Source organism: Homarus americanus, unplaced genomic scaffold (assembly GCF_018991925.1).
Source record: "Homarus americanus isolate GMGI-L3 unplaced genomic scaffold, GMGI_Hamer_2.0 scaffold367, whole genome shotgun sequence".
In the NCBI taxonomy this organism is placed as follows: Eukaryota; Metazoa; Arthropoda; class Malacostraca; order Decapoda; family Nephropidae; genus Homarus; species Homarus americanus.
The window spans coordinates 4,275,434-4,338,565 of NW_024743709.1; the positions used below are offsets into that span (position 1 = coordinate 4,275,434).

The 63,132-nt window shown below is 37.7% G+C and overlaps 2 protein-coding genes across 7 annotated transcripts in view; one reads left to right on the forward strand and one right to left on the reverse strand.

Annotated features, from left to right (window-relative positions):
• Window positions 1-17,188, reverse strand: part of LOC121877246 (calcium permeable stress-gated cation channel 1-like) — a 32,965-nt gene extending 15,777 nt beyond the window's left edge. For 2 of the 3 annotated variants that reach the window (XM_042382893.1, XM_042382895.1), the window contains exons 1-11: window positions 17,121-17,188; window positions 13,509-13,745; window positions 11,532-11,614; window positions 7,529-7,561; window positions 6,260-6,397; window positions 5,303-5,494; window positions 4,469-4,654; window positions 4,214-4,294; window positions 3,739-3,865; window positions 1,925-2,184; window positions 1-86 (exon numbers count right to left, since the gene is read on the reverse strand). The exon at window positions 1-86 is cut by the window's left edge and continues 65 nt beyond it. In XM_042382893.1, the coding sequence (XP_042238827.1) occupies window positions 1-86; window positions 1,925-2,184; window positions 3,739-3,865; window positions 4,214-4,294; window positions 4,469-4,654; window positions 5,303-5,494; window positions 6,260-6,397; window positions 7,529-7,561; window positions 11,532-11,614; window positions 13,509-13,745 (1,423 nt within the window). In that variant the 5' untranslated portion in view covers window positions 17,121-17,188. The remainder of the gene's footprint in view (window positions 87-1,924; window positions 2,185-3,738; window positions 3,866-4,213; window positions 4,295-4,468; window positions 4,655-5,302; window positions 5,495-6,259; window positions 6,398-7,528; window positions 7,562-11,531; window positions 11,615-13,508; window positions 13,746-17,120) is intronic. The other variant, XM_042382894.1, reaches the window with a different exon arrangement.
• A 10,230-nt stretch (window positions 17,189-27,418) lies between these two features.
• On the forward strand, window positions 27,419-56,579 carry LOC121877241 (fructose-1,6-bisphosphatase 1-like). Of its 4 annotated transcripts, XM_042382885.1 has the most exons (9): window positions 27,419-27,566; window positions 29,623-29,838; window positions 43,507-43,651; window positions 44,489-44,595; window positions 45,430-45,574; window positions 48,598-48,726; window positions 51,055-51,168; window positions 53,037-53,124; window positions 56,276-56,579. In XM_042382885.1, exons 2-9 carry the CDS (start codon window positions 29,663-29,665, stop codon window positions 56,374-56,376), a joined length of 1,005 nt encoding a protein of 334 aa, XP_042238819.1. In that variant the 5' UTR covers window positions 27,419-27,566; window positions 29,623-29,662; the 3' UTR covers window positions 56,377-56,579. The 4 variants fall into 4 exon arrangements, with proteins under 4 accessions (XP_042238819.1, XP_042238821.1, XP_042238818.1 ...); XM_042382887.1 differs by lacking the exon at window positions 29,623-29,838 and having other exon boundaries at window positions 27,433-27,566; XM_042382884.1 differs by lacking the exons at window positions 27,419-27,566; window positions 29,623-29,838 and adding an exon at window positions 36,948-37,302.
• The last annotated feature ends 6,553 nt before the right edge of the window (window positions 56,580-63,132 follow it).

The window sequence follows — 63,132 nt, forward strand, 5'->3', positions numbered from 1 at the left end:
TGAGGAAAAACAACACCACGAAAAGAATAAGATTGAGAAGAACTGCCTTCAGCCACCAATGACGATTCGTTACCGAGAGGTTTCCCCTGAAAAAATCATCATATGTTACAAATGCTTGCTGTAGTCTTACATTACTTCTAACTTAGGATGTAAGTGTAGTCTTTACAGTGTAAAGAGAATAACAGTTGATCATGCTTTGATAAGTCTCTATGTAATATATGAAATTTACATATTCAGTACATATCACAATAAGTCTTATTCTTAATAATTTTCAACTCCATAAAATTAAAGGCTTCCCAAATCATTTTACACTTGAAACATACCAGCTTAAGTAAAAGTGGCATAACTTTTCAATTTGAATTTTAGGTACAATAGCTCTGAATTGGAAATTATTAATAACAGCAATATGTGCAGACAACAAAAGCAACACCATGCCACTAAAGCCAGTTATACAGCATGCACAGGTCCAGGACCAGTCCCTGGTAGATCATACTCGTATGATCAATGATAGGTTTGGGTTCAGATTCTCTAAGGCTTGTACAATGAATATTACAAGAAATATATATTGAATGAACTCGAATCTGGATCCATAAGCACCACTGAGTGAGAGTGGACATGACACGATATTACATAACTGCATCATTCACAACTAAGTGCCACCAGTGTCATGGATCTTGCAGTGTTGGAATGCAACTGTGTTTTCCCTAAGTTTATGGTTCACACATACTGTATATCAATTACTTATATCTTGAGGCACCTATCAAGATACATGGTACAATGATGTAGCAGGAGCCTACTGTATATACTGAAGACACAGCCATTATCACAACACACGAGGGAGACACTGGAATGAATTCTTTATCTCCTAACTCAAACAAAACTTCCTTATCATGACTGTCTTTATATACCATATCTTGCAGTCCATTCTCCTTCCTCAACCTAAGTCGTCTTCTATGCACCAACAATGGCCATCTCCCATGCAGATACTCATTGTCATATTTTACTTGTCAATCCCATGCTTTCAGTCTATTCACATTCCAGCACAGTATTCTACTTCAAAAACCCATCCTTCACTTCTTGATTATTTTAATGGAAATCATTCATCCTTACAACGTATACTCTCCCTCATTTTAAAGGGGAATACCGCATATAATCTTCCCTATACACTCTGTTACACAATTTCCAGAGGTAATCCCTAAAAATGCTGAAAAAGACATGGCTGGATGGACTGATATTACTCTGATTGCCAAGTCAAACTTCTATAACTGGGCTCAATGCAAAACTTATGGGTTAGTTCTACCATCATGTGGGACAAGCACCAAGTGCTAGCACTAGGAATATTAGAATTTTCTAAAGCAATGTCGATTAGAAGAAGACTGTTAGAAGAAGACTGGAATGATGCTGCAGCATGGATATTGTTTAAAAAAAATCTGTTTACTTTCATCATAACTCAGTGCAGTATTGTACTTCCAACTACAATCAAGGCCAATACAAGCCTATCATTTGGTGCAATTTTGTATTCATGAAATTTAAAGCTCTTAATGCTTTCAACTGCCAAACCCCTTGGCTCAAGTTACCTATTTTGTAGTCCGAGCTTAATTCAAAACCAAATTTTACCAAACTATATTGCAGTATAATACCCCTTTAACCCTTAAATGGCAGCCATCATCAGTGGAAGTTAGCTACAAGGTTGGCAGTCAACATCAAAGGATGTTTCATGTTCCTTGCATTCCAATATTTGCACAAATAAGGGCATCCTTAGCTACCATTTACAGGTTAAGCAATCCTTTACTAACCTACATATTCATACTTTTAATTTTCAACATTTCTGTCAATTCAAAGGCAATAAAACATTCCTACCTACTGTACCAGTATTATTTTCAATATTCATTGTACACACAAGAATCACTAGAGTTAGACTCACCAATAGATATCTTCAGGAGCTGGTGCAACCCTGATGATCCAGTTGTGTGGTTTTAGCTCCACTGATACAGAGGAAGTGGGAGGAATCTTTAAACAATCACATTTAGTTTTGTGATCAAGCATAACTTTCTTCGCATTTTCAATAGAATCAAATGTAACATATGCTACACCTGTAGGTCGCTGCATAGCTTTGACTTTCTCATTCTCAACATGGTTGGACAAGCGAGCTTCTTCTTCTGCATAGTATTCAATGGCATCCACCTAAACAACAAAACCTATTTTCAGCATTCAATATTTCATTGTTACATCATGTTCTTCATTATGTACCTAAAAATATTCAAAAAATGAGGATGTCAATTTGGGAAAGTAATTCCTTTCTAAAAGACATAAATATAAGCTTCTATATATCAAATAAGGTTTAATTTTCCTCATTACATAACTGTATACTGTACAATATTACACCTTTCACACATTACATAAAAAATGTGAGACGAGGTAGATAAAGTCAATAAAACATTTGAATACTGTACTGTACTTCAGAAAATATCACTAAGTAACATGAAATGAATGAAAAAGAAAAGGATAATCTTGTCAATGACTTTTGCTTATAAATACCCTGCACAAATAATAATTAAAGGGTACAATCTTTTGCATTTATTTTTTTCTCTGTAATTTTATAAAAAAAAAAAAATTTCTACTGCAATTAATGCAGGGTGACCAAAAATTAGCAACATACACACAAATTTTCTCTTTATGTTCAGTACTGCACATCCTTATATTTCTTATTTATTTATACAGAATATTTAGTTGTGAAAGTGGGTCCCATACACATGACTGCCCATTAGTGACAGTGTGGATACAGCACACTGTATACTAAACCTTCGGTACACAAGAAGGCAGCATGGCCAGTACTACACTCGACCACATTCACTTCCCCAAGTTGTAAATTTAGGTACTGTACACATTTACAGCTAGGAGAACTGGGATTTCCCAGGGATCAAACCATTAACCCCTGGAACAGGAGATGAATGCCGTATTCACTTAACCACCACACTTCTATCTATAAAAGGTACAACAAATAAATCCTTGCACACAGCAAGAATCTCATTTCACGTTTTCCAAGAACAGGTTCTTTGGTGGACTAACCTTGTTAAGATTCATTTTCTACGCTTACATAAATAGCCATGATTACTATGTAGCACGGTATACCAGTTGCCATCAGGTAAATTTGAAGCAAGTTTTACACTAAACAACTTTAACAATGGGAATTGGGCATTATTTTACATGCAGGACTTCCAAGTATCCTATTAGCTGGCAAGGCAGGGTTGTTACTCCTTAAGGTAATCAAAGATTACCCACTTACTTTGTAACAGAATGAATTATGTACAGTATTGTGGTTTTGGGATAGAAGCCATCAAGACTTAGACTGCTATTCCCACTTTTTTTTCAAACTCTGGGTCTACCTAGAGACCATCAGGTCCCAGACGGACACTCCCAGAGCTTGACCAACACGGTCATAAATTAAAAATATGTAATTGATATATTTCATCAATTTAATATCTAGCTGTAAATTTTCATGTGTTAACAAAATTATACACATGTATTTTTTTTTTACAAAACTCAAAGTATAATATACAGAAGTAAGCAACCCTAAGCTTTGTTTATTCACACCACATCCTCTACCTTTTTCTTTATTTCCAAACTTACTTATCTTCAGTTATGTTTTATTTCTCTTATGTCTATTAATACCATAAACAAAGGAATCTCTTATTTCAAAATAAGCACAACATATTCTTAATACAGTATACAACTTACAGTTGGACAACCAAATATGTCACAGCAGCCACAGATAACTCCACATCTATATGGTCTCATATCAAGGCGTCTATTTGTTTCTTTCAGGTATGCCTCACAGAACAGCTTTGCATTCAGGGCCACTTCCCTAAAAGTAAATAAATATTTTTTAAACAAGGTGTTCTCTGTCCAGGAACTTCCAAAACACTGCCCTATCCTGGACAGAAAACAGCAAATTACACCCTCACAACTTTCCCTGTCTGGTGAGTCATGCCTATCTTCTTTAATTACATTCTGACATTATCCACATTATATGATAACATTAATTCTCTCTCTAAAAATAAAAGAAATCTTTACAAAAAAGCATTACAAAAATGTGAAAAAAAAAAAAAAAACATTTAATTTAGTTTGAAAATATACCAGTAGTAGAGTACAGGGCAGATAAAAATGTAAAAATTTCAACATTTTCAAAGATGTAAAAATATATTCATATTACCTCTCCTTATCATAGGCGATGAGGGATCTAATATCATATGCAAACTGGACATCGTGGACCTCAATTTCAGGATAGGCCTCTCTGAAAATAAGTAAATGGATATTTGACACCACAGCACTGGAATGAGAAGAAAATTGCCAACTGAAGTACAAAACAATATTAAAAATTAAGCTATAAATTATCATATCTAAAGTATCAAACAAATGGGTTATTAAACCTAGAAACATTAAACAAGCAGAGTTACTGTCGACTTACTGGAAATGTTTTAAAATTGTGTCCTTGTGACAAGATCTCCGTGGTACCCTTGTAATCATGAGTGTGCGAGAGACACTGGTTGTGACTTCACGAAGTTCAAGTTTCTTAGAAAATCTTCGCGTGAACAAGATTCCAAGAGGCAAGAAAAGGAAGGCCAGGGTAACATGTACCCACATCAATCGAGATCTGAGGGTACATAATAAAATGTCATGTACCAAAACAGAGTTATGAATATGTGCTGTAAATCCCACTAGCCCACTAGTTTTAGTACTTAAAAGTATCACAAAAGGATACCAGGCCTAACATCTTCATCCAAAAATGAAGAAAAATTACTTCAGTAAACAAATACAAGTCATAAGCTGAAATACTAATGATGGCTACATCAAAAATTTATGTAAAGAAAAGGTAAAGAAATTTAAAGCTCCACTTCCATAATAAAGTGTTGCATGTTATTATGTAACCTGAGAGTACGTACAGTATTAAACATTTCTATGGTTCCTATGAAGCTTGTATACTTTAAAAGAATTCTGACATGATCAATGGAATTTTTGGAATCCTAGGTTTTCTTGTGAAAATAGCATGGAGAAAAAATATAGTGCAAATTCTGGAATTAGATAAGAAAATTTAAGGGTATTGTATTGTATTTGAAGAAACACAGCAATTATAAGATTCTGCATAACTGATGTAAAGAAATGAGTGGGTGGTTCAGAAAGTAATGATCAGGAATGGTCAAGAATATGGGTAAAGAAATACACGATATCATAGCTTTCTGATGCATTTCAGTAACAGGTTTCACAATACTGTATACAAAAATATAATAAATTTCTTACTCACCGAGGACTAAGGTTGGCCAAGGTGGTGTGGCCGAATTCCTTCTCATCACCCGCAAGTGTTCCTTGAAAGTTGATCGGTAGAACAATGACAATACTGATGACACACACTATCATCATGTATACAATTATGTGACGCTGAAAGGACAGGTAACTGATGGCATCTCTTCCACTCTTCGTCAAAATCTGTTCATCTCTGCAGATTAAACATTTATGACCACTCAACATATTCCTGTCTTGCAATTCATATTATAAAACACTCTTGCATAAATAAATACAAAATATTGTATAATCATGCAAGGAATAATATCACTCTGGAATGATGTTGGCACCTTATCAACTTTGGCACCTCTGCACGAATGTGTACATTCATATTTATACACTTATAATTACAGTAATATGTGGATTTTCTTCTTATTTATATATACATACTGGTAAGTTTATGTATTATATACACAATTTACACAATTCCACCACACTTTGGTAAAGGTTTAATCTGTGGCAATGCTCAAAGCATGGCTCAAGGTAGAGACCAGTGTCACAGAGGCAAGAACAGTAGTAGCCTCTGGCCATCATCATCCAGCAAGTTGTCAATGATCACTTTATGCCATTGCTTTCTTAAATTTTCAGAGGGTTTTCTTTCAGATTTGACCAGGTGTGAAATATAAATCCCCAGGGGTATATATACTGCACAGTACCTACAACACCATGGTTGATATGATTTGCTAGTACAGTTCATATTTTTAAGTACACTACCTAACCTCTGATGAATTAATCACAGTGCTGTTAGGGGAGACAATAATAACCAAATCTATGATAAAGTAACAGTCAATAACAGATATTAGAGCAAAAAATGTACACAGTACATACAATCTGCTCACTGTTACCTACATGTCTATCACAATCCAATCCTAGGAAATAGGAAGCTAACAATACTCATTCTCTATCATAAATTACTTACTTGATTTTGAACAATGCCAGGATCCACGAGAACAAACCCTTGTCTATGTGCATGTTGAACTCCAGGGAGGACACAGAGTCAGCCTCCCCTGCCACTTTTCCCATGTCAGTCTCTTTCCCATAGAAGATTTGTGTCCACCTGAAAAATATGCCAAGTTGGGCATTGTATGTAATACTTGTTTAATCAAGACATAAGATGATGTACTGAATGTATGTTTTGATTCCTAATTTCCACTGTTTCAAAGAATAATGGTACTGGTAAAGCCTTGCAATTACTGTAATCTCATGATACAGTACATGGCCAAGTTCGCATCCTTATCTTCACAGTTTTAAAATGTAAACAAGAAAAAATGTATCAATTGAGCATTTATTCAATGGACAGGTACATAAGCACAGAAATATATAATACAGTCTGAAAAATAACTGACTTACTCCAAATTTTCCTTCATACATTAAAAATCCTTAACTGTTACATATTCTAGCATCAATGTTAGGAAGAGCATGAGTCAAAGCAAGCAAACCTTGATACCTCTATCCATTCAACACTTTTATTTCATTACTAATTCTGTTTATTTCTCTAGTGTTCATTCAATGGTTAAAAATAAAATACCAGCAGGTTTCAAGAAATTTTTTTTACAGCACAATTGGTGAAAATAGTGCTGTCTCACTTCTCTACCTATTCTTATTTCTCTCTCCATGTACACTCCTCCCAACTTTAGCCTCTCCTTCACTCCCACCTTTGTATCTTTTAGCAAGTCTCTTTCCTCTCAACTAATTTTTTTTTATACATTTCTCCTTACTAATTTGCTACCTTTCTCTCTTCTGCTCAGTAGGTTAGGTTAGGTATACAGTTCATGCATTATTTAATTCAACTTCTACCTCAGTTGTCTATCCACAAACTTTTAGTCTAACAACCCCTTTATCTTCTCCATTACCTCATCTCCAAGTACAGTATACTTAGGATTTTTTACTCTTTTTGGACTACCAGGTATTTTATCTGTTTCCTAGTATCAACAACTCCCTTAACACTCTTTTCTACATCACTATCTCTATTTCCACTCACCCGAAGCACTCTGTATATTACCACAAACCCTGGCCACTTTCCCATTACTAGCTGTATATTGAGTGCTTGAAAAATACATACATACTGCATATCCAGTATACATGTGGGGTGGTAAAGATTAAAACTATAAGGATTGCTATGATACAGTACAGTACTATAACCAAAATTTAAAGAATAACAGAAGAGGAAAACATACTAGGAACCTACACATTGTACTGACTGAAGCCAAGATGCTTTGTCCTGAAATGAGAAAAGCAAACAAATTGTGGATATACAGTAATCATAAAGGGCTGAAAAATTCCATTGAGCTAACAGCATGCAAAAGAAATAAAACAATTTGAAAAGCTAATAATTAAGCACTTTAAGCTACAACCAAATTAAAAAAATACAGCTAAGCATTCCATGAAATAGCATTCTTTACTTGCTTTGAAAATACTGTACTCCGCATTGAATGTCATACAGAACTTTGCAACAGGACATACAGAAATAAGTCTACAGTACAGTACATTAATATTTTAAGTATTGAGTAGTACAGAAATACCACTTTACTTTTAATTAAACTACCATAGAATATACACTCCATCCAGCTACAACACACATAATTCAGTTTCACATTTATCAATATTTGCAGAATTCCTACAATCAAAATTACAACCGATATGTGCCACTGCTATTATGTCTACAAAACAACTACAGTACTGCAATCATAATTTCCTTTCTAAAAAATGTTCTGCCCATGCCTATACTGTATCACATTCATACAACCTATTCTAGCCTTTTCCTTCATAACCCTAAGACGACAGCGATTGTAAATGAATGATCAGTGCCTTTTGTCCCTCATGAAAGTGATAGTAATCATCAGTGTAGGAGAAGTGTTTAACAGCCAGGAGGAAAGAAACCAGGAAAGGTAGATAGAAATGCTTCTCTATGTGTTACATGTGTACAGCATAGGCATGTACAGTATCATCAACACCAGCATGAGGTGTTCCAAGTGCATGAGACTGGAGTAGTGCCAATGATTTTGGTTGCAAAATCATTGTGGAAAAACAATGGCATAACACCACTGTGAATATATATATATATATATATATATATATATATATATATATATATATATATATATATATATATATATATATATATATATATATATATATATATATATATATATATATATATATATATATATGCTGTATGTATATTTTACAGTGGAGTTTGCATTTAAGCAGTCAATTGAACCCGTGGAGGCCCGCGTAAAACAATAAACGCGTAAATGAAATAACAGAACATATGAGATTAATTGAAATAGAGACTGGGCCGACCCCCAAACTCCACTCTTCCCGACACAGTACGTACGTTGTAGTAAAAATAACATCTTAATTTTATGATAGTTTGCACACACAATTAGTATTTAAGAGAAATACAGTCGCAGGTTAATGTCCATTCAAATAATGGACTCAACTCCCCCCCCCCTTCTTCCCACACTAGCTGGCTCCTCCCTCTATGAGGAATATTTTGAATATAAATGTCATATATTTTGCACAAAAGATAAAATTTTTGCTCTTTCTAATCAAAATTCTTACATTTAATCTAAAATTTGTATGTCTAATGCAAATTTTATGATGTTTATATTTAAAATAATCACAATCTTATAAGAATTCCAGCAATGTAAATTATATTCTGGCTGGGTAATTTGTATGAATTTTATGAGCTAAAACAAATATCTTCAGTAAATACAGGAAAAAAATTATACTTCACCCGCGTCAATGGCCAAATTTACAGCGTAATTAAAGCATTTCATTCTGGCAAGGCACAGCGTAAATGATCAAACGCGTAAATGTGCCAAGTCCGTTGACTTGCATGGTCAATTAGGGTGTGCCAAGTCCGTAGACTTGCATCGTTTTCCATCTAAAATAAAATTAACTGATGCCTTCCTAAAGAAACCATCGACACGGGACCAGGTTTGTTCCACTCTACGAATTTTTTGCGATTTTTCCACCAAGTTTGATGAAAAATTATTGTGCCGTTTCGGCTGCCCAGAACAGACACAGACACACACGCACACGCCTAGTCCTATAGTATATTGGATATATATTTTTTTTTTTGCCACGACTGTATGTTGATGCTCCATGCCCATAAACCTGTTCTTTAGGATTACTGAAAGAAATACAAGAAACTAAGAATACAGTTGGGTCTCACATTACGCGGTTAATGTAACCCGGAGGGTACCGCGTAAAGTGAGGAACGCGTAAAGTGAACAACATAACATATGGGATTAATTGAAATGGAGTCCAGGCCGATCCCCAAACTCCACTTTTTGACGACACACAACTATGTTGTAGTAAAAATATTATCTTAACTTTATGATGGCATGCACACACAATTAATAATTAAGAGAAATATCAATAATATTAGGTTTTTTAACACTTACATTAGTAGAAAAGATGGCTGGGCACACGGGGATGGGCGGTTGGTTCCGAGGCAGAGGGCAGATTATTGGCCCTCACCTGTATCACTTGTATCAATTGTATCACTATCCACCACAGAGGCTTGCAGGGCCTCTTTGTCAAACCCCCCAAAGTTCATATAAGTCCATATCCTCACTATAATTATCACTATCACTGACTTGGGCCGGCTGTAGTGGGTGGCGGGTGAAGAACTGGTAATGTTTTGATGGCTGGGCGACCTTGTGCGCACCATTTTCGCGCCTCTTACACAACATGGCGGATGGCGGGAGGTTTGGATCCAAAAATGGCGCGGCTTGCCAGCCGCTCTCCGCGTAATGGGGTTCACGACCGCGGAATGTGAGCATGTTAGGTTCCGGCAGGGCACCGCGTTAACGGTGAACCGCGGAATGCGGGACCGCGTAATGTGAGGGTTGACTGTATCTGTTTGTAAAGTGCAGTTCATGGACAGGGACAATTACTGACAGCACTGTCACGACCCAAATCCACATTTTCATCTTGATACAGTACCTTGTTTCTTTCATTTCTCCTCAGAATACATAAATGGTTTCTGTCTTAAAGAAATTTTTTATGAGCCTGAAATGTCGTAGAAGGTAGTGAGAGTCAGGAAAGTGATACCTTCCAATACATCTTATCATTTATTTTCAGATCAAATTACAGATTATATATCTAATATTTTCTATTATTGAAAATAATATATTATTTATGATGAATTGCACACCATAAGAGGCTGATCATACGAGAACATAATAAAGAATCAATAATAAAAACAAGTCCAAAGCGAGATTGCCTTGCCGCCCCCCCTCCGTCACATCTAGTAAATACTCATTATCTTCCCTCCCATTGTTTGTGTCTGTTATTATGCATACATTTCATCTTATTAACTCTCCTCCTTTAGTTGACAATCTTTCTTCCCTTTCTCTTCGCCGCAATGTTGCTTCACTTTCTCTCTTTTACAGGTACTTTAACGGGTCATGTTCGGTGGAATTGGCATCCTGTGTACCGCCGGCAAGGCCGTGGGCTCGTAACACACGTCTTGCCTTCAACACTCGGCACCGTGCTATCCCCCATTTACTCGGCATTATGATCTTTCCTCATTCATGCATTCAGTTACTTCCTGGATGTCCGGCCCATCCCAACCTAAGCCAATCCAACATAACCCAATCTAATGCTTCACTACCCGGGTCATTTAATCTTCCAGATAAAAGTTTGGGATGCTGATTTTGCTTGCACAGTAACATATTTAGTTCTTTAAGTGAAAAAAGAAAAAAAGAAACAGTACAGTAATACACTTGCATGACAGTTTAACCAACATGCTTAATGCTCCTACTGCTACAGGGTGTGCAAAACCAGGATTTATGGGGATGTGCAAGTCTTTCTATATGATTCAGTGTATACAACCTGCATTGCACACGTGCACGTCATGTACTGTACTGTATGTCACAATATAAAAAAATATTAATTACCATATAACTCATCAAGTATTAACATAGGGAAGATAATAAATTCCAAACTAAAAACACCATACTTAAATATGTAACATAAAATTATCCAATATCACAGCTATGGTAATACAGTAGACTACATTTATTAACTAGTTACAACTGATCAAGTGCTGTACAATACTTCAAGAGCAAAAATGTGGAAATATTGAAAAAATACAGTGAATCAATAGCAGACACATTCAAAAGGTAAATAAAAAAGAAGCTCACTGCAAAAATTGCCATCACTAAATAGGTACTTACCTGCTCTCATACTTCTGAACTAATGCCAATCGTCCATAATTCCAAGCCTTCTTTCTTAGTACAGTGAATAGGATTAGAAGCAACTGGAGAGAGAGAGAAAGAGAGAGAATAAGTAATATCACCCCACACTGATCTGCAAAAATATGTGAATAATAAAGGAATGAAATGTGGAATCCCATTTAATAAATGAGAGGGTTAAGCAAATGACCTGTGAGAACAGTGTGCTACCATTAAACACCCTCTCCGTGACCTTCAAAGACAGGTTACACTATCCAAATGGAAATGTACTACAATAGGCTTTCAATCACACCTGGAGTTATAAGAACCAGTGGTTTGGATCAAAGCCCAGTGAAGATTCAGGTTCACAGTCAAAAGAATCAACTCTAGTTCATTAGTTCCCTGTATCTTACTCTGTATCCTCTTCAGTCATAAAAGGGAGTTCTTTCTCCTATCACATCAGTTTCTGCTGATTTACAAACCAACATGCCCCTCTGCAGTTTGGAGTAGAACAGGATTCATTCTTAGCTCCAATGGTTTTAATTATCTACACTTCTGATTTTGTTGCTTTAATGGAAGCACATAACACCGAGTAAATCAATTTACGCAGACGCTACCCAGTTTTACGTACCAAAGATGAGCACTGAGGATACAGTAGACAAATTAGCATCTCTTTTGTCTGACAAAGATTTGGATGACAAGGAAGAGAGTAGAGATGAATGAAGGTACAGAAACAGAAATAATCATCATCATCATAAGGGACACATATATGAACATTTGGAAAATTCTAATGATCTAAAATAATGATGAGTAGTTTATTATTATAAAAATTATACCTTTGGTTTGTTTAATATTTATCCTGACAGTGATACAGTCGAAAATAGATCCACCAATCACAATCACCGTTACACACAGCCTTACTTTACCAAGTATTGCCAGGTAAAATTGCGTGTACGTGACCCAGGGTGAAGTCACTGGATCTTTGGCCGACTGTACAGGTACATCCTTAGGAAATACTGTTCTGTGTCATTGGTGAAACGCTCTGATATCCCACTATTCTTATTCCCACTATCTTTTTTAGTGTGTGTTGCAGTGAGTATTGAGGTGATGTGGGGGGGATATGGTGGTGGTGGTTCATATGATTGTTACTGTTGTGGTGAGAGGAGTGAATATTGAGGTTATATGAGAGTGATTATAATAACAATAGTACTGTAATTATAATGTGGATAACAATGGACTGAATAATCATACAGGGTATACCTAAAATTGGAAGGATACCATTTCACACAAATGGGAAATTAGGGTGCTTCAAAGTACAGTACATTTTCTGCAAATTTCAGTGTAATACTGTAATTACAGTACAGTATTTTAACAATGAAACCAGAAAAAAAATATATGCTCATATATCAGCATAAATATTAAATGAGAAATACCAATAAGAAATAAAGGAGGGACATAATAGGGTAATATAACATGGAAATTAAACACTACAGTATAATCCAAGTACATCCAGGTAAAATATGATACAGTACAGTACCTCTAATAGGGGGTTTAAGGCCGTATTGACCCCTATAATCGAAAAGGTTAAAAATTACATACCTAGAATACAATTATTACTACCATACCATACAAGTAAACTGCCTGTTGATTACAGTTCAAGATAATGTGATAATTTACCATTAATAGCAAACGAACTCTGATTTACAGAATTTCTCAGCGGCAATATCAAAATATCAAATTGATAGCTGATTGAATATACAGTATACACACGCAAACTCGTATCAAGAGCCTTATGCAGTAATTGTTAAGTCTCAAAAATGGGCCTCATGGCCTTGAACATTTATTTAATAATTTCAAATAATCAGAAGCACAGTACAAAACAGTAGTTTACTTTAGAAGACTTGAAAGTCACAAATACCTATAAAGTAATGATAATGATGCAAACTAAAAATTATACTTCTAATGAATAAAGATACTCACAATCCATCCTAGAAAGTTGATTAACAAATTCTCAGGAATTCCTTCATATCCTCCATAAAACAAGTGAGTCTTGTTTTGGATGACATACTGATTGCAGGCTTTTTTGTCCACTGCTTCCTGGAGGTCATCTAGGTCATCAGATGATGCATACACAGTTGTATCCTGAAGGTCATCTAAGTCATCAGTTCCCATTGGTGCATACACAGTTGGGTATGACATTGGTACGGTAGCATCCATCTGTAAGTACCTTCCTCTCTTAGTGATATGTTCATCAATGTACATTTGACTTTATTGTTTATAGCCCTGAATACGTTGCATGCACTTGCAGACATGTACACAATGAGGACCAACTTAATGAATAACATGCCTTCTTGAAAAAGCATTCCCACCATGGCTCACTTTCCCATAAAATGGCACTTGATACACCTCATGAAATATGGTATGTATTTAAAATAAATACAAGCATAATATTGCTTGTATGCAGGCTTATACGAAAATACTGTACAAGAATTAGTCGCAACATTAACAACTACCATAAATATTTTTTTAGGAGTAAATTTCATGGGTCCGACTAATTACCCAAATGTACCCGGAATGAAATCAAATAATGGTCCTAGATGAATAAATAGGACTGCCAATCACTTCTCGACTAGTATTTGGTGTCACAAAGTCACAAAAAATTGGAAAACTTACTTTAATCTGAGTTAATAGATAGCGTGCATGTACCGACGGAGCGAGGAATTACCCAAATGTACCCAAATGCAGTCGCAATGAAGTCAAATAATGGTCCTAGATGAATAAATTGGACTGCCAATCACTTCTCGACTAGTATTTGGTGTCACAAAGTCACAAAAAATTGGTAAACTTAATTTAATCTGAGTTAATAGATCGAGTGCATGTACCTAACCTAACCTCGACTAGTATTTGGTGTCACGAAGTCACAAAAAATTGGTAAACTTAATTTAATCTAAGTTAATAGATCAAATGCATGTACCAAACCTAATCTAACCTAACCTAACACAACACAACTCAGATTAAATTAAGTTAACCAATTTTTTTTGACTTTATGACACCAAATAATAATCGAGAAGTGATTTACAGCCCGAATTACACTTGTCCGACCATCATTTGACTTCATTGCGGCTACATTTGGCTACATTTGGGTAATTCCTCGCTCCGTCGGTACATGCACACGATCTATTAACTCAGATTAAAGCAAGTTTTCCAATTTTTTGTGACTTTGTGACACCAAATACTAGCCGAGAAGTGATTAGCAGTCTGATTTATTCATCTAGGACCATTATTTGACTTCATTCCGGCTATATTTGGGTACATTTGGGTAATTAGTCGGACCGAATTTCATCGCTGGCCATCTGCTACCACTCAACCCATCCCACCTCTTAAGTTGACTTTAGTCTATAGTACTGATCTGGTCCCTGAAGGTGAAAGGTTCTGTGATCCTTGTGTAGGATGTTGAATGAAGTTCTCTTTCCAGTCGTCTGCCTATAACTTATCATAAGTAAGATCTTTGGTACTTGCTTCCAGTCAGAAAAAAAAATCATATTAGGACAGTGTGGATGTGTAGATCACTAGTTGGAACCACAGGAAGGAATCACCACTGATGGTAAGGAACACATCTCCCACTCGTGTCTGAGCCCTACCAATACAGTAAAAGTATCTGAACCATACACTTAACTTTCATTGAATCTGATAAGTGGAAGGGTTACTGTTGTTTGCACATCTGAAAGTAGAATTTTTCAGAAAATCCACATTCCATGTCATCTAAATCCACCTAATATATAATAAAATTTTTGGTAAATGTCTGGAATAGCTTAAATGCTTAGAATAACTTTGCAACACCAATATGCTGGATGTGTGTTGGGGCATTTCAATTTGTCAATTTGGTGCTGCAGCATAAAGCCATCAAAACAATTAACAAAAACCCTCAAGGATTGTACATTTGTTGGATTATATCACTGTTTCTCCGTTTCATAGATATTTCCTGTTAGTATTCTGACGAGCTACACTTGATAGTGCCACCACCATAGACCCTAAATCAGCCCACATGAGCACCTGGGACACCCCATGACTTTTCTCTAATTAAATTCATCAAAATCTCTACCTACCAACACTCATTTATATCCCAGACTAGTGATCTGTGGAACTCCAAGCCACAAACTGATTTTCCTGTCTTATGACTTCTATCAGTTCAAATCATGCTGCTTCAAATATCTACAGAAGCTTATCTTTCTTTTGAGGTTATAATCAACTGAGCAAAAAAAATCTGTCTTTCAAATGGATAGTTCACTACAGGTTCCACCGTTAATGCAAATTTATACACAGCACCAAATAGGCACAGTCAGCCAAAGATCCAGCGATCCCACCCTGAGTCTTGTACTGGAAATTTTACCTGGCAATACCTGGTAAAGTAAGGCTGTATGTATAGGTGATTGGTGGATCTATTTTCGGCTGTATTACTGTCAGGATTAATATTAAACAATCCAAAGGTAGAATTTTTATAATAATAAACTAATCATTGTTGTTTAAAATCATGAGAAATTTCCCAATGTTCGCATAAAGGTATTTGGTTAAATAATGAAAAAATAATGTTAATGAGTTGGCATCTCAACCACGAGGGCTGCCGCAAGATTCTCAGATCAAATTTTCTTCATTTTTTAAGTATATATATATATATATACATATGGACATTTGGAACTTCTCATGATATGGCGAAATTTGAGGCATTTTCTGGACATGAGATGATACACCTGCATCGGCGCTATGCAGCCCTGGCGGGTTAATCCTATATATTAAACGGTTAGTTATCCAGACTATATTTTCCCCATGGTTTTTGAATGATTTGAACCTTCATATCTGTCTGAAATCACTGGTTTTTGTAGATGTCTCAATACATGGATCACCGAAACTAAAATTTTACCATATATTTATCGATCAAATGATTCACTGCATTGGCTATGACATTCAGCGCAGTGTCTGCGTTTTTATATCTCATTGAGTCTGGCCAGTAAATAACCCTACTTTCCTCCCTCATCATAATTGCCCCTTGTAATATTTGAACCTTGGCTTGCTTTTGTCATGACCCAAGTAACAGTTAAATCTGAAGGAAAGCATTACGTGGTGACTAATACCACTGGGGCTAGGTGTTCCAGCTTGACCAGAACATGTAGAAAAACTGAACGAAATCGACCAATTCCTTTATATGCCCATTAAGGAGCAGCATCTGTCCACAAACTTGTTCAGTTCACAAAATAAATGTCAATTACCCAGGATAGACTGTGGGGTACACAGCATATACCGTCTAAATTTCACATACCGACATTCCAATACCATATAAGTTTTCACTAATTATATATAAAAATGTTACTCTGTACAATATTAAGTCTTAAGTTTTGTTAAAGTGTGTTGACTGTCAATAGCAATTCACCAAAGGTCTTATGAAAATACATCTTTTCAGATACCTATAACACTCGAAGAAAGACCTTGCAGTTCCACCAATTAACAGTAAACATACACTGACAGCATTTTGGCAATAAAAACTTACCATTATGAGGAATACAAGAATAATAAAGGAACCATCTGGAAGGCACCTACCTACACCTGACGTAACACTCCTCTATCAACACACTGAACCTCCAGCCCCACCAGCTGATTCACCTGACATGTTCCAATAATTTTTTTTCTGAATTTCACTTAGTACAATTTTAAACAGTATTGCTTAATATCCAGTCTGTCGAGATTTGTATGTCATTTACATCAACGAATATAAAAAAAAACAAGTGATTTAATGGTCCAACAATAAATTCCATTTTGGACACTAATAAGTAAGTAGGTTCGCTATAGGAAATCGCAAAAGTCGTGTTATTATGTGACTGATGATTTTCTCAGTGTAAGCTAAAACCACTACTATTGAACATTAAATTATCAATTATATCATAATTTTTAAACTCTAGATATAAGAAAAATAGTAGTGGTACAAACTTTAGTATTATCGTCTGTAAAAGAAATGGTGATGGAGGGCAAAGACTGTATGGCAGGGGTGTGTAGGTTGTACGCCCTTCTCTAGGAGCCTGATTTTTTTTTTACGGGTATTAGCTCACCCGGACACAGGTCACCGACCCACATCAGGGCCCGGGGGTGAAAACGTAATAACAATAACAATAATAATAATAATAATAATAATAATAATAATAATAATAATAATAATAATAATAATAATAATAATAATAATTCAGATAAGTAAAATTTATAATAAAAAATACAAAAATAAAAATAAAATAATAATGATAACAATAACAATACTGAAAACACTGCAATAATAATAATAAAAATAATAATAATAATAATAATAATAATAAGGAACCATAAAGAAATTAAAAAAAAGATCATTAGTGAGAAACAATATATGTATATTGTGTTGTCAATAGTATGAGAAACAATTGAGACCCTGCAATTGTGTGTAAATGAGGCAGAAAGTCAGATCAGCAACCTGGGACTTGGTCACAATTTTCGTGATGCCATATGGCAGCAGGGTCTACCATTAGACAACACATTATGCTTCCAATATATTCCCAGGCGGTAGTACCTCCCTGTTTGGTAGCTGCCTACTGTTTCTCTTATAAATTTTCTTCGGGAATGTACTCTCCATATCCTATCCGTAGTAGTTTTTTTCTACGATAACCAACTGGAGATTCAATATTTACTGTTAACGAAGTGTATTTAATATGCTGACCCAGCACAATTGTACGAGCAAGTGAACTTAGACATCATGATGAAAAATGAAAACAATTGTTCGAAAAACATTCTGTACTCCTAATTACTGCACTGTGGCTATTATACAGTAATCCAAACCAAGGATTCTAACACTGTACAGTGTACAGTATTAGAATCTTGCCCAAACCAATGCACTTAGTTGAGGCCTTTTTTCACCGATCTTGCCGTGCCTATCGATCGTTATAATGCTTGCAGTCATCATTTGTATTTTGGGGTAATCTTATATAAAACCGGTCTTTCTCAATGTGAAGTGAAGGTAAAATAACTGTATTAATTATTTATAGAACAGATGAACTCACAAACTTTGTGTACAGTTCATATAACTATTGTAGGCGTGAAACAGAATATAGTTCTTTACTTTTACTTTTTTCCTCTTCACCACTGATCGGCTCGTTAGCCGCTTGGGCGATCGGTCACGTCTCTGTTACGCACTGTTAGCAAGTACTGAGCATGCACCGGCTCCTGAATGTACCTGAACCTGCTCCAGTGTTGGTCAAGTCTGGTCTTGAAAGAGCTCACACTCGGTGCCGTCACAACACTTTCCGGTAGATTGTTTCAAGAGTTCACAACTCTCACACAGTTTTCTGGACTAAAGGCTTCTTCAATCTTGAGCTGTGACCCCTTGTGGGCGAGCGTCCGCCAGCTCCAAGTAAGGACACTCGACTGAGTAGTGCCCCTTGAGATGCTTATACACCTCAATTAGGTCGCCCCTTGCCCGTCTGTAGTATAAGCTAGGCAGGTTCAGGCGCTCCAATCTCTCAGGGTAGTTGAGGTGCCGAAGTGCAGAAACCAGTCTGGTGGCCCTCCTATGAACATTTTCAACCAACTGACAGTCCCTGGCATATCTCGGGGACTAGACGGGTTGACAGTATTCCAGATGGGGAAGCACTTCACTCTTGAAGATCGTTACGAGGGACGGACCGTCTAAATATCTGAACGACCTTCTTATAAGACCCAATAATTTATTTGCCTGATTTACCTTCTACTCGCAATGGCCCGAGAACTTCAGCTCTTTGTCAACATACACACCTAGGTCCTTCTCACATTCAGTCTCAAATAGTGCAGTTTCTTCATCCCGTTGGGACATATGATACGCTTCCTTACCGTTGGAACGTCCCAGGTGTATCCTCTTACACTTCGTGACAATCTCAGCAGCCATTTCTTCGATCATTCTTGGAACTCACAGAGATCCTTCTGCAGCTCTTCACAGTCCGCTTGGTTCTTGATTTCCCGAAATAAATTGGCGTCATCAGCAAACATTTGTATGGAGGAGTGTACAACGTCAGGCATATCATTTATGAAACAAATGACACAAATTTAGCACTCAAAATCGAATTACTAGACGAAAACTAAACAGGCCTCTTTATGGTAGTAACATCTTCAGTTTTTTAATGCATTTTGAAATAAAACCTTAAAACAGGAAGTACAGTGTGAGGGTCAATGGCCGCGAGGCTGTTCTCGGTGATTAGAAACCAGTATAATTTTGACCAGTCGTTCTTTTCTTAGTTTTATTGACATTAAAGTGTGAAGGAGTCGACTTTGTTGTGGGAGTGTGTGGCTGAGGTGCAGGAAAGATGCCCTCTGTAACTTGAGTAAACATCACGAGGTTGTATGACCACCGAGTCCGGAGTCTTAAAGTTTCGTATGATAAATTCTCAGTTCCTGTACAGTATGTGTTTTATTAAAACACCTCTAGCTATCTCAATTCATGAGGGGTTGTCCAGCGTTGAGTTTTAGCGTGACTTCGGTTATGATTTTAGTGATTAAAATAAGAATGTCTAAGTAGCCATCAATCACTCATTCATTTTCTAGGCTCCGGTCAGGGGTACAGTAGTTGACACCTGTCATATTATTCTCAGACTCCGTTGCCTTTAATGGGAAATCCTTTTGTTTTTTCTTAGTGACTATTGAAAGGGGTAGATTACACTATAAATTTATTGTAGGAGGGTTATTAAAGTACATTCCTAAGCTTTAAATGTCTATATTAGCTATAAGGACAGTGACCAGCCTCAACCCGTATAACCTAGGAATTATGATTTACATACTGTAGTTGTGCCCAGATACCTATGTCATGCTACAACTCCACGATGGCCACCTTGTTCTCACCTTCACTACTCATGCTAGAATGATCTCATTTCATTACACATCGGCCTTCTGAATGCCCATGGGAGGCACTCCACTTGGCTTCTTACAAACTAGTCAATTTCGAATTGTATCGTATGGTATCCTCTTCGCCATTCATCGGTCTGTTTAACCACTTGGGCGGTCGTCCATGTCTTACGCACTGTTGGCAAATAAATACAGGGCATGCACTGGGTCTTTTTCATATTTGGTCTCAGTTTACGGTGCTTCCTCTTCCTGTTGGTACGATTTTGTATTTCGTAACGATGAATCTAGGCAGACATTCATTTGACCACTCCTGAAGCTGATAGAAGTCTTTATGTAACTCTTTGAGTCTTTCCTGTCCGCTCGGTTCTTAATTTATCTGAATAGCTTAACTCCGTCTGTAAACATTTGTATAAAACGAACAAACAACAACGGCCCAGGCCCCCATCGTCTCAGACTCTCAGTGGCCCTGCGACACCCAGCTTGTCAAGGGTACACATAACGATTTCATGCCATTAATCACCACATGTTGCTTGTGGTCATAAAGCAAGTCTCCAATCCACACCAGGATATTCTCTCAAATTTAGTACCCTTCCAGTTTAATTTTCAGCAGATGCAGGTGGAGTCTCGGCCTCCCACAAGTGTTACAAGGGATATTTTCCCCCACACCTGAGGTGGTTGGTCAAATTGATAAGTGCCATAAACACTGGAACGTTACATACAGTCATTGGGCCACCTATTCACGTGTGGATATTGGCGTGAGTGCTACTGGATGTGAGTGGGGGTGCCCCTATTGCCACAAAACGGTTATGGTAATATCGTAAACATTGTTGTTTAATAAGGAATTCTAGAATTAAAGACTTAATTTATATATCAATAACTAAAAATAAGCTAGGGTGAGGCGGCAAATTTTACGCCAAACTTTCCTAAACTTCCATAAGAAATTAAAATCTAACAGACATAAATAATTTTGAAATAAATTCAGCTAAGACAGGGGGGGTATGCAAAAAAGTAAGCAAATGCAACATTGGGCAACTTCCTTAAGGCAGAAATTAACTGATGTACAGCTAAGTACATGGACACGGACAGTAAGTTCATTGGATCACTTCAGGGTATCCAGTCTGTGCTGATCACACTCAAACTTCCGCGCCGTTGCTATTTGAACAAAAGGATCTCGCAAGTTTTTAGTAAGATTAAGCTCTTTCATTCTGAAGATTTTTTTTCTTTATAATACATCTTTTTTTTTTTTTTTACAATAAGTTCGGTTTCTTAGTACAATAATGCTGTGTTTTTAAGTGCGGTTCTTTTCTGTGTGGTATTGTTTACAATAAGTATTGATTCTTTTACAAATCCTGTTTTATTAATAAGCGTTATTTCTTGAGCCCATTATTAATTTCCCGTAGTATATCGTTATATCCCTATCGTTAAACTGCCGATTTGGTAGTGTTTACACTGTCAGTTTCTTGCTATACTGTACTTACACATTACACTCTATTATCACTATCCTCTAACTACCGCCCAATCAGTCTAACATCAATAGTAGGCAAATTACTGGAAGCAATCATTTCAAACTCTATTCGAAATCACCTGGAGAAGCACGGATTGATCAATGATTCCCAGCATGGCTTCACAAGCGGACGTTCTTGTCTAACTAATCTATTAACATTCTTTTCATCAGTTTTCGAATCGGTGGACGAGGGGCACAATTATGATGTGAGCATTAACGGCACTAAGTCCCATTGGAGCAACGTCACAAGTGGAGTTCCCCAAGGCTCAGTACTTGGACCATTATTATTTATTATATACATAAACGACATAGATATCGGCATTGACAGCAACATAAGTAAATTTGCTGATGACACTAAAATAGGACGTGTTATCAAATCTGACGAGGACTCGGCAAAACTACAGGAAGATCTAAACAAATTTTTCGAATGGTCTGAAAAATGGCAGATGAAATTCAACGTCGACAAATGTAAAGTACTCAGTATAGGAGATGTAAACAGGGAAACCAGATACCAGATGAACAACGATGCCATAGAGAAATCCGACTGCGAGAGAGATTTAGGAGTAATGATAAGTAGGAACCTTAAGCCAAGTAAACAATGTGTTTTTGCTCGTAACAAGGCTAATAAAGTACTTGGGTTCATACAAAGGAGTGTTAGTTACAAGACTAGCGAGGTCATCCTAAAACTGTATCTTGCTCTTGTGAGACCACACCTGGATTAAGCAGTTCAGTTCTGGTCACCGTATTACAGAATGGATATAGAATCCTTGGAAAGAATTCAGAGGAGAATGACAAGACTAATCCCGGACATTAGGAACCTTGAGTATAGAGACAGGTTAAAGCATCTTAATTTGCACTCCCTTGAGAGACGTAGAGCGAGGGGCGACCTGATAGAGGTGTATAAGTGGAAGGCAGGGCTAAACAAAGGGGACATTACAAAGGTACTCAAACTATCCAACCAGGAGCGAACTCGTAACAATGGTTTTAAATTAGACAAATTTAGATTTAGGCGTGATATAGGTAAACACTGGTTTGGAAACAGAGTAGTGGATGAATGGAACAAGTTACCAAATATCATTATTAACTCGAATACGCTGAATTGCTTCAAACATAGGTTGGATGCTCATATGAGCAATAGGGGTTGGGTGTAAACGGGACTGCCCAGTATGGGCCAATAGGCCCGCTGCAGTTTCCTCCATTCTTATGTTCTTATGTAGGTGGCAAGGAAGGATAGACTGAACAGCTAATAAGCTGGTACGTGGTTGAAGTGATAAAAAAATAGATGGCTTGTGGAGGTATGGGATGTTTGGTTCACACTCAGGATGGGATGGAGAAAGGAAACTCACAATGTGCTCTCTGTATACATGTTGTATTGGATGTACAATGCAGCTTGGTGCTGGGAAGACAGCATGGTTACAAGCGTGATGTAGAGAGAGCTGGTTGGTGAGGATGCTCAGAGGAGGACCAGCTTGTGGGTCGCCATGCTCGCCGGCGGGAGCGAGGACCACCAGGCAGACGGAGGAGGAGGAGGAGGTGTTGCTGGCCGGTTGGTGTAGGTAGAAAGAGACAGGTCACCACGAGGTCAGGTCTTAAATAGCGGGGGGTAGGCGTGGCTTAGTAGTTGACCCCCGCTCCGTGGTGTATGGCGGCGCTGGTTGACCTAGACCACGAGGCACACACTGTGGAATTCGTGGGGTCGGCTACGCAGCGACAAACAGCGTTTGTAGGGGAGAAATCCACTACAGGCTATATCAACAATCACTTGTGTATAAAATGTACGCAGGATTTGCTAACTTTTAAAGAGAATTATCAGAATATCACAGAGACAAAGCCAAGGGTGATAGCTGCTGTTATCACCCTTCCCATGATCATAGTCTTATCTTGTATCATTGTTCTCTTGATTGTTCAAACACCGTATCACAGCTTTTGAGTCACTTCACAGCATGGCGCACATCACTTTCTTACGTAATGATATTAATAATAATAATAATAATGATGAATTTTGGTTTAATTCGCGGTATTTTTTGCCCAATCAGATTCAATTATAATTTTGGGTCTCATATTTCGAAATTCAAATTCATTTCCGACCATGGAAGTCTGCAATGGGTGTCACTTCAATTATATGAAATTGATTGCGCGTTTTGGGGAAAAAAACGAACAAGCTATAGCATTTTTTAAATCTCATGGTGTTCTCTCAACCTCAGTAAAGTGTCCTAAGCGTAAGAACGAGTGTAAATATCGTCATGAGCAACATAGTTGGCATCAGCGTCAGCCGCCTGTACTGATTCAGTTTCAGATTTGCCCCCGAGGGGGCTAGTTTATTGGGCACCCCCTTACATCCTGTGCAAGGTGAAGCGCAGAAGCGTTTACAGCGCCCAACAGGGAAGTATGAAAAGTTCATACTTGCCTTTATGACTCGTACATTAAGGGCGTAAAGGCCTGAAGGGTCATAGGTTTTGTCAAGTTACATAAAGTGAGAGAATGATGAGTGTGTGGGGGAGCCACCTGTACTGATCTCAGAATCCGACGACAAACCAGAACCAGGCCAATAAGGTAAGAAATAAGTGATTCCATCACATGATGAGAGTTAGGCTAGGTCAGGTTAGGTTAGGTCAAGTCAGGTCAGGTTGGGTTAGGTCATGCTAAGTTAGTGATCCAAAAAAGGTTCTGTTTATATGTTTTTCAGTGTTTATGAGTGAACGTATTTTGTATTCACTTGGCCATGAATTTTGTTGGAAAACGCCCCACCCAAAACCCCCGATAACTAAAAAACAGGCAATTTCCGACGGAAATCAAGGTAATAACCAACCAAAACACACAAAAATACACGACCCCGCGAATTCCCCAGGGTATGCCTCGTGGTCTAGGTCAACCAGCGCCGCCCACGGAGCGGGGGTCAACTACTAAGCCACGCCAACCCCCGCTATTTAAGACCTGACCTCGTGGTGATCTCCCTCTTTCTACCTACACCAACCAGCCAGCAACACCTCCTCCTCCGCCTGCCTGGCGGTCCTCACTCCCGCCGGCGAGCATGGCGACCCACAAGCTGTCCTCCTCTGAGCATCCTCACCAACCAGCTCTCTCTACATCACGCTTGTAACCACGCTGCCACTTCCCAGCACCAAGCTGCATTGTACATCCAATACAAACAGAGAGCACATTGTGAGTTTCCTTTCTCCATCCCATCCTGTGTGAACCCAGACAACCCATACCCCACAACATCACAAGTTTCGAGAGTTCCGTTTTCTTTGATGCATGAGCAGACCTTATAATTATTCTATACATCTTGGTCAAAACAATCATGGAGGTTACGAGGAACTGCCCTACGTATGATTAAGCAAGCCAACTTAAAATATAAAATCCAATTTCTAAGCATTAGAATTACTGCATTGTTGGCAAGTACTGGGCATGCACGCTCTCCTGAATGTATTTGAACCTCACCACTGTTGGTCAAGTCAAAATTATAAGTATTGATATTATTTTGTATTTTTTTTTTACTGGGAATAGCCCACCCGGGCACAGGTCACCGACCCACATCGGGGCCTGGTTGGCGAAAATGTAGTACTACTACTACTACAGCAACAACTACTACTACTACTACTAATAATAATAATAATAATAATAATAATTCATAGTAAATAAAATCTATAATAAAAATACAGAAATCAAAATAAAATATTAATGATAACAATAATAATAACAGCACTGTAATAATAATAATAATGATGAAGAAGAACCATGAAGAAATAAAAAAATGAAAAACAAAATCAATTGTGAGAAACGATATACTGTATGTATGTTGTGTTGTCAAAGTAAGAGAAACAATTGAGATCCTGTGTAAATGAGGCACAGAAAATCAGCTCAGCAACGTGGGACTTGGTCACAATTTTCGAGATGCCATATGGCATCATTTTTGTGTTCTAGAGATGAAATACAGTATTTTTTTTATCATATTGATATCAAAACAGTTTATTTAGCCAGAACAATACAGATGCAGAATGGATAATATTAACAACATTGGCTGGGCTCTTTTTTACAGTGTCAGGTTAGAATACATTGATATCCAGGAAAAGAAACTGCCAAAATTTGTATTATTCCTCATCCTATCAGTAATAACTTAATCAGTGACGAATAAGATTAAGTAGTGAAAAGTGATGGAACAGCTGTAACGCACATAACTCTTGTTAGTATGTCAAGGGTTCGAGCCTCGGCTCGGACACACGGAAGAAGGGTGCTATCCAGTGTGACCCTACCAAACACCACAGGTTTCCCGGTCCCATGTTTCCTCCTGTACTAACACTGGATAGACCACCCAAACGTCTAGTAAGCTGATAAGTGGCGAATATGCGATTAAAAAACAATTGGAATCTCGACTGGTGATGGTTGTATGGTGTTGTAGAAAACGAAAAATAGAATGTGGTATACAATAGCATACTCGTCATACGTGCTTAGTCTATTTATATTTTGTTGCATTTATCACATTTGTCCTATAGCAACTTAAGATCTTACTGATTGGGTGAATAGTGGCCTAGAATTTAATTTTTGGTGGGCATAGGTGATAGATCATGTATAGGCTTCTACAGAGCCGGACTAAGCTTAATAGGGGCCTGAGGCACAGATCAACTTGGGGCCCCCTACCCTCAAGGTATATATAAATAACAAGAACAAAATATACCCAAATTTATCAATGATTTCATCAATATTAAGCTTCTGCAAAATAACACATTTAATGTTCATAAGATACAGAAAATTGAGACGTTGCTAGGACATCGTTGAACGAAGTTCATGTTTTATACGCTTCAACTTCGAGAATGTTTGGATTTGGGGGCCCCTTAGAGTCGGGGGCCTGTGGCCAGTGCCTTAAGTGCCTCATGGTTAATCCGGCACTGGGCTTCTAAATATACAGATGCTGATCTAGTTTCTCTCTCGCCCTCTCTCCATTTGAATATTTTATATAAAAAAATACTTTTGGTGGGAAGATAACGTAACGGTAGATATGTACATTTTTAGCGTGAAATATTCAGCTTGATATTGGATAGAGTTTAACTGCGGTGGCATTAGGATAGCAGCGATGAGAATAAATTATTATACAGTACATGAGCTTTTAATTGGCATTATTAGCCCGCACATGCTCAGTACCTGCCAACAGTGTAAAATATGGATACTGTACAAATACAATAGGTATGATGTGAATTGTTGCCATTAAGCATGCAGATGGAAATATTTTATTATTATTATTATTATTATTATTATTATTATTATTATTATTGATGCTATCGATTATATTATTTATGAGATGAAATGAATGTCCCAGAAACTAGTGTAAGTGTCATTATTCTAGGACAGACTCCAGGAAGTTCACACAAATTCTACATTAAGAGTAAATAATTACGTTACAGTGACATTACGTTAACGAGGAACAAAGCAGGAAATAAACGTAAAGAAAAAGAGAGCACCACCCGTTTGGCACACTTCCAACCTGGCACCCTCAACAACAGAATGCCAGACTTGCAGCCCGGCACCGTCAGTAGTATACTAGCTACAGTGAAAACACCACGGATGTCCACACCCGGTTCCCCGGCAATAGTGACACACTCCTTTAGTGTTACGCAGCCTACAGTGTTATAACCTCGTCACCTCTGGAAAGACACCACGTGAGTCGCCTACCATCACTTCGGTGATCGCTTGTTGGCCTAGAACTAGTGCAGAGGACCTTGTTTAGAAGTCACCGTTAGAAAGGTCACCCAATAGATCGATGTTTTTGCAGCAACCTGTCTTCTGAGAGTATATTAAAAAATGAGGCAAACATGATTAACGTATATTTCTTTGTTGGTGCCTGTAATGCTTTGCTCTTCGCCATGCACAGCGGATAAAGTAGAGTATGAATCTAGAGTGTATAAAATAGACCCAAGCGGAATAAGTACATAACGTTGACAAAATGACGAGAGATTACGCAAAGACCTGTACAAAGATAGAGCAAAGTGAACACGTTGTTTCATAATTTATGATACTAATGATGTTCTTTATAAACCAGGTTCTATCACGTATGGTCACGATAGGCTATGTAGGGTTTGCTTAAAGAGCAAATGTAAAATTTTTACTTAGTTTTCTGAATATGCACATTATTGAACTTACTGCGATGTGTTCATTTTTGTATGTATCGACCCGGCTTCTTGTTGCCCAGTCACTGTCCCCGAAATAATTCGAGATTGGGTTTGCCGAATTGGACTAAATTTGATAGGTTTGGTCAACATGTGACACGGTCCATAAGAAAAGCTATTGGTGCAAATCGCTCCAAAACTTGACCAAGCGATACCACTGTAACGGTTCGTGCAATTATAACGCAGTTTTTTTCGGTGGTTAAAGAAAACGATGACTAAATTAATTTACAGAAACAGTATCACTGTATCGATATCAATTCAATTCTTGTCATTGTAACGGTTCGTGAACAGGATTTGTATTCACTCGGATGATGTCTAATTATGTATATTTTCCTTATATTAAGTTAAGTTTCCATCAAACGTTTCAACACCTTGTTAGCGGTTAAGACTGTTGTAAGGATGTGTTGTAAGCAGGGAGTACAGTGCAAGGATAAAATACTGTTTATAGTCCTTGGTCCAGTGTAGGAAGACACGCGCTCACCTGTGCCTGTCAATCGTTGGTGGGATTATAGGGGAGAAGTCCTTGATTGATCGTCACCACCTCCACCACTACTACCTCCACCTCCACATCACCACCACTACAAACTCCACTCCGCCACCTCCATACAATCACCACCACCACCTCCACAATACCCACCACCTCCTCACTTCATCACTAACATCACCACCAACCCACCATCACTCACCTTTCAGTTGAGGAGATGAAGGCAGTTCGAGCACAGTGTGGGCTACGCTCGTTGATGTTTGTACCGAATGCATTATAGTGCACTGTATCAACATTAGCCGTAACGGGTCGTCAGGAGTACAGGACCCACTTTCACTACGAAAAAAAAAAACATCTCACAGGGGAATTAGACCAACATTGAGTGCAAAATTATAGGTTACTTAAAAGCAAGGCGGTCCAGTGAATGTAGAGTTTCCAGGGGTCTGTAGTTCGATTCCCGGACGCTCCCAGTTCACCCAGCTGTAAATCGGTACCTAAGTTTCCAACTTGGGGAAGTGAATGCGTTCGAGTGCAGTACCGGAATGCTGCTTAGTATACAGTGTGCTCATGTGCTGTATCCACAATGACTTGACAGTCTGCCTATGGGACATACTTTCATAAACGAGGGCGAGTAACATGGTATCCTAAATGCTGAAATAGAGTGAAGAAGACATTTTAGCATAGGAAAAAGAGGCGGTTTAGGATAAGCTATTCCACAGGCAGATCAGCTTAACATCTCATTATATAACATTATATAAATTCTGAGAAAATTTTGATGGACGTCATCACCCAACACCTGACCGAGCAGTCTTACCAACGCATCACATTAAATGGAGAAAAAATCTTACCTGATAAAACTACTTTCCATGAGAGTAAAAGAAAACGTAGACCAAGGTTTACCACTGGATGTGTTGCGTTTGAAATTTTCTACGGTGTTTAACAAAGTCCCACATGCACGGTAAGACATTTTATTTAGAATTAAATTACGAACTTTCAATTTCTTCTTGTAGCTCATGGAAATGTGTCTAATTATGATAATTTTTCTTGATATATATATATACCAAGGAGACACTGAAACCGAGCTGGGGTTTTGGTTCACGCGAAGATGGCGACCCAAAGTTCCCAGATCGACACCAACTGTATGACCCTGACGCGGTTCACCCTACATGAGCAGCAGAAACACCCTGAAGCGACGGGCGATTTCTCCTCACTCCTCATGAGCATCCAGACTGCCGTCAAGAGCATCTCTAACGCCGTCAGGAAGGCTGGCATTGCTTCCTTGTGAGTATAAGAATAAAAAAAAAGAAATATACAGGGTCTTCCATAATAATGCATGCACATTGCCTTACAGATTTTCGCGGAGATCGCGGAAGGCTTTTTTTTCTTTTTTCTACGGGGAATAGCTCACCCGGGCACAGGTCATCGACCCACAACGGGGCCTGGGGGGGAGGGGCGAAAAAATAAGAGTAAAAAGAAATTAAAAATAGAAAGGAAAAAGATTATATTAATCTACACCACGAAGATGCCGGAAAACCAGCTTTTTGAAGTGAGACAGATTGTGAGAGCATGGAAACACAGAAGAAGGCAGAGCATTCCACAGTTTGGCTGTGTGAGGAAAGAAGGATGTACTATAACGAGTTATTCTCGTGTGACCGACAGCCACAGAGAAACGGTGGGCACCGCGGGCAAGACGAGTGTTACGAGCCCACGGCTTTGCCGGCGGTACACAGGATGCCAAATCCATCGAACATTGCCCGTTAAAGTAGCCTACCTGTAAAAGAGAGAGAGTGAAGCAACATTGAGGCGAAGAGAAAGGGAAGAAAGATTATCAACCAAAGAAGGAGAGATAATAGACGAAATGCCTTTGATTCCACCCTATCTAATAGTTGGACAGAAGAAGAGCCACCCCAGATATGAGAGCAGTACTCCAGGTTAGGACGAATAAATCCCTTATATACTTGAAGCAACTGCTCAGGAATTGTATGGGGGGGGGGGTGGAATTTTAATATTTTTATTATATCTTCCACTTATTCTTTCCTCGTGTATTTATCAGTGCTTAATTGTATTCTATACAATGGATTAACCTGGGAAAACCATATTCTTCAACACCTATTGGTATAATTATCATACTAACAGAGGTAGACTGCCACCACCCAGGCTTTTGTTAGAATATAACTGATATTATTGACAGTGCTAGGTAGCGTGGTAGATGCGAGCTTAGGCACGTGAGTTGGTGTTTATTTTTTGAGAAGCAATTGTTAGAAGGGAAAGAGCAGTGATACTCAAAGTTTACTAAATCAATATTTATTAAAATCAAAAGTGAATAAGATGACAATTTAAACACACAGACAAGTATGGATCATTAGGTTTTACTTTATAAGCAACAAAACAGATCTTCGATTAAATTATTTGTTACAACATTAAACAATTGTTATATTATTTCTTTGACAAAAAGATGGTTATTTTACACAATTGTCAATAGTACAGACATTAATACATTCCTTATAACATCAGGTTAGTAATGAATGAAGACATGGAAACATACCAGCAGCTCAATTGGGAGTATACCTTGATGGTTTACTCACAATACATATAACAAATTTTAATACTGGTAATATCAATATTTATGGTTTCCATACTCAACCCGGGAAAATTATATTTCTGCTAATTATCCCCAATAATGTACAACAATATTACTTTGCATACATAAATGAGATTACTACACCAGGGTCATTCACTGGTGTTTAGGACAACAAATGAAGCTTGGTATTAGTGTCGGTTGGACTAGGACGCATGGCTAGGGAGCTCATCTCCCAGGCTTGGTTCCTAGGGCGCGTTACTCCCTCGTTTTAATCTGGCTGAATTAAAGACATCCTACCTTAGACATCAGGCTGATAGGAAGCTACCGATCCACGGTAGCTGCGGGTATTCAGCTACAACACTGTGCCGGAGAGACGAGGAGGGACGTCACAAAAGTAGTTTTAAAAGTCTAAACTCAATTACAAACAATCGTACATCTGGCAACGGCACAGACGATATTTACTTTACGTTAATTCTCACTTGGCACAGGAGGATTTCACTATGTTAAAGCATGAACACTGATATTCAAAAAATTCAACTGAGTTAAACTGACTTAATATGGCGGGTTTGACACATACCTGAGAGACATGGAGGGACTCGTCAGAAGGTGACGCTGTCCTTTCAAGTTTACAAGCTCCAAAAAGTTGTTGGTAGAGAAAGGCAGAGCGGGGAAGATGACAGAAGAAGGAGCATAAGGTTAGGAAGGGAATTGTAGTGGGAGAGATAGTGTCGTGGCTTTCCACGACTGCGTTTATTTGGTTAGCGCATAGCGCACGTATTTGGTTTTTATCTGTGTTTGGTGTGTGATCCTCGGGTCACCACTCCTCCGGATTGTGTTAGTTCCAAGTTTAGAAGCTCCAACAACTTTCCCTGAATACGAATTCCCAACCTTTCGATTTACAACAAACAGGTACCTACTTACTGCTAGGTGAACAGGGACCAAGGGGGCTAGGAACAGTGTCCAAACAACTTCCGCCTGCCCGGGAATCGAACCCGTGACATCTTGCTTGCGAGGCAAGAGCGGTACCGCTTCTACCACAAGCGCCTCGCGCACGCGTTTATATACGAGGCTAACTGGCAACTCAGGCATGCCAAACAGGCAATACGCATATTAACATATATACTTCATTTAAATTAGTTGCTGTACATTTGGCTATTAAAATCAATGTCATGAGTCAGAGCAATCCCTTACATCTATTGTTACAATCTAATCAGAGTTTGAGTTTGCCAGGCAATATTGAAATGGACGTTAAACACACAAACTGGTAACGTCTTTCTTACGACCTTATAAGACCTAATAATTTAGTTGTCTGATTTACCTTCTTCTCGCAATGGCCCGAAAACTTCAGCTCATTGTCAACATATACACCTAGGCCCTTTTCACACTCAGTCTCAATTAATGCAGTTTCTTCGTCCCGTTAGGACATATGATACGCCTCCTTACCGTTGGTACGTCCCAGGTGCAACCTCTTACACTTTGACAATAAATCTTAGCAGCCATTTCTTCGACCATTCTTGGAGCTCACAGAGATCCTTCTGCAGCTCCTGACGCAGTTGTACAGCGTCAGGCATGTCATTTACGAAGCAAACAAACAACAGCAGGCCCAATACACTGCCCTGTGGTACCCCACTTGTGACGGGTACACATGATGATTTCGTGCCATTAATCACCACACACTGCTTGCGGTCATGTAGAAAGCCTTCTATCCACGCTAAGACATTTTCCCGAAACCCGTACCCTTCCAGTTTAATTTTTAGCCTCTCATGGTGTACGCTGTCGAAAGCCTTGGCAAAATCTTGGTATACATTGTCGATATTACCACCCTGTTCCAGAATATGGGTCCAAATATCCAGTAATTTGAGTAATTGTGTTAAGCAGGAGCGCTCCAGCATAAAACCGTGTTTGCATCCTTTACGAGGTTGTTTCGTAGTAGATGTCCCATCATGGCATCTCTTATAATGCTCTCAAGTACTTTACATACTATGCTGGTCAGGCTCACCGGTCTGTACTGTAGTTGTTACTGTTGCTGTTATAATACAAACATTCACACAATCTCCACGAAAATCTGTTAGGCAATGTGTATACTTGTTTTCTGAGACAACCTATTAAAGTTGACAGATCGGAAGATAACGAAGGTCCTTCATTTCTTTATTAGCGATCTTCAGATACGCTGCCTGTAGCTGTTGTAGGTTATGGCTATGCTGAGGCTACTGTAATGTGTGTATGTGTATAAGTACAAACTCTAAACTCATCATGCTGTACGGACTTGTACCTTTTTTCCGTCTAAATTCTTGATTATACCAAAAGGCGGAGTAGGGGATTGCACATTATTATTATTATTATTATTAGTAGTAGTAGTAGTAGTAGTAGTAGTAGTACTGTAGTAGTAGTAGTAATATAAGTAAGCGAAGGAATGGCTATTGGGGGAGGCTGGAGGCCATAAAAAAGTAATATAAGTAGTAATAGTATTACGACATCGATCACACCATAGTATGCATGAGGCATGACAAAGTAAGGGATCTCCCAGCACATATAATACGTGGAATTTGCCACGACGTCACGGTGGAACCGACCCTCCTTCCATTGGACGGTGAGAATCTCCATCACAGGACTTCCCTTACATCCAACAAAGCCCTGTGGAGGTCAGCGCTCGAGGTTTCTGTGTACTGCGCACATCATTGTCATTCCTAAAAACCCCATTTAATTCATATTACGCTATATAACATTCAAATCCACCGCGCCTGTAGAATCTCAGAAAACGGGAAACATTGTTAAAGGATAACTCACCAACTAGACCATGTGTTGTATTGTACCCAGGTACAGTTATATAATGTTAATTGTATGTATTCATAGCATTAAGGAGAATTCAGGGTATCTATAAGATGATTGGGAAAGTCCAGTTGAGCCGGACTAGTGTACTGTAGGACTAAGTGTGGATCATGGTTTGAAGGTCATACTATTTACGTCTGTGAACGTGTAGCGAACATAACTTCCACAGATATCATATGAAAATACATGAGGACAATGATCTGGAAAAAGGATAAATGTATCAGAACTATGTGAGGTGTTGGAAGTGACCCAGAAACTATACTTGAAAGGAAATAATCTTGTATGCGTCGGTATGAACTTAATACACCTCGTATCCTCACGTGACATATACCCACGACAGGTACAGTGATCAGAGAATCTTATGTCTGTGTTCAAATAGTGCAATGTGTAAGAGGAGGATCCCTCATTACCATGGGCGTCCGCAGGGAGGGGCAAGGGGGGGCATTTGCCCCCCCTTGGAAAATAAAAAATTTGAAAAAATTACATGGAAAATACAAAATGAATAAAATAACATAAACATTTCTCAACAGTTCATTCAGTTAGAGCAGGTTACTACTCTTGGAACAGGAATTGGAATCGTCGGGGATCTCTTCCGAAATTGTCAATGATGTCTTCACACTTCACACGTCGAATTCAGGATAACATTGCCCCCCCCCCTGCATTTTTCTCTGCGGACGCCCATGCTCATTACAGTTTTAAGTGAAGTTGATACACCCCCGCCATGAACATTCAGCCTTTGTTTTAAGGCGCGCCATGTACTCGCCTCGGGTGTGCCGCGTTGATATTATAACCCAATGCCTAGTCCACTCTTGCACGCTACCTAACGAGCTACATGCTGTCCAGAGGGGGTCTGGTGGCAGCGACCCTTAGAAATCAAGATTAGAGTTAAGTATTTACCCTTAGTATTAGTGACTCCAAGTCTGGCAGTATATTTGGATGCGGGGACAGCGAGCCTTCTTTGACGTCAGGATATTCGATTCCATGGTTGCATGTAACCGTAATCTGTCTTTCGAGGTTGCACACCTCTGGCGGGATGGGAGCAAGTGCAAGATGCTTCTGTGCAAGATTGGCTGAGGTGTTATCCGAACAGAAGCAGCAGCCCATAAGTTACGTTGCAGCCAGGTTGAGATGTCGACTGTCCTCTCTGCTTAAGTCTGCAGTGCATTATTTTTTCTCAGGGTAGCTACTTTTGCATTAGGATATTTAATTTTAAAGTAATAAAATGGCTGCGAAGGTGTGGCTATTGGGGGAGGCTGGAGGCCACGTTAATTAAAAAAAAAGTATTATGATGATACTTATGATTTTTATTAATTAATATTATTAATACAGTTCAATCATCATAGCCATAGCCTCAGAGTACTCCACCGAATGAGATGTAGGGTTGCCCCACAGTGTTTAGGTTAGGTTGGCTTAGGTTAGCGTTAGGTTAGGTTAATAATAGATTTAATTAGGTTAATATTGGGTTAAGAGGAGTTAGGTTGGGTTGGGTTGAAATTAGGTTAGTTGGCGATAGGTTTGGTTAGCGTTAGGCTAGGTAAGTATTAGTTTTTGGTTGGGTTAGCATTAGGCTAGGTTCGTGTTAGGTTAGGTTTTGCTCATATTAGGTTAGGTTGAGTTATGCTAGTGTTAGGATAGGTTGAGTTATGTTAGTGTTAGGTTAGGTTGAGTTATGTTAGTGTTAGGCTAGGTTGAGTTAGTTGAGGTTAGGGACCACCTTACGCAGTGTTTATATGAGAGTTGTGAACTGTTGGAACATTGCAATCTGCCAGAAAGTGTTGTGACGGCACCGAGGGTGAGCTCCTGCAAGACCAGACTTGACCAACACTGGGCCAGGTTCTGTTACATTGAAGAGCCGGTGCATGCCCAGTACTTGCCAACAGTGCGTAACAGAGAGCCAGTACATGACTAGTACCTGCCAACAGTGCGTGACAGAGACGTGACCGATCGCCCAAGCGGCTAACGAGCCGATCAGTAGTGAAGAGGATAAAAGTAAAAAGTGAAAAAGTACAAAAAGGGTAGTGCGTAAAGCTAGATTAGGTTACTTTTAGGTTAGGTTAGTTATGTTAGTGTTTAAGTTAGGTGACGTTAGAGACTCCTTCATGTAGTGTTTAAGTTAAATAGGATTAGGTTAAGGACCACATGCAGTGTTTGGGTTAGGTGAGGTTAGGGATCCCTTCATGCAGTGTTCAGGTTAATTTGTGATAGGTTAGGTTAAGGACCACCAAGAAGTGTGTAGGCTAAAATAGGGAACCCCAAGCAATGTTTAGAACTGTCGAGGACATTTTATCATAATTTCTTTGTATACTTATGTTAAAAGGCGATCGTTTGTGTAGAATTAAGTACTACTATAAATACCTGTACAAATAACGCTCCGCTTATTGTTCAGCGCGCTCGCGTCAGCTCATGAACAATGTACACCCACCCCCATATCACGAACAAAATATAAGTGAAGATTAAAAAAACAAACACTCAGTCACCACTGTGTCCTATTTTCATTTTCCTAACTTACAAAAATGCTCGAGATATCGCACGGACAAGAAAAAGAAAAGGAAAAGTAATCAGAGACGTGACCGATTGCCCAAGCGGCTAACGAGCCGATCAGTGGCGAAAAGGATAAAAGTAAAGTAAGTTATTGCCAAGAATGATAAAAAGCGGTTTAACAGCAGGGTATCCCACGCCCTTTCAGAACTCATATCCTCGGGGTACGCGCTTCGGGCGGCACCTGGAGATAACGAGGGATGGGAAGTGTACAATAATCAATACTGTCTATGTATGTGAATGTAATAAGACCTTCATACATTTCTGCTCAGGAATTACATGGTAAATATTTTAATAAAGAAGTGCAATCGTTATGCTTATTCACTTGAATGGATGGATTATCTTGAGCAATACTGTACTATCTTTTTGGGCAAGGGAATTTGGCTCACCAATTTACAATAGAAGTCCTATGGCCGGTACGATAGTTTCTTGTGTGGCGGCAGCAAAGAATCTTGTCACCAGGCGGCAGGCCCCGGCCCTGAGACGAACGGTACAAACCGAGTGAGTCAGCGGACTTTAGTGCAGTAGACAGCAGTAAGCCTGCGGGACGCTGAAGTGAACGGAGTTGATCTGTGAATTTACGTATCGTCTATCGAATCTTTCTACCTTCACTTTTTCAAGATGACATCCACAAATGAGGCAATTGACACTAACTCTATGACGCTAACACGTTTCACGTTAGCAGAACAAAAGAAAATTCCTCATGCGACTGGCGACCTCACTCAACTTCTTGTAAGCATCCAGACGGCAGTGAAGGCCATTTCTTCCGCTGTAAGGAAGGCAGGAATCGCCAAACTGTAAGTTAATATTTGCTGCGAGTATGTTGGTAAAGACTATACACACTTGGCATTTTGTTACACCCTAACCTAAAGTGCAACAACTGATGCCAGCTTGTGTACACGTAGCAGGGAGGCAATTCGGGCTAGGGAACAGGTGCTCTATACACTTGTGCCACGCCTTTTACAAACATACCACTGTAGGTGTACGTGATCCATATATATGCCGATAACCACAGGAAAAATGGGAAATATTCGTCTATTGGCTGTTCTCAGGTTTTGGTACGAGTATAGGGTAAATTAGCAGTTTTTGCCCCCAAAATGAGCATTTTCATTTTTAACAAACCGCCAATTTGCACAAAAATGGAGGTCAGATTTGAGTAAAACACCATACCCCCAATAATGGTTGTTTTCGGGATTTTCACGTACACTTATGATGTAATACGTATGCATAGAATGCAAACCGTTAGGTGAACAGGTAACAAACAAGCAGCAGAGGCCGTGGCGCTTCAGCGAATTTACAAAAACGTCAATGAACGGTAATTTCAACAGGAGCGAACCACTGAGCAATATATAAACTTATGCCTATCAGTCCTCACTGTCTTCCAATTGCTGCCAAAATAATACATAATTTATTGACATATTACATTAATTTGCCGAAGGAAATGGCCTACTGACCGCTGCCTAAGCAGCTTTAATATCACTATTTTCATTTTCCCAAGTTGGATGTGGAATTAACTATTAAAGCTAATAAATTTGCTCCTGCCCAAATTTATAAAAGTGAAGTGTTTCCTGCAACGCCCCTTATGTACGTGTCCGCTCGGAATTTCCATTCGTTACGTATTACACGTAATTCCCACCCCAGTCATGGTTACAGTATACGTAGTAATTCCCTCCACATAATCAGTTGCATTTAATTCCCACTCCTTAGTCATTGTTTCATTTAGTTACTTTGCCGATTAAAATTGTATTTTATGCTAACCGAACCTGTCCAATCTCATTTAACCTCAACATATAAATTACGAATTTTTTGTTTTTTATAGATATAGAATTATAGATCATATTTCACTTGTAGTATGACTGTTAATGTACTTAAGGTACTTAACCAGTTTTGCGTAAATATTTGTGAAGACACGTTTGTGACGTTACTGTGAATGGATGGTCCGAGAATCAAGTTTCTTTGTTCACCTTCACCTGTCATTCCGGTTAGGTTGGCTGTCGGCTACCATAGAATAGAGTGAACGCCTTTTTTAATTATATCAAATGTGTACTCTGTGAGACGCCTTTAATGTTTCCTGAAGACCCAGCATTAATGCTGTAAAGACAGATGTAATGGCGATTTCCCAAGAGATGATAAACCCTAAAAGCAAAATTATGTTAGCAGATGAACATTTTAGTTTATTTTGGGAAGCAAAATAAGCCGTGATAGTAGAAGTGGGAAAAAAAAGAATAGCTCAAACAAAACTTGCATTTAACCCCATGTGTACGGGATCCCCTCTGAGCTGAATAAAATCGTCTGGTGTTAGCCAAATAAAATATTTAACTTGACAATCTCATAGTGAAGGGGTTTATAATAGGAATTTGTTAACTGTAAGCTCACATTCCTTACCCTTTTCCTCTGATCTGTTTAGTGTATCAGTTTCTTCACTATCTGTAGTAAGAGCAGTATCATCAGCATATCCAATTTTTATTACTTTACCATTCACTTTAATTTATTCACTAATATTTACAGCTTCGCAGAAAAAATCAGGAACAAAAGACTCAGTTAACGATTTTAAGCAGTTATAAATACAATAGTGGTTTATAAAAGTCTGGTGCAGGTGGAAATTGGGCCTACCGAATCCCTTTTAAATAAAAATCTTTAAATATGGCGTCACATAAATTTTGAACCCCGGATGCAGATGTTAGGGTTGCCATACATCCGTATTTTCCCGAAATCTTCATCCGGAAGTAATTTTTAAAATTCTTCAAAAGTCCGGAATTTCAGCTTCCATCATTTTCTCCACGGAAAGAAACATGAAACTGTAATAACGAGAGAGACTGAGAGAGGGGAGGTGGAAACAGTAGAGATCTCGTTCAGTTTTCGTCAGCTAAGTCACGTGTACCGTACGCCTGTACGGTGTTGTCAACTTAGCTGCTAGCAGTTTTTGGGCGAGCCTGTAGTGCCATGTACTGCTTTTCTTTGTTCTTCAGTCACACGCATTATTATATTTTTTTTGTGTATTTAGTACTATTACAGCCATAAATTAAATGTTGAAAGTATACCATTTTTTCTTATGGCTTTTTTTACACTGTAGCATTTGTTTTTCTTGTCCTGCATTTAAGGCATTTTAGCAATTTTCAACCATAATCTAGCCACTTTCGCTATATTATTTACGTGTGTTGACCATTACGGTGACTGGTGGTTGGCCAGTCCTTAACCTGCAGTGACAGTGTTTGATCTTAGTCTTTGTTGTGGGTTTGTCGCTTGTTGCCACAGCTAGTGCTTACGATTTGTTGTACTTTTCCAGAGCATTAAACGGTCACGGCTGCATCAAGGTTACAGAGCGCCAAAGTGTGTGCCAGGTGTGGGGGGGGGGGGCAGGATGTCTTCGGGAACGTCCTCTTTTTTTAATGTTCAGATATGGCAACCCTAGTAGATGTATTATTACCAAACTATTAAAAATAGTAATAATAATACTGTATGCAAATGAATTCAGTTTTTGACGAAGTGTAATACTATCTAATGTACTCAAACACGAAACTACGAAAACGAGTGGCCAACTTCAGCAAAAAAGACTTTGAAACACATATGACAAAATTAATCTCTTTATCCTCTTTTTAGTGATATCTGATGAAATGGACTTAGTTACGTGGACAAACATAAAGTAACTTCTGTTATTTTTAACTGATGAGCATTTAAAAAACAACTCAGTACAGCACCACAGTTAATTATAAAACACTGTGAGACGTGCGGCCCCCACACGATGACTGTCTCTAGGTGGTGGTGTAATAATGTGCTTCATGCCTGGTGGCGGCTGTCCTTGGGGTATCTCGTAAACTCTCGTACCCAAGGCCACCAGACACTGGCGGCCGGCCAATTACGGTTGCCTTGGTAACAGATTGCCTTAGTTCTACTGAAAATGAGCGATACATAACCAGAGTAATATACTATAGGGTATATGAAATGCCTTAAGTTGAAGGGATAATTGCGCATTAGTCGTTATTCCTATATAGTATATTCCTGGTTTAAAAACTTCTAATTGGTCTGTAAATAATCAGAATAAGCGCACCAATGAATATCACCCAACCTAATCTAACAACCTGATTTATTAAGCATTATTATTTAACATTAATGTTTCATAATTTAAGGGACTGGACTAAATGGACAAATTCATTGCGATAAGGTAGTCAAAATATTCTTAAATGTAGGAACTTGCCTAGTTTAAGTAGAATAAAAGGATTGCTTAGCCCCTTTAAAACAACGACCAACAAACAATGAAGGGTACCCAAGTTTTTGTGCAGTGGACTAAATGTGTTGCAGTTCTTCAATAAATTCAGGGTCACAAATACGTAAACATCTCAAAAACATAGCAGAAAAAACTGACATGTTGGTAGACTTATGTTGACTCGATAAAAAGTGTTTGAGGCTCTACCTGTGTAGGTTTTCGGTACACCTTAAATTTATAGTTATGTCCATTTCTCATGATAAGCATTTCAAGAAATGGAAGGGATCCATTTATCCCTTTCAATTTTGAAGGCAATACTAAATACAGGATAATTAAGCTTGTCTAAAAAATCCATTGGGTCACTGTTTCTAGGCCATAGACAAAGCACATCATCTACATATCGATACCATGGAGGAATAAAGTCACCTATGTTGGGTAGTAATCTATACGGACTAAATGATATATATATATATATATATATATATATATATATATATATATATATATATATATATATATATATATATATATATATATATGCCACTGACTTTGAAAATAAAAGTTATATGATGACTTTAATAATTGTATACATCAGTGAGATTGCAACAGGACGGGAGGTGGTGGCTGGTGGGTGACCTTCAGAGGCAGGGGTTACTTGACACACCTTAAACTCCACCAACCAGCGCGCACCCTGCATTCTCGCCTGCCAATCAACGATCACCAAACAGTGGGAGGGTCAGACGTGGATATCAGTAGGCAATTTCATATGATTAAAGTGTGATAAGATTGCAATATCTCCCATTTCAGAACCTTTAATGGTTTTGATTAGAACTAAAGTTAACAGCAGCTTGGTGAGTCACTAGAAGTCGGTAATGCTGTGGTGAATGGAGGTGGGAGCTGTGGTTTATGTGGTTGCCGCTTCAGTGAGTTTCTCAGCGCTTTCTAAATTCCAAATACCAGTGTTGCCACTTGCCAAATCGCGGTTTACCCGCCCAATTGGGATACTTTTAAACTGATTGCCGCGGGCAATAAAATGCTGCCGCTACCTGCCTAATATTGGGCTACTTTTGAAAAGGGAAACTGGCACCACTAAATCGCCTGTTTTTATAAGTAAATATTGAATTTTGATATGGTAAGAAAGGAAAGCACATTACTGCACATTTTCTCTTCGAGTAATATGAAATTGCCTACTGATATCCACGTAGAGGAGAGTGAGATCAAGTCCCTAGGGGACAGCAGGGATCCACAAAGTTCCGGTCATAAGGCAGTGACCCTTACTAATCTTCTTAATCCAAAGAAATTGACCATGCTATCTCTAAGCACAGCAACTGTCCGTAGTCAGTTATTGAGCTCAAATCTGGCTGTTTGGATTTTGTGTGTGTGTATCATTTAGTGCAATTAGCACGGATTCCCCAAAATAGGTATCGTGTACAGTGAAATGAGTCATTATATTATTCTTCAGAATTGCTGCATTTGATATTGTATCCTGCATTTCATCATTATCATCACAAGAGGTATTGAAGATGGATATACTAAGATTACCTCAGGAGTTGTGATTCTGCTTTGCCAGCTGTTCCCACCCTATGGGTTGGTGTTAGGAAGAGCATCCAGCCCAAAAATTTTGCTTCAACATGTCTGATGGTAATTGGGTCACCAGAAATGGACCCATCTCCTGGTCTCTGGCTCAGCTGCATTTTGTGGGTTGGCACCCTGAGTTTGTGGTGGTGTGTAGGAAAAGAACATCCTGTTCTGGTTTTACCCACCAACTGCCATCCAATACAGTAATCACATCTAACCCACACAAAATTGGAAAATGGCCGTAAAACATTGATGATTGAAGCGAAATACAGTGTACATACACACAGTACAGGACTAAGAAACCCTGACCTGCCTATGATGAGAGTTGTATAAATATGAGTGCAGTGGCATGCTTTGAAAAAAAAAATGCTAGGGTAAGCAAATGACTGTTAATGACATTGAATACTACTGTCAAGTTCTATGAGTCTAGTGGATAAGGTTTTTGTTAGACAATTAGCAACCCTCGGTACATTTTAACTTATTTCCGATTACTGTAATTCCGACCAGTGAAATAAATTACATTGTACGGGTTAGAGAAAAGGAAACATGAAATATCTTAATTATTTTTTTAATCTTGCTTGTGAAATTGTTATAAATATAAATTTATGATTGATCTGGTAATGCTACAGTAATCTGTTGAGGGTAGTATTGGGGAGGGACAACCGAGAGTACGCTGTGCTTTAGTTGCCCAAATCTCTAGCAAAAGGAATTCATAGTGTTGACACCAAATATTATTGAGGGAAAATTTTAGCATCAGAATGTTTTTCACAGCATATTAGAGTGATCCGAATCCTATTTATGTACATAGATTTGGGAAAAAGTGGCTGAATATACTGTAATTTAAAATAATAGGCTTTATCACATCTGGCAGTGGTATATAATTTTACCTTGCTAGAGGATGGAAGCAGCTACTGCAGATCTAATTTTGTGTATTCGAAGGACAGATTTTCAAAAGCAAAATGGTTTTGTCTTGCAAATTTCACAATTGTAGACTGCTATTACAATAGGTTTAAATTCACTGAGACTTAAATAACAAAAATGCAGAATTCTATGTTGTATACAATTAAATACTATAGTACATTAACTAAACAATAGCTATTTTAATTTTGAAGGGAAGAATATTAGTAAGGTAAGCAAGCTTACCTTGCTTTTTAGGAATATATGCCACTGTATGAGTGTTATTGCTGTAAAAAGACAACACTTGGGTTATGTTTGGCAGGTATGGCATGGCTGGTGACGTGAACATACAAGGGGAGGAGGTGAAAAAGCTAGATGTTCTCGCCAACGACCTGTTTATCAACATGCTTACCTCCTCTTACACCACCTGTCTCCTTGTATCTGAAGAAAACAAGACAGTAATTGAGGTAAGGCTCCTTGTCTTCAAACTAAAAAGTGACCATTACCATAATTTAGTTATAACATCTGTTTATTGTGTTTAACTGATACAAAAGGCTTCCACTTTTAAATCTGTTCTCCAAAAATTAATGTTCCCATACTTATGCCCCCATTGCTCAAATGAAACAAGGACAATTTGAGGATTTTGCATGTGTACTATACTTCTGATGCATAGTGTCAAAACAAATAGTATTGATGAAGCGTTATATTCTTATTAGATATTTATATATATATATATATATATATATATATATATATATATATATATATATATATATATATATATATATATATATATATATATATATATATATATATATATATATATATATTGATCACTTCATTGGCCGTAGTAGTTTACGATATACAACATAAAAGATCTGTAAAAAGTCACACGGTCCACACGCTGTCAAAAGGAAACAGGTCAATAAATTTTCTTTCAAATATGGCATAACAAAAATTTAACTACAGTATCACAAGATTAAAAAAAATTCTCCAAGCAGCAGCTTGCCAAAATTTCAGTCCCACTCACATATTGAGACATGAAGAAGACCCATGCTTAGCACTCAAGAGTGCACCCCAACCAGCTGTCCCACCCTAGCTACAGTCACAGTTTAGGATGGTATATTCATTATAACATTGGAATTTTTAGAAACATTACAGCATATAAAGTTTGTTTAGATATAAATTAAAATTGTATATTTAAAAAACTGCCAAGGTGTTTTAAATTTGGGGTCAATTAATGTGTAGAAGTTTAATGAAAATTCTGGATTCTTTAGTATTTTCTATTCATTTATTTTTCCTAGGTTGAGAAAGACCATCAGGGGAAATATGTTGTATGTTTTGATCCTCTTGACGGCTCCTCCAACATTGACTGTTTGGTGTCCATTGGCTCCATTTTTTCCATTTATAGGTCAGTATTATTTTATATTTATTATCTCATTCTGTATTGCAGTATACTGTATACAGTACAGTATTTATGAAGTAACAGTAAACACAAGTATACTGTACTGTACACAAGCTGTAAACACATAACAGAGGTCTCCATGCTTTTACTTTAAAATTCCCCATGAGTTGCTTTTTGTGTTCAATATTTATTTTGTGTACTATTGTACTGTACGTAGTATATGATAAATTTCTTGGATCAATATTGAATACCCCTCTCAGCCACCATATTCTATATTTTAAATATAAACTTTGCTACAAATTAGTACAGGTAAACTTCAAAGTCACATTCCATCTCTGAGCCATGAGAATCCTCATGCAAGTAGTTAGTACGCAGGCCTATGACTTCAAAGTTGAGCTGTATAAACAACACTCCCATATAAATCTATTCAGAAGGTTTATCGTGACCCAAGATTTCCTCACTAATATGAAATCTTTCGTTATTATCTCTTTGACTTTAAAAAAATTAAGTTTTTAAATTGAATAATAGAGACAAAATTATCACCCATTGTAACTAGTAGATATCAAAATATTCCAAGAAAAGAGAGAATTTGTATTAAATGTGGTTATAATGGTATTGCAGATGAATATCATGTCATAGGATCATTATATAATGAAGTTTGAATAAGTTGAGGGTCAACTTTGTGTTTTGAGAAATTTACTTAGTCTTTAGTTACTGAACATTGGGCCAGGAGCCTTGTCTTTTGGTGCATACAAAAATTAATTGCCTATTACATGCTACTATAGGTTACACTGTAGTTTTAAATAAGGACTAGCTGATATAGGATGTTTGCACTTTCAGAAAGTCATCAGACTCTGTTCCCAGTGTAAGTGATGCACTCCAACCTGGCAATACACTTGTGGCTGCTGGATATGCACTTTATGGCTCAGCCACAATGATGGTCATATCCACTGGTAATGGAGTTAATGGATTTATGCTGGATCCGGTTAGTCTTTCTTGTTTTACTGTGTCATTTTTATTTGCACTTACAAACCCATCTTTTTGGGGATCATGAATGTGAGAGATTTGTGAATTTTCTGAACGGGTCTCTTGACCTCTGCCCCCTTGAAATCATAAGTTACAGTTCATTGGTGTTCAAGATGAAATCAAAATTTTCTTAAAAATCATATACTGTACATACAGTAGTATTGGTTCTTACTGAGAAACGTCAAATCACCACGACAGTGTTAAAAGTATATAAATATGAGTAGCACTTACATTTACTGGTACTTAAGTGCACTTACACTCTTTCTGTATTATTCTGGAAAGGTGATTTGTTGTTTGTCAGTACAGTAGACCCTTGCCATTTACAAGTTTGCGATTCGCGATTTCGCTGATTCGCAGTAAGCAGATGATGGCTATGGTGGTTAGCTTGCAAGCCCTTTCCCTCAGCATCTCATGTTGTACTCTCAAAACTTTAGTGTTTGTGTGAAATGGTCCCTAAAAGACTGCCTGATGTCAGTGCTAGTAATGCTAGCGGAGTGAAATGTAAAAGACAGAAGTCAATGATGACCCTGACAAAGAAAGTTTTATTATTAGGCAAGTTAAAAGCGAGGAGGAGTGCTGCCGCAGTTGGTCAGTTGGTTGGTATACCGGTAGGTATACAGTAGTGCAATAAGGTAGTACTATAAGTTGCTATTCGCAGTTTTGCCAATTCGCACCATTTCTTGGAACTATCCCTTGCGAATGGCAAGGGTCTACTGTAAAACAAATATTGTGATTTTTTTATATAGGTATATATAAATAAAGCTAAAAATGTGTACTGAAACAGTTTCTGTAGTGTGGTTTGCCTCATGTGAAACCTAACTAATTACAGGTATTTCATTTCTATTTAAATCGATTAAAGTATAATTCCTGATGTCTTCTAATACCTAACTTGCAAATTATTGCGACTCCACTGTACCCAGGAAATCCTCTATTTACTCCTTCATAAGTTGTTTAATTAGAAAATTGCCAATGAATTGGGGAACATACTTCTAATTGAAATACAATAAGTCAGTACAAGGTAGTTTTGGAGATAAGTATATACTGTACCTGTATACAGTCAGTCCTCAACTTACGACAGGGTTAGGGGTCGTAAGTCGAAAATGCTTAAATAACACAGTACAGTACAATACATAGAAAATCTAAAATGGGTGTCTCTTTTTCTTCTCAGCACCACGAGAACTCTCACTTTTACGCTTACCAGCCATTTTAAAGGGAATTACAAACAAAAATTTTGTCCGTACACAGCGCGATCACTAACGTCGGGACTCGAAAATACGTAATTTTAAAAATATTTTATACAACGGTGGCGGTTGTATATACAGGTGGTCGTAAGTCGAGGAGTACCTGTACTGTATAGTATATTACAGTCAATGAGTCAAATATATCTGACAATGTTCCATTTCATGCTGTGTACAATATAGTTTAGGTTTGGTTATTTAGGAGAGAACTGCAAAAAAAATTAATTAAACTTCACACTGAACCTGACCTAAGCTAACCAAACCTAAACCATACACAAAATATAAATAGTATACACAGTATGAGACAAATTTTTTTACAGATACTTTAAACATGTATTCATGTTTAATTATCAGAGGAGATAAGCTGGGGTGCCTTATCTCCATGATACAAAAAAAAATTCACGCAAGTTTCTGGGCATCATTCACAAATACTGTACGTACAACACCTACCTCTTCTCTGCAAACCTTAGCATCAGTGTCAACATTACTGTACTGTACTTTACTTTAACCTCTTTGCTACTTACAGTATTTATTAGGACTCACCTGTACCTTGTGCATTTATTGGAAATTTTTATCACAAGTAAAGAAATTTTTTTTTTTTTTGGTAAGAGCTGTGAACTCTTGAAATTACATGTCAGAAAGTGTTGTGATGACAATGAATGTGAATTCCTTTTAGACCAAACTTGAACACAGATAAATAAATGGCAAATTGGATAAAGTAGTAATGTACGCTTTAGCAGAACTCGGCAAAATATAGGGTTTTTTATCGCGGTTTTGACAATTCGCGTGTTTTTTTACTGAAAAATTATATACCTGTATACAGAATATAAAATATCCTTAAAAAAAAAATTCATTTCGCGCCATTTTCGATATTCCCTAGTGCAGTGCGGCAAACAGACGCCACCCTTTCCCGCCTCAGACACCCGCTGCTCTGAGAAGCCTCAGTCCACACGTGCCTACTGTACAGTGAACGCTACTGCGATTACCTCTTCTGTTTGTCCTCCCACGTGTATTCCACATAGCTCCGGGACGTAAGCCAGCCTCAACAAAGGCAAATATTACTAGCAAAGACTCTAAAGTGACCAAGAGATCAAGAATAGTGATGACCTTAACAGAAAAAACAGTTTTATTGGACATTTTTTATTTACTTGTAAATAATTTTTTTGGGTATATAACTGTGTTTATGTTTTTCCATTTATTATACTACAATATGATTAGTTTCAAATAATAATGTTAGTAAATGCCAGTACAGTGCATCAGTGATCAGTGTGACCACTGAGCCGTGAGTGGAGAGCATGGCGTGGTTAAGTGCATGACCTACCTGAGTTGTTTGATGGCCACAGGTACAGTGATTCCTAAAAGAGTATTCGCGGTTTTGGCTTTTCGCAGGGGTTTCAGGAATGTAATTCCCGCGAAAAACACAGGATTACTGTATAAAACAACCAGCAAGTCATATTGTTGCCTCTGCACTAAAGAAGGCTAGGAAGCCATGAATTTACGAGTTAAAAGGATATGTTCTAATGGAATATGATGGAGAAAGAGCTGTGGACATCAGCAAAGGACTTGACTTACCAGTTATGATGGTGATAGCAACAAGAATGACTTATTGTTGTGAATCATTGACTTTATTTGTTTTAGTTTTAGTATTATCTAAGTTGCCAGCTTTTTTAACACTCTTAGATAGCCGATTTCTGGATTCTAGTTTTTGCAGTATTTTTTTGACAAAACTTAAATTATCTTTCAGAGTATTGGCGAGTTTGTGCTAACAGATCCAAACATGCAAGTAAAAGAACAAGGCAAGATTTACAGTCTCAATGAAGGTTACGCAAACCTGTGGGACCCAGCAGTCTCAGAGTATGTTCGAGAAAAGAAGGTATGATCTTTGAAAGTACATAGACTTGTACAATTTTGGGTAATGGCACCCATTATCCAATACTGTATCTCAAAATGTTTCAGTATAGTTTGCCACATACTGTGCTGAGAAGCCACAACACTAATGAGAACAGTACAGTACTTTTGGCTATGTAAACTGAGTTCTGTTGCTTTAAATGAGGTACAGTATTGGTTGTATATCTGCATGGTTTATGTACACAGGGTAAAAAAAAAAATTATCTTGCCACCATTTGTGAGACAATATGATATTACGGATGAAGGATTTTGACAACCCTATCGAGATAACGCAAGTTATCTCGATAGAATGGACATAGATTCTTTGGAGAGAGTACAAAGAAGAATGACAAAAATGATCCATAATATTACAAACCTTCCATATGAAGAAAGACTGAAAAGCTTAGGCTTGCATTCATTAGAGAGGCGTAGAGTTAGGGGAGATATGATAGAGGTGTTCAAGTGGGTAAGTGGGATTAACAAGGGTAAAATGGAAGATGTTCTGAAGCTCAGTAATAACGAAATAACTAGAACAAATGGCTTTAAATTAGATAAATTCCGATTCAGAAAGGATATAGGCAAGCACTGGTTTGGTAATAGAGTTGTGGATATGTGGAATAGGCTACCGAAGTGCTATAGTAGGATCGGGGACGCTAGGGAGCTTCAAGACGAAGTTGGATAGGCACATGGAAGTGCTGGGATGGGTGTGAAAGGGATCTGCCCTGTATGGGCCAGTCGGCCTCCGGCAGTATCCCACTTTCTTATGTTCTTATGTTCTAAGTCATATTGATCATTTCAAAATTCATCTGACCCAGCCGTGAAGATTTTTTTTTTACCATGTATACATTGTATATTTGCACTGTTTACGAGCATGCTGAACTAAACCTGCATTGTCTATACACATTCAGAATCAATTATAAACTTGTACAGTAAAGTACCAGTCAATTGAATGTCTACGAAATAATATACCAAAATAAGAAGATTTTAAGTACAAAATCTCCTTTTATTTAATTTTCCTTATACAGTACAGCATATAACATGCGTAAATGAGGGAAAAAATGGACAATCGGTAGTAGGCAGCTATCAAACAGGGAGGTACTACCGCCTGGCAATATATTGGAAGCATAATGTGTTGTCTAATGGTAGACCCTGCTGCCATATGGCATCAAAAAAATTGTGACCAAGTCCCAGGTTGCTGATCTGACTTTCTGCTTCATTTACACACAATTGCAGGGTTTCAATTGTTTCTCTTACTTTGACAATACAACATGCATAATGTTTATCATTTCTCAGTCTTGATTTATTTTTTCGATTTTGTATTTATTTATGATTATGATTGTTTAATATTTTTTTTTTAGTATTTTGTTATTAATATTTATTAATTATTATTATAATAGTTATTATTATTATTATAATAATTTCGCCCCCCAAGCCCTGATGTGGGTCAGTAACCTGTGCCCGGGTGGGCTTATCCCCGTAAAAAAAAAAAATGGGTCAATGACTGCATAGTGGTGTGAATGACAACTATTTGTCTTCATACAAGTTTGAAAAGTTATAGTCTTAGATTGAGAGATAGAAAATAATTTAGTGTACAGGTATGTGGAGAATCCGATAATCTAACCAAAAATGGACAAGTAATATGGTTTATTACATGCTTTCTTTGTATACATGTTAAAATGGTACTGTATCCACTTTGCCTGATTATCCATTTTACAGAAGCCTCTTGGTTCCAAACTTTTTGATTGACAGATACTTTACTATAAAATGACTTTACTGAATGTTGAACTCCTAATATACTCTTAAAACTGGAGCATTGATTAATATGGACACAGAACTTTGTGGATTACAAGTTAAGATACATTGAGACATTGGCAGCCAAGTCATCTGACTGGACTAATCAGGTGCTCTGCAGACTCAACCTGTATTTGTCTATACTGTACAGTACTGTACAAATGCAACTTAAAGCAGCTGTTAGGTTTCATTGCCATCATATTGTATAGGTTTAGGTCACATGGGTAATTCATGCAAGTTTGGCTTAGGCCCATTGCATGACATAGTATAATGGTGAAAATTTACTGCTTCTCAGATTCCAGGATATCACACGGTGAACCTGTAGTAACTATAACCAAAACTTAAGTTACTCCGAGTCATGATATAAATCCCCCAAAGGTCCAATAATGCTTGGCTTAGGATTATCAGATTTATAAGAAAAATTGTTTTATCAGTCCAGCCTTCCCCCCAGTTAGTCCAATATAGCGAGATACTGTACCACTATGAGATTTAAAATTCGTGCTCAACAATAATCATTTTACAGGCCAAGAAAGCAGGAGCCAGATACATTGGTTCCATGGTTGCAGATGTTCACCGTACTATTAAGTATGGTGGAATCTTCATGTATCCTGCAACAACAGATTCTCCCAAGGGCAAGGTAAGATGACATATGTGTTTTCAATTATAGTTTGCTCCATGAAACCTGTCAATGCAACTACTGATACAACTTAAGACTAAAGCACCAACAAATATTCAAGGGTTGATTTTCAATATTTTTTTTTTTTTATTGGAAGCTTAGATGTGCAATATAAATGATACAGCATTCATATGTATGTATAGACATCTAGAAGTACTGTACTGTATATGTGATAAATTGTTAAGTTGTCTTTTGTAAAAGGATTCCAAAGAAATTATTTGTGAAGACTATTGTTTGAAATATTTTAGTTCTTAGAGATAAGTTGTAAAATTATGGGGATAAGTTTATTTGGTAATACTGTACACATATATCAGAATAAATGGATGGTGAATAAAAAACAAACAGCAAGGCGAAAGTCAATGATGCCTAAAGAATAATTCACTATAAGGTGTATGGAGGGATAATTAATAATTTTAGGATTTTTAACACTGTTCTAACATTATAATAGAACCACTATACGCTGGATTTCAATACAGCAGTACCATTTACCAACTTTTTTTTTTACCACCCTTCATATATATTTTTTGCTTGAAAAATAACATTCAGCTGTGTGTGTGTGTGTGTAAGCTAAACTTGAATTACCAAGAAAAAAAATTAACCAAGAGTAGAAACTCTGTTTTTCAAGAATTTCAGGTTTTCTAAGATCTTGTTTTGAGGGTCTGTACCTGTAGTATGTCTAATTCAAGTTTGTCTAAAGTTCTGTGATAAGAACATTAACAAGCCAATCATCAGTTTGATTCAGTGTGTTGTAACAAAACCCCTTTGTCTCTGATAAAGGAGAAAAGATTCTTTATCCCTTAAATTCATCAGCACACATGATTAGGTATGAGTACCTCAGTGATGCAGCAGCTGCTTCTGTTCAACTTGTTTTTCAGATATATTTTTTTTTTTTTTACAGAATATTGCATGTAACTTCACTTCAGAAATTAGTTAGGCACCACAATCTAATCAAATCAATAATCTCTAGTAGCTTAATTATTATTGGAATACAGTGCATACTTCACTATGACGACTAATTGGTACCACAAAAATGGTCATTAAAGTGAAAATCGTTAATGTGGCGAGTATAATTTACATGCTAAATGGGTCAATTGGTACCAGCCCTCAGACACTTTCACCCCCAATAAATCCCACAAAAAAATTACAACCACTTATTCACACATATTAATATTTCATGTAGAATTAATAACTATTAATAACTAACTTTTGGACACATTGAAATGCTTAATGAAACTGTTTGCTGTCATCTGAGGTTTGCTGTCATCTGAGGCAGGGGAGTGGTGTTAGTGCCCCCCTGCCCCCACACTGCACTTCCTCCCCAGCACCTCCACCAACTGATCCTTCAGTCTCAAAGCCAGTGAAGTCTAGTGGTAAATCATGGAACAGATCACACACAGGTTAATCTTGAACATTATCATCAACAGTGCCTTCACTGATAAGTGAGTAGGATACACCACACCTCCTGTTCACACGCTCTAATCAAAACAAACCACCCCGCTCGCTGACATCGTCAAGATGACCGCCAAATGTGACTATCAACTTGCACTACAGATCGTTATTGTGTTGAAATGTATCATTAATGTGTTGAGGTGTCGCATTTCATTACTGTTGTTATTGTAATGAAACTTTAATGTGAAACTCGTTGAAGTGAAGTATGTACTGTATAGAATCTGTTGGAATAATTTTTGGTACCTGTCTGGACTAATTAAAAAACCTAAGTTTTTCATTCCAAATTATTTTATCAACACTTGGAGTGGAGAAATACAACTTATCTGTTCTTCTTTCCATTCATAGTTTGGTAATTATGACAATTTAATTCTTTTCTACAGTTGCGACTCTTGTATGAGTGTAATCCAATGGCATTTTTGGTGGAGCAGGCAGGAGGCAAAGCAACCACTGGCAAGATGCGTGTTCTTGGTAAGTGTTTTGTTTGAGTAACTTTCTTAAATCTTTTGTATACTGTAATATACATTTTTGAGCAATCATACCTGCTCATCTTGCTTAAATATAAGCCCACATAGACTTGAGTCACATACGTGGTCACAAACACAAATTGTTTTAATGTGGATCTCCACACTTTTGTGGAAAAAAAATGTGCAGGCATCAATACCTGTCTGGCTTCCACCATCATAGTAGGAAAAGGATTTTATACATTGTACACACACTAAATCATTCATAATTTGTCTTGATTCAGCGGTTTGTGAAAATTTCTAACCTCAGTTTGCAGAAGCTGAAATTACCTAAAACGAATAACTACCTGTATTTAAATATAAAATAGGGATATGTTCCACAACATGATTATAATGCCCCTGAACCATTTTGACAGTATTTCTTGACATTTAAACAATACAATAGTCTCCAAATAAAACAAAATACAGTACAGTCTCGAATAACGACGGTAATGTCTCCTCCAATATTGCAGTGTAAGATTAATCATCATATCATGAATCTTTAATTACCATTAAAATCCAGCAATAATAATGAGATGCATTCCAAAGTCTGACCTTTTCATATCTTTTGTGTGGCCTTTTACCCTCTTTTCCCCCAAAACAATAAAATTTAATGAAAAATGTAAACTACAGTATATTCTTTAAATAATGTTTATGAATACAATATTAATAAGGTCACACAAGAGGAGATGGGACATCATTGTTTTCATTAGTGTTTACACCCGGAACAATGGTTCAACATAAGAAACTGAAGAAAATAAGACCCTGGTTGTAGCTGCAGTAAAATTAATGTAAAAAAAATAATATACATACCGGTATATGTTTTAAATAATGTTATTTATACTGTTTATACAAATTAAAGCAGTTTCCATCTAATAACTTGTGTTATCTTGTGTATTAGTAGACATGCTTTTGTTATGAACAGTTTAGTACCACAAATAATTTGGCACACGCAGCTTTGCATTGCACAGACTCACATTTGACAAGGAACATAATTTCTCATGCTCAACTAAGACTGAATTGTCACATTTAATTTAATTTCTGGCTGGAAAAGGGTCCTTGCATATATCCAAATTCACCTATTTTGAATTTATAATGCTGATAAGAAACAAAAAAGCTTTATTCTATTACTTAGTGCTAAATTAAAGAGTGCAAGGAACAAAAGCTATTTCCCCATCTAACCTGCCTGTTGGCTGAACTAAATCTTTGTTATTAATCACTAATATACTGTAATTTGTACTGTACAAAAACAGTAGATAAAAAATACAACTACAGTATTATACAGTACTGTATATTACATGTCAGTGCTATTAGACAATTGGTTATAATTTGGAATTTGCCTTATTTTGGCTAAACTAGCATCACATTCTAGGTTCTCAAACATTTTCTCACTTGGTACCCCATGAAATATCAGACCATTGACCCATGCCCTCATCACCAAGACACAATGTTTGGGTGAATATCGAGAAAAAAAGTATTAAGTTCTTTTAGAAAATAAAATTGTGATTTCAAGGAGGGGAAAAAATATATACCTAACTGACAATAAATGCAAGATAAGAAGCAGTGAAGTTGTGCTTAAAAAATATTTAAATTATTTGAGTTCATTTTTGTCCAGATTCAATGGTCAAATATTTAGGAAAGTGACCATATTCATTAACACTCTTGGGTGTAGGGAGGGGGTCTCCAGCGAGATGCTCAGGGTCTGGCTGTTTACTCACCTCACCACACGAGAGATAATTGTACATAATGTCATAGCAAGCTTGCTATTAAGAGATAAAAAGGTGGGATATTTTGCATTGCATATAAATTATCTAAAAACAGTTCTATATGAGAAATCACGATAAATTTATTATTTCTATACATAAGTGCGAGTAGAACAAAAAATTTTTGTTTATACTGAATGAAAATGTTTATACTTGGACTTTATATCTTTGTTACTTCATGTGATTGCAATATGAACCTCATTCCTCTTCCATGCCCCACAGTGTCGTACTTAGTCTGAACAAGTCGACTAAATCTAGTTTTAGCACGCACTTGTAAGGGAGATGAGTGGTCATGAGGTAAGCCACGTTGCGATGGTTGAGATGCCACATGTGCATTTTTTTTTTCTTTTAGTCACAACGACATGCTGGGCAGTTTCTTTCGCACTAGGACTGCTTGTTGAAAGGCCAGATAAACTATCACTTACACTAGAAGGGCCAAGGACACTGGGAGAGCCCTTCGGAGGCACCACACTATCACTAGGTTTTTACGTTTTCCCACCCCTCCACCAGCAACACGAGGCATGGTTCAAAACTATCACAACACTGTTGTCAATAAATATAATCACTGTGATGAATGGGAAATCTGCACAAGCCTCAAGAAAATGGTGGGAAATATACGTCAAGGTTACATCTTGTACCATTGTTGGACCACAAAGGGCAACTGGTGTGGTCACTCACGTAACCTTGAAGGTAGTCTACATAGGTGCCAGATCACACCTACGTTGCCAAGTGTGCATCTTGCTTGTTTAGTGTTCATATGCAAACAAAATTGTTTTATTGTAAATTTTTAGTTCATACACAAATATGCGTATGAATACCCTAAAGCGATAATTTAGATCATACGCAAATTTGCATATGAAAACTCCAAGAGTGTTAATATGGAGGGTCATCCTCATCTCCCAATAATAATAAAATAATAATAGCGAATTTCCTCCACTGTAGGGCATATCACCTAACTTGACTCAGCTGATGAATGTATGTCCCAGAGACCTAAATGGCCTTGGGGCAGTTCCTAGAAGCCTCTTAAAAAATGCTTAGCAAAAACAAAGTATGGGAAACTTAAAATGGGCCTGTGAATAGTTACGAGACATGTCCAGAATGGTGTGATCCTCCATCCAGCAATTGTTGTACGATATATGCACAGAAGGTTAATGGAATTAACAGAGCATGCAATAATGAAGGAATCAAAAGACCAGAGGAGATATTTGTAAGGTTTCTCAAGTTTGGCTACATTCAAGTACATTAAAGGTCCCGCTGACAAATCTTTTGGTTCAAAAGATGATTAGATAGTGTTGTTTAAAGCCTTACCTATAGTGGAAAAAGTCAATAATGCTTTAAAAAAAAATTTACTTCCAGATGTTGTGCCTACAGATATCCATCAACGTATTCCAATCTTCCTTGGTTCTGCTGGTGATGTACAGGAGATAATTGATCTCTATAAAAAACATAATCTTTGAAGATCAAACTAGTACCCTGTACATTTATAGTTATGAACAAATACTGTACGAAGTTAAGTAAGACGGACTACACGTGGATGAATTACCTTAAAGACTATAAAACATGTTAATATTTTGTCCAACATTCTTGTTTTTAACACAGTTAAAATGAGCAGAAGTAATAAATTTATTGGGATTAAAGGATGAATAAATTGATGAACATATTGACCTATTCACTAACCTTTGTACTGTATAACCTTGGAAAATCATTATCTAAAAGTAAAAAAAAAAATATTTTCAATGCAGCCAATCCAAAAGTGGAGAAAATGTGTGGAGCTGGATAATGTATGAAGCAAAGATGAATACACAATGGAAGTCTCGGGGTTGGATTTGGAAATGATCCATGAGAGGGTCTTTAAAGATTTGATTGGAGTGAAGGGGTTAAGGTGGTTGGTGGGCAGACATTTTGTCACCAGGCAATTTCATCAAAAATTTTCAAGGTGGTTAGTACGGTTACTCCACCATTTGTGTGTGTGATGAAGAGCAGTGGTTGTGGTTAGCAAGGTGAAAACTGACACATTTAGGTTGAACTATTGTAAACAAGTAACTGCTGTATCTCCTCATAAATCGATACCATGGAAGCCATGGTTTTGAAGGTTTTTCTACAGACGGCACTACAGGTAGTTCTGCTATAACGCGATAATTGTGTTCTTGTAAAATATCGTGTTATAGAAAATCGCGTAATAGAAATAACAGGGCTTATGGAGAAAATAGGGTTAGGTGCAGATTACTCAAAATCGAAAAAATTTAGTAGTTAGCCTAACACAAAGGATAGCACAGTCTAAATAAATGTTACATTCATATCTAATAATGAAATCATACAGTAAATGTAACACTTTACTTGATGGGGGAGAAGGGTGATTTTGAGGTTGATAAAATCGAACTTCTCTTCAAGTGTTATATCCTTTCTTTTACGATCATCACCGGGAATTCTATCACCAGAACGCTTCTTGTTGATATTCTTCTTTACTATATTCACAGTTAATACAGTACCACAAAATTGGAGAAATAGTAAGCAAAAATCGCGTTATAGCAAACAAGCGTTCGCGTTATACAAATATCGTTCCTAATTCATAAATCGCGTTAGAGCAAATTCGCGTTATCAAAACACGCGTTATAGCAGAACTCACTGTACAGTATTTCTAATCGCATCTTTATACCCCCCTTTTTTTTTCTGTACAATCTGCACCTTTAAATTTCTGCTTCATAAATTAAGGAGTGAACTGTATTTTTACATTTGTATTCAAGGTCTCTCTATAGATGGATTTACAAACTGCTTCAGGGTTTGGCTTGATGTGCTTCTTACGATGCCACATTATCTGAAGTGTAAGTGCAGTGTTGACAAACTAGTTGAAGATCAGAACCATGTTTACGAATATTATCAATGAAATGCAGTTGTCTCTAAGAGATGCTGGCAGTGTAATATAATAACCAGACATGTTGTAGTATCAATCGGGAATTGGAATCGATCATTCTTATTGAGCACCATGACTGGGTGAAACTCATCATGTAACAGAAATCTATCATTATATTTATAATTTTCAGAATTAATAAAAATAATATATTTTATTGATGAAATAGAGCTTATGAAAAATTAATGATATAGATATGGATGTAGACAGCAACAAAAGTAAATTTGATGGTAACACTAAAATAGGAGGTGTAATTAAATCTGACGAGAACTCCAAAAAATTACAAGAAGATCTAAACAAACTTTTCTCTTGGTCAAAAAAATGGCAGATGAAATTTGATGCAGAAAAATATAAAGTACTTAGCCTAAGAGATGTAAACATGGAAACCAGATATCAGATGAACAATATTTCAGTTGACTGAAAATGTCCAAGGGAGGGCCACCAGACTGGTGCCTGCACTCCAGTTCCTCAGTCATCCAGAGAGATTAGAGTGCCTGCAACTGCCTAGCTTATACAACAGACGGGCAAGGGGTGACCTAATTGAGGCATACTGTATAAACATCTCAAAAGGCACTTCTTATTCGAGTGTGCATACCTGGAGCTGGTGGACCCCCACCCTACAAGGGGTCACAGCTGAAGAAGCCACAAGTTCAGAAAACTGTGAAGGTAAACCTTTTCAGAGTGAGAATTGTGAACTCTTGGAACAACCTGCCAGTGTGTGTTGTGATGGTGCTGAGTATGAGCTCTTTCAACACCAGACTTGATCAACACTGGAGAAGGTTCAGATACAGTACATTCAAGAGCCAGTGCATGCCTAGTACTTGCCACCAGTGCGTAACAGAGACGCGACCAATGAATTCATCAGTGACAAAGAGGGTAAAACTAAAAGATACAGTGCTGTACTGTATATGGAAATTCAACTATGAGAAAGATTTAGGGGTAATGATATGTAGGAACCTTAAACCAAGGGAGCAATGTATACATACAGTGGTCCCTCGGTTAACGAGCGCCTAGGTTAATGAGATTTCGGTTAATGAGTTACCTCCCATAAGATTCTTAAATTCGGTTAACGAGCAACCCCTCGGTTAACGAGTTTCTTACGAGCCGACCTCAACAAGTTTTGGCTTGCACTGGGCGGTCAACCAGCTGTAGTATTAGTCCGCCAATACATTAATCGGTTCTAGGGCATAAATTCCTTATTATTTTAGTATATATCAAGAAGTTTATACTATTCAATAATTTTAAAAGTTTAATATTAAATTTTGTAGTCATTTTAACAATTATTGAACATAACTGAAGGTAAAGTGACTAGTTTAATGAGCGGCATCCAGCCTCTTACCACAGCAAACAGGCGTTAGTCTCTCTCTGTTTTCACTGGAGGTAACATCTTGCTTGAGACTCTCTTCAACTAAACGTTTTTTTTCTGTGTTTCCAAGCAAATTATTGGTCATTTTGAAATTTATTTTACATATTGACAATATATAGCACAGTGCAGTGTTATTTTAAAGAAAATACTCTTTATTTACAACAAGTTTAACTTTAAAAAACACGTGTTGACATTGTTTGAATCCAGCATTGGGCCTATGAGATCAAGAAAAGCGATTTCAATCCAAACCAAGCAGGAAATCATAAAAAAACATGAACAAGGCATTAGAACAAATGCGCTATGCAAAGAATGTGGCATGTCGACATCAACTGTGTCGACAATTCTTGCACAGACAGACAAATTTAAAGAAGTGAAAGTGAGAGACAAATCTACACGTGTTTAAAAGTAGATCCCTAATTGCAGAAACTGAGAGGTTACTTATCATCTGGATTAGGGAAAAACAGATGAAAGATGATTAAGTTTCTACTGAATTCATTTGTGAAAGAGCCAGGGAGATTTACGAACATTTAAAGACAGATCAACCTGGTTCTTCAGGCACAGAATTTGAAGATTTTGGGCCAGCAAAGGCTGGTTCGAAAAATTTAAGAAAAGAAGTGACATTTTCAGTGTTGTTAGGCATGGTGAAGCTGCTAGTGCTGATAAGGAAGGGGCAGCAAAGTTTTTAGATGAATTTAAAGAACTGATGGAAGAAGAAAATTATCTTCCGCAGCAAGTGTTTATTGTGGACGAAACTGGGCTGTTCTGGAAAAAGATGCCCAAAAGAACATTCATCACCAGAGATAAAGCCTCTTTACCTGGGCATAAACCCATGAAAGACCGTCTTACTCTATTGCTTGGTGCCAATGCTTCAGGGGATTTCCGACTGAAGCCTATGCTTGTCTACCACTCTGAAAATCCCAGGGTGTTCAAGCAACAAAGTGGTAAGAACAAAGCTTGGAGTTTATTGGAAGTCCAACCGTAAGGCATGGGTGACAAGACAGCTCTTTAATGAATGGGCTGTTGATGTGTTTTGCCCTTCTGTCAAGAGATACCTAACCACCAATAAACGCCCTTTAAAGGCTCTTTTCCTCGTGGATAATGCTCCTGGTCATGACCCTGACCTTGCCAGAAATTTGGAGTATCAATTTGACTTTGTGAAAGTGTTGTTTTTGCCTCCAAACACTACATCAATCATACAGCCAATGGACCAGAATGTGATCAGCAACTTCAAGAAGTTGTACATGAAGAAAATGTTAAGGAGGTGTCATCAGGCAACTTCCAATGATCCTGAATTAACACTGAAACATTTCTGGAAGGCACAATTCAACATCCTGGAGGCTGTAAAATTGATTGTGTCATCATGGCAAGAAGTCTCCACTAGATCCCTCAATTCTTCATGGAAAGCACTGTGGCCATCAGTAGGCCATGATTTTGAGGGATTTGAGGAAGAAACAGAGTTGGACCAGGAGATTGTATCAATTGGTCCTTGAAATGGAGGAGGAGGATGTGGAAGAGCTTGTGATGTCTCATGAGGAGGAACTTACTCCTGATGACTTAAAGCAACTGGATGAGATGTTACAGGTAGAGGCTGACAGTGGTGAGGAGGAAATTGAAAGTGATGACCATATGTCAGCTAAACAGTTGAAAGATGTGATTTACTACTGGGAGAAGTTCAGGGAACTGGCTTCAAAGCACCCAGAAGTGGAAAAAACTGAACTAACTTTGTGTCATGTTGAGGACTCAGTGGTCTCCTTCTTTAAACATAAGTTAATGGTGAGGAGGACAGATGCCCAACAGACCACAATTGACACTTTCTTCAGTAAAAGGCAGAGGGAACAAGATGCTATCCCTCAGCCTTCCACTTCAAGAAGGAGAGAGGATGTTCATGGTGGAGAATCTGTCAGTCCAGAGGTTCCTGACATTTTCATGGAAGGTGACTCACCTTCCAAGAAGCAGTAAAATGCTTCTCCTCCACCTCCACTTCCTTCTCTTCTCCCTTCTCCTCCTCCACCTCCCACTTCAAACTCACATCATCATCATCATCATCCAGGAGCCTTCTACATACACACCTCAAAGTAAGTGAACTTTTCTACCATTTTTGTTGAATTTAGGCAATTTTCGGTGAGCTGGAACCAATTACCGAAAACCCCATTGAAACAATGGTTTCAGTTAACGAGCAACCTGCTGGAACGGATTGTGCTCGTTAACCGAGGGACCACTGTACTTGAAATGAGGCTAAAGAGGTACTTGGATTCATTCAAATAGAGTGTTAGTTACAAGACTAGTGAGGTTATCCTTAAACTATATCTTGTATATGTGAAACCTCACTTGGCTGATGCAGTTCAGTTTTGGTCACCATACTATAGAATTTATATCGAATCCCTAGAAAGTATTCAGAGAAGGATGACGAGGCTAATCCTTGACATTAGGAACCTTGAGTGTGGAGACAGATTGAAGCGTCTGAATTTGCACTCCCTCAAGAGATGTAGAGTGAGGGGCAATTTGATCGAGATGTACAAATGGAAGTTAGATTTAAACAAAGGTGATATAACAATATTACAGTCCCTGTACTTAACTATCTAACCAGAAGTGAACAAACAGCAATGATTTTAGATTAGACAAATTCGGATTTTGGTGGAGACGATTGGCATTTGGTGCCATGATCTTAGAGCTGTGTGCCAAAAATCATACAGTACTGTACTAAGAATGAAAAATCAATGATCAGTAGACACTAGAGAGAGATACAAGGCTGGTGAAGTCTCAAACCAACTTGCTATAATCACCTTTGAATGATTTGTAATTATTTATGCCTCATCACCCTCCTGTCCTCAGTGGCCCCTCACCCACATCTATGAAGCCACAGTCTAACTCACCATTACGTAAGGGCTTACCACCCACTTTGCACCACAAAAACCCATTGCTGCACCACCACAACCACGTTTTGCATTACAAAAGCCAGGGCTTAGCAGTTGCCAGTTAACATTCCACCAAACTTATAACTTGTCCCATTATGTTTTTTATGGCTTCTAAATTTTATATCTTCAATTTCATAAAAAAAATAAAAGCTTGTAACTTTCATGTCATTTTTTTTGTGGTACCCCCAATTTCCCAAATATATGTACTGCAGTTATTGGGTTAAAGCAAAACACCACCACTAAGGACCACTGGTAGAAAAGAAATAGTGCTTAGAACTCTATCAATTGAAGGGAAACTGAAGATAGGAGACAGAATTGATACTGGGGTGTCTATAAATGTAGGTTGGGCTAAAGTGTAGTAGTTTTTGTTAACTAAATTTAAGTGCATACTAAATATAAGTAACTAAATACAAGAAGGGTGATCATTCTAATCCCTCTAACTATCGCTCCATTGCCCTAACTTCATCCCTCTCTAAGATTTTCGAAACTATATTGAACTCCCATTTTCTCCGTCACCTTGAATGCCTTTCTCTTTTGTCGGATCACCAGTATGGCTTTCGCCAGGCGAGATGTACTAAAGATCTGCTCTCCTATTGCACTCATCTTTGGTCATCCTCTCTTAGGGATTATGGGGAAACTTTCGTCGTGGCCCTCGACATCTCCAAAGCATTTGACAGGGTATGGCACAAATCTTTACTATCTAAACTTCCCTCTTTTGGTTTCTCTCCCCCACTTTGTCTTCTCATATACTGTATAGCTTCCTTGAGAACCGATCCATGGCAGTTATTGTCGAGGGATCGATCTCTCGCTCTTTTTCTACCAGTAGTGGTGTCCTACAGGGTTCTGTTATTTCACCTACTCTCTTCCTTCTTTTTATCAATGATTTACTTCACACTACAACTAATTCTATCCATTCTTTCGCTGATAATTCTACTCTTCACTCTTCTTCACATTTTCCCCATCCTCCTAACTCTCAAACTAGATTTGTTTCTAAAAACTTGGTTAAGTTCAATAGTAATAAAAC

Excerpts from the sequence above, each read along its gene's own strand:
- LOC121877241 (XM_042382885.1), top strand. The coding sequence starts at position 29,663 with ATGGCGACCCAAAGTTCCCAGATCGACACCAACTGTATGACCCTGACG. Across the intron at positions 44,596-45,429 it reads TCCATTTTTTCCATTTATAG|AAAGTCATCAGACTCTGTTC; the intron begins GTCAGTATTATT and ends TTGCACTTTCAG. Across the intron at positions 45,575-48,597 it reads ATGGATTTATGCTGGATCCG|AGTATTGGCGAGTTTGTGCT; the intron begins GTTAGTCTTTCT and ends ATTATCTTTCAG.